Source organism: Carcharodon carcharias, chromosome 8 (genome assembly GCF_017639515.1).
Source record: "Carcharodon carcharias isolate sCarCar2 chromosome 8, sCarCar2.pri, whole genome shotgun sequence".
Taxonomy (NCBI): Eukaryota; Metazoa; Chordata; class Chondrichthyes; order Lamniformes; family Lamnidae; genus Carcharodon; species Carcharodon carcharias.
Window position 1 is genome coordinate 124,107,326 of NC_054474.1, and position 72,089 is coordinate 124,179,414.

The window sequence follows — 72,089 nt, forward strand, 5'->3', positions numbered from 1 at the left end:
CTGTGCCCATGTATTATACTTTAAGAAAGGTGAAATCCATTTCCCCTTTAAGGCAGAGCATAAATGGAGTTGCTTTTGCTAAGCTAACAACTCTTTGTTATGACAGTAATCAAGAGAGAGATCCCCTAACAAAGCTCAACATCCTCAAGGACAAAGCAGCCCACTTGATCGACACCCCATTCACACCTTAAACATTCACGTGTTCTATATCAGCTCCACAGTTGCAGCAGTGTGTACTATCTACACCACCTGACCTTCCAAACCTGTAATTTCTACTACCTGGAAGAACAAGTGCAGCAAATTTATGGGAACATCACAACCTGTAAGTTCCCCTCTAAGCCACACATTATCCTCACTTGGAAATATATCGCCGTTCCTTCACTGTTGCTGGGTCAAAATCTTGGAACTCCCTTCCTAACAGCACTGTGGGTGTACCTACACCACACAGACTACAGCGTTTCAAAAAGGTGGCCCATCACCACCTTGTCAAGAGGCAATTGGGGATGGGCAATAAGTGCTGGGCAACCTGAGAATAGACTTGCCAACGCCCTACCTGCTCCATTGATCAACCAATGGGGTCTATCCTCATGGAGCCCCATATTAACCAGAAAGCAAAGATACCTCATTAGCCAATTGAATGGTCCTTGACTATTGGACATACACTTGGGGACAAAGAAAATGAAAACTGCACACAACGTTTTGTTGGTGTCCCAATGGATTTTCCTGGAATGCTGGAAGCAATTATCCAGGAGATGAAGCTTTAATTCTTGGAGACTCCAGAACAATCCTGGAGGGTTGGCAGCTCTACCTGGGAAGGAATAAAAATATTATCATTATTCATCAGGCGACTACTTTAACTCCAGGCTCTTCAATAACAAGTTAGCAATGAAACAAATACTCACCTTTAGACTGGAAGCTGCTTCTGTCCTTTGCTTTGTGACCCCAGCAACCGAAGGCGTTTATTATTCAATATGCGAGGCCTCGGATCACTGCGCCGGACATGCATCCATCCGGAGTCCTGAACCGATGCAACTTCCGCTTTGTCTCCCAGAAACAATACCCAGAAGCATGATCTTCCCTGCCTGCCGTTCCGCCGAGTGTTCGCTTCAGTATACAGGTTGATGATGGGAAGTCACAGTTCAGCGTATAGAAGGGGGAAATTGAATTAAATTCGAGTGGTGCTTCCGTTTGCAAAAAATCAATGGTCTAGATAGTTTAATGCCCACGAGGGAGATGCTAATTTGTGAAGCAGTTTTGCCTCATTCATTGTTTGGCTGTACGATATTTTACCATTGGCATGTCAGTCCACACTCCCATAAAACCTGGTCCTGCACCTATTGCTGCTCTCCTCATCTATCGTCTTATGAAAGCTCAGCCTAGTTTTTGGTCTGCAGATCAGGGTGCCCAGAACAGCCTGACAAGACTAAGGCTGCTAACACTCCAGGATTGTCCTGTGTTATGGACCATGATGGGAGGAGTGCACAGTTAATTCTTGCCCCACCTCTCCACAGGTTGTAACAATAGTTTAAATGCTTAATTCATCCACAAAACTGGCCAATTGTTACCCTTTGATACTGTTATTCCCAGCAGAAAAATCTCTAACCAAATTTGTTCAGTAAGCACAAAAAATTGATTTATTATAAAACAAACTACTTTTTAAAAACAAGCTAATATGGTTAACATACAAGTTGTATTTAGAAGTGTAACAATTTTTCCCCTTTTTAAACAAAAACAGATATTTGAACCCCCATGCACTCTCAGAAACACTAAAAGGACAAAACAAACACAGTCCCTTGTCGAGGCTAGAGGATGTAACCGTTTTTAAAACGATAAAATTAGAAGAAATCTCAATGCTGTTGATCTTACAGAATTCTGTTCACAATGGATCTAGAAGTTCTTTCAGTCAGATTTGTTGGTAAAACTGTCCTTGATAACTCTTGCTTAGCACAACTTTGTGAACTCAAAAAAAGATGAGTTATCCTTATGTGTTTCTGAGAAAGGTTTAACACAGGGGCAGAGAGAGGGAAAGAGCTTATAAGGCACACCACATACACACTGAGATTTTCAAAGACTAAGACGTTCAAAGAATATTTCTCTCAGACCAGGTGTTTTTAACCAAATCAGCAAGAGCCTTTAGCCTGGCAAGAGCAGTTCTTTGTTAACTTAGATATACAAAGTATCTCCTTCCCTCATGAGGTGTTCCATGCTGGACATCTATCTTGACTTGTGGTTCCTTGATGAATAGCATATTCACAACCCCGAATAAATATAGAAAAATTTAAAAAAAAACTCAGGAGGAAGAATGTCCAAATTTCGATGTCATTAAATTTTTCCAAAAACGGGTTCCTCACACCTGGAGTCTTTAGGAATTAATCTCCTGAACACTATTGTAAGCAATACAGGAGGAAAATTGCCTTTGAACATTTTGCTGTATCAGTAATGAAGCTATTAGAAATGAGAAAAAAAGCTTTTATTTTTCTGTATGTTCATGGGATGTGAACGTGCAAGGCCAGCATTTATTGCCCTTTATAAGGTGGTAGTGAGCCACCGCCTTTATAATTGCAGTTCATGTGGTGTAGGTCAAACCACAATGCTGTTATGGAGGGGGTTCTATGATTTTGACCCAGCAACAGTGAAGGAACAGCAATATAGTTCCAAGTCTGGAATAATATGTGACTTGGAGGGGAATTTTCAGATGGTGGTGCTCCAATGCATCTGTTTTATGTCAGAGAGGCTGTGAGTTTGGAAGTTGCTGTTGAAGACTGCAGCTGGTGAGTTGCTGCAGTGCATCATGCAGATGGTGCACACTGCTGCCACTGTACAACAGTAGTGGAGGGACAAATGCTACTTGCCACTTCCCCAAATCTGAATGTTATCCAGGTCTTGCTGTAGGCAGGCATAGACTGCTTCAGTGTCTGGGGTGTTTCAAATTATACTGAACACTGTACAATCATCAGTGAGCATCCCCACTACTGACTTTATAGAGGATCACAATCATTGATGAAGCAGCTGAAAATGGTTAGGCCTAGGACACTGCCCTGAGGAACCCCTGAAACAATGTCCTGGGGCTGAAATGATTAGCCTCCAACAACCACAACCACCTTCTTTTGTGTTAAGTATGATTCCAAACAGTGTAGAGTTTTCCCCCTGATTCACATTGACTTCAGTTATGCAAGGCTTCCCTGATGCAGCACTCAGTCAAACGCTGCCTTGATGTCAAGGGCAATCACACTCACCTCACTCTGGAACTCAGTTCTTTTGTCCATGTTTGGACCAAGAATGTAATGGAGTCAGGAGCCAAGTGGCATTGATGGAACCCAAACTGAGCATGGCTGAGTTAGAGCTGCTTGATAGCACTGTCAATGACACCTTCCATTACTTTGCTGATGATTGAGAGTAGAGTGATGGGCAGTAATTGGCCGGATTGGATTTTTCCTACTTTTTGTGGATAGGATGTACCTGGGCAATTTTCCAAAATGTCGGGTACATGCCAATATTATATCTGTACTGGAGCAGTTTAACTAAGGGCACAGTTAGTTCTGGAGCACAAATCACCTATGTCTGTAATAATTGGAAGTTTTCAAGCCTTATAGAATGAAGGAGGTGGGAGGGTCACAGTTAATCTCTCACACTGACATGCCCTGACGTGTGTAACACACTTACTCTCTTTGAATGTGTCAGCGTGTGCTTGAAACCTAAAAAGGAGTAATGAGAAAACCATAAAACCCATCAGAGCCAGTAAAGTGGTGCCTTGTCGTCAGAACAGTATAAATATAGCAGGGCAGTAAAAAACACAAATTCAAAAACAAAATGTATTCTTTATCCGTAATATGGAAAGTGGCAGACGGCCAGGAGTCCTTCCTTTGATGTGTCCAAATTCACTGGTTAGAACAGTGAATGAATTTAACATTGCAGAAAGGTGCAGCACCTCAATATTTCACTGTGCTACCTGGAGAATGCACTTCCCATCTCCAATTCTCTAAACTGTGATTTACTGAAAGAACAATGGTAGAACCAATAGACAGACACTGTGCAAGTTGCCAGGGGAAGATCACAAGGGAAATCTGAGGATTCTGACTAGCAGATGCATTAGAGGAAGTAGGGGTGATGCTTGGCCTCCATGTCAAATTTAAGGAGGGAAGAAAGGCATAAATTGCTGACTAAATTCAATACACGCTTTCCCTCACTGCCTCACCCACATTCTTTTGGATTTTGCCTTGGTTACAGAGTGATATGATGTTGTAAGGGGATGATATCACAGAGCATACTGGGCTGTTAAAGATAGATGAGAGAGTATAGGAAAGGCAAAAATTGTGTTCAATAAAGTAATTTCATAAATCAGAAATACATTTATTGAAATACTTTTATTTAATTAGAGCACATTACTGAATAAGAAGTACATTCATTATTAAGTAACTGAGACCAGGCAATATACACTGCCAGAAATTCAGCCTTTCCAAATCTCTCTGAATGGTGACATTGCCCCTTTAACTGCTGGCACCTTATTGTAGTGAGGACATGATCCCGGCTGAGGGGACCAACTCAGTCATTGGGACATGTTTAGAACAGGTGACTGGGGTCAGTGGTAACCACCAGGAGGCACAATACTACCTGCCTGTTTCAAATGGAAGAGTGAATATGGTGACACCTACCCTGGGCATTACAGAGTCCATAACCTTGTTCCTCTTGTAATCAGAATGTACAGCTCAGTGACCTTCCTGCCAACCCCACCTTCATCTCCATAACCTATTCATTCCATAATAGTTCCTGTATCATATGGCAATGTCCTCCAGTTATATGTTCCACCCAAATCTCATTTAAGGCACAATCCATTTCTTCTATCCAGTCCATTGTGTTGCCAACTCTGGCTGGATGAATTCCTGGGGGTTTCATCACATGACCTCCCGACTACAACTGCCCTATCCAGTCAAACAGCCTTTTCCCTTCCCCTCATCTTCAATACTTTTATAATTACTAACTTAAGAAGAGTGTTCAAAAGAGAATGAACAGAAACCATTCTTTTTACTGCGCCTATTAATTTTCTCCTAGGTTAGAGTGTCCAGAAGATTAATCTGGAGGTTAACTCTGCTCTATCCCTCTCCAAACCCTCTCAAAGAAAGTGGTGGTGTGGCATGGCAAGAACTGAAAGAACGAGATAAAAAGAAAGACAGTTAAACAGAATCTGATTCTCAGTAGCTTGTTTATTACTCACGGTGCTCACATTCCAACCCCCTCTACCCAGGGGACATCTTTTCAGCACCAGGGATTAAAAGCAGGTGTTGAACATTGAACAGAGGAACTGGAGCAAGTCATTCAGCCCCTCAAGCCTGTTCTGCCCAGTATCACCCAGTCAAGTCTGTACCTGGGAGACATTGCCTCTAGAAACCTCAACATTCTCGAGGGGATATTAGACTAGCAGATACACAACATTAAGTCTGAATTTCACACAGTTTCCATTTCACAAATTGTCAACATTAAAAACTTCATAACAAAAATAAAAATACCTGGAAAAACTCAGCAGGTCTGGCAGCATCTGCGGAGAGGAACACAGTTAACGTTTTGAGTCCGTATGACTCTTCAACAGAACTAAGCAAAAATAGAAAAGAGGTGAAATTTCTATTTTTACTTAGTTCTGTTGAAGAGTCATACGGACTCGAAATGTTAACTGTGTTCCTCTCCACAGATGCTGCCAGACCTGCTGAGTTTTTCCAGGTATTTTTATTTTTGTTTTGGATTTCCAGCATCCACAGTTTTTTGCTTTTATCTTAGTGATTAAAAACTTCATGACTGATCCCACTAACCAGTTTTTATCCTCGGTCTGTGTTGAATTACCAGGGCGACAGTAACAACAACTTCTATTTCTATAGTACCTTAACATAATGAAACATCCCAAGATGCTTCACAGGAGCATTAAAAAACAAAGTACGACCCTGAAACACATAAGGAGATATTAGCTCAGATGACCAAAAGCTCAAGAGCATCTTAAAGGAGGAAAGTGAGGCAGAGAGGTGAAGTGGAGTAGGAAGGGAGTTCCAGAGCATAGAGTCTAGGAAACTGAAGGCACGGCCATCAATGGTGGAGCAATTAACATCGGGGATGCTGAAGCGGCTGGAATTAGGAACGGCTACAATTAGGGTCAGTGCCCCCGGGTTAGGGAGAAAACAGCCCTGGTTCCTGTCTTTTATCCTATTCAATGAGCAATGGGATGGCCTGTTACATTCACTGCCAAAGTATGATACAGTCTGTAGTGGTTATGTACTGGACTAATAATCTAGAGAATAGGAGTTCAAATCCCACAATGGTAGTTTGAGAATTTGGATTCAGTTCCTTTTTAATCAAGAAATAAAAAGTTGAAATCAATAATGATGACCATGAAGGTCTCAGGTTGTCATAAAAACCTAAAATTTCACAAATGTTCTTTCAGGAAGAAAAACCTGCCATCCTTACCTGGTCTGGTCTACATGTAACTCCAGTCCAATACCAACACGGTTGACTCTTAATTGTCAACTGTTGTATCAAGCTGATACCAGAGATACAAGTCGACCCACCACCACCACCAATCGAGAACAACCTATAAGTTGGCTATGCCAGTATTGCCCATATCCTGAACATGAATTTTATTAGAATCCACACCAGCAAGGAAACAAATGCCTTCAATAGGGAAAATAAGGGTGGAAAAGTAGAGAGGAAAAGCCCTGTTACTGATCCTTTCAATGTTAAACTGTAAGCTATGCCAACATCTTATTAGCACAGGATTTAACCCAAACAGCAAGAATGAAACCTCCATATGTTGGCAACTCAGCTTATGAAGATTTTGTGTTCTGTTTAAACCAGCTTTGGGACACTGCTGGTTCCCAAACAATTAGACTGGGGTAAAAACAGAAAATGCTGGAAATACTCAGCAGGTCTGGCAGCATCTATGGAGAAAGAAACAGGGTTAACATTTCAGATTGATGAATTTTCATCAGAACAATGAAGGGTCATCAATCTGAAACGTTGACTCTGTTTATCTCTCCACAGATGTTGTCACACCTGCTATTTCCAGCATTTTCTGTTTTTATTTCAGATTTCCAGCATCTGCAGTAATCTGCTTTTCAGTTTGACTGGGATCTCTTTCTAGAATGAGAAAATTCTGGAACCAAAATATTAGGCGCGTACTCGGAGATATCCAGTGCACCCAGCACCCTGCTAGTGGACAATCGCGATACTTTCATCTGCCACCGCCAAGGCAGCGTGGATGGGAAAGATCAGCTTTGTTTTGTAGCTGTGTATTACAGCACAGGCATCAGCATCATAGAAGAGGATTTCACCTCCATCACAGTCTACCAGCACACCAATCGACTTTGGGCACCTCAGCAGATCCAAGGTCTTCAGCTGGCCATCATGGGCAATCATATATTCTTCATTGTACCGAGAGAACACCCAGGAGGATGAGTTATAACCGAGTCGAGATTCGTGACCGGAGCCTTTGCGCGGAAGGCAGCTGTAAGCCAGGCCCACTTTGTAGGCGCAGCTATTCCGCACATCCACTCTCCAGGTGTGAAGACCGCTCTGGAAAGACTCCAGCCCCAGGGCATTTGGCCAGTGCTCAAAACGCTCAGGACAGTCTGGATACGAGTGGGCTTTCTTCCTGACAAAGGTCAGCCTCTTTTTATTCTCAGATAGTTTCAGCGATGAGTGCAGAGTTTTCTCGTCAATATGAATGTTTTCAGCATCTGAAACAAGATTGCCCATTAAAATCTTTACAGACACGGGCCACCAGAGCCAGATATGGGTTAACTTTTTACTCTTTTCTTTTTAAAATAAAATTGTGTTTAAAGTCCTGGGTTCAAGCCCCACTCCAGAGGGAGAAGCACAAACATTTGGCTGGCACTGCCAGTGCAGTACTGAGGGAATGAGGCGAAGGTGCTGTCTTTTGGATGAGACATTAAACCAAGGTCCTCTCAGGTGGACATAAAATATCCCGGGCCATTAGTTTGAAGAACAGCAGGGTATTTTCCCTAACAACCCCCCTACCACAACCCCAACCCCCTGCTCCCGCCATGCCCCTGAGATGTCCTGGCCAATACTTATCATTAAAATATATGATCTGGTCATTATCACATTGCTGTACGTGAGAGTTTGCAGTGTGCAAAATCACATCTCCTGCATTACCATAGTAACCACAATTCAAAAGTACCTCACTGGCTGTGAAGTGCTTTGGGACATCCTGAGGTCATAAAAGGCACTATATAAATTCAAATCTTTCAATTGGAGGTGGAGATATTAGTGCTGGGAAATGGAATAATACTTTACATTTGAGGAAGTGGTGTCAGCATCAGGGGATGTGCCGTGAAGTTTTCTCTCTGTTCTGTCCGGTGACACACTTCCACCCCTGCTGCACCAGCATCACATCTCAGTGATGCTGTCAATTAGAGCTGCTTTTAAATTGGGGCCCTGCAATCATTAGTTTGAGACTGCCCAAGCACATTTTCCATTGAAGCCTTAACCAGCTGACACAGGATATTTTCATCCAACAGACAGAACTTGGGTCTGAACCTTGGCCCCCATTAGTAAAAGGGCAGTAGCCTAATCCATTGCACCACCAAGCACCCCAATCAGGTCTTCATTGGCAAAAGAATCACATTGAAAACCACAGACTAAAGTTGACATGAGGGTAAGTGACTGTCTGAATTCACAGTCCTCGAGGTTAGAAACAGAGGACTGATAGGAGCTCCTTGCTTGTTGCCCCAGGCCGATAAAACAGACGGTTTAAGTAATTAATCCCTCTCAGTAACTTTGCAAGATCATTTTAAATAAAAGCATTTTTAAGTCCACAGCCTTGACGGCAACAATAGCAGTTTATTAGTAGCCGTGTGTTCAGCTGCTGAGGCCCTGTGCTCGGAATCTCCTCCCTAAACCGCTCCACCTCTCTCTCCTACTATAAGATGCTCCTTAAAACCTACTTCTTTGACCTATATCTCTTCATGTGGCTCAGTGTCCTATTTTGTTTGGCTCAGCTCCTGTGAAGTGGCTTGGAAAATTTTTACTGTGTTAAAGGTGCTATATAAATGCAATTAGTTGTTGCTTGTATCTCTGTCAAAGGATATGGGTCAAAGGTGAGTAAATGAAGCTGAGGTAAATATCGGACAGATTCTAATTCAATAGTGGCTGGAACGGGTCGAGGGACTGAATGGCCTCTACTCCTGGTCTGACGTTTGGTAGAGTTTACAAAATTTCACTAGATTTCTCAAAGCTCTTTAACCTGCCCGTAAACACATGCAAATCTGGATAATTAATCCAAACAAATAATTAGAACTCAAACCTCAAAAAAACATATTTTAATGAGAACATTTTATTTCTTATTGCTGATTCGAATTAATTAATCAGTGCTCAGAGATACACTCACTGACCATGCTACTAGTTAAGCTATTCCATGATTTATGAAGGGTTACATTGTATTCATACACAGTATTTTAAACTTCTCTCTTGGTTGTGTAGCTCATGTTGTAGATCGACCACCCGTTTTAGAAACCATTTGATTTTCACTGACATGAGGAAGAAAATGAGGATGTTTCTGTAATAGTGGCTGATCCACTACAGGAGCTTCACACCTGGACAGCAAGTTGAAAACCTACCTCATAATATCACCCACTACTGGCAAAGTGTGAATTCGGTACCACATAAAGACCACTATAGACAGGGTTGGACAGAGCAAGCTAACTGTTTAATCAATATCATAGTCCAGTCACAGAATTCTGGCTCCAGGCTTCTTCATAACCTGTCACTAGCCTGAGGTGGGTGTTTTAATTTCAGCAACTATACTGCACCATCATAGCACAGCCAAGCCCCTAGCTCAGCACAGCCCAGCTCAGGGCAGTTGAACCCCTAGCTCAGTCCAGACCCCAGTCCGACCCTCAGCCCAGCCCAGACCCCAGCCCAACCCCAGCCCAGCCCAGGCCCCAGTCCAGCCCAAACCCCATCCCAACCCAGGCCTCAGCTCAGCTCAGATCCCAGCCCAAATCAGACCCCAGCACAACCCAGCCCCCAGCCACATCCAACTCTCAGACCAGTCCAGCTCAGACCTCAGCCCAGCACAGACCCAAGTACGACCACAATGTCAGATTTCATGTGTACACTGACAACCACCAGCTCTAGTTCAGCACCACCTCTTTCAATCCCTCCACTGTCTCTGATTAGTCATGCTGTTTGTCCAACATCTAGTAGTGGATGAGCAGAAACTTCCTTCAATTAAATATTGGTAAGACCAAAGCTTTGGAAAATACCAAGAGGATGAGTCACTCAGTGAGAAACACGGGTATCTGAGAGCATAGTCAGGCTGGTTACAGAGATAGTCTGTGTAGGTTTCTTGTTGGGATTGATGAACCTCATTCACACTCCAGTACTGATCCAAGTCCTTGTTGTTCTTGAAGCTACATGGCAGTCAATTTGACCACTGGGAGAGGCACATTAAGCATGATCCCTTTTTTCCCAATCAACACATGAACTCCAGCAGAGGTTACAAACAATAATTAACAGCAGGCATTCTGGTCAATCTTCACTTCCCAAACCCAGGCCAATTGTAATTCATTTATCGCTGAGATTAGCTAACTCAACACAGGCTCAGGATCGAACATTGGATGCCCCAGTAATCATGGGCCAATACCACTGATTCATGAGGAGCGCACTCATAGGGTTCAAACCAGTCCTTAATATTACATAGAATTACATTGATTATACACTCCAGAAACAAGCCACTTTATCCAACTAATCCATGCCACTGTTTATGCTTCACATGAGACATCTTCCATTATTCCTCATCTGACTCTATCCCCTATTCCCTTCCTCCTCAGATTCTTATCTAGCTTCCTTTTAAATGTATCTATACTGTCCACCTCAACTTCTGCCTGTGGTAGCCAGTTTCACATTCTAACCACTCTCTGGATAAAGAAGTATCTCCTGAATTCCTTTTCGGATTTATCAACGATTTTCAACAACAACTTGTTATTTATTTATATAGTGTCTTTAATGTTTAAAACACCCCAAGGAGTTGTTGTGAGGCAAAATTTGACATCAAACCAAATAAGGCAATATTAGGGCAGATGGCCAAAACTTGGCCAATGTGGTAGGTTTTAAGGAGTGTTTTAAAGGAGGAAAGAGAGTTAGAGATGGGGAGGGATTTAGGGAAGGAATTTCAGAGCTTGAGGCCTAGGCAGCTGAAGACATGACCACCAACGATGTAATAATTAAAAGCACCGATTCTCAAGAGGCCGGAATTAAATCAATGCTAATATCTCGGAGGGTTGTGGGACTGGAGGACATCACAAAGATAGGGAGGGATGAGTGCATGGAGGTACTTGACAATGGGATTTTAAAATTGCTTGACTGGGAGACAATGTAGATCAACGAGCACAGGATGATAGATAAGCGGGACTTGATGCGGGTAAGGTAATAGGCAGCAAAGTCTTGGATTACAGTAAGTCATTACAGTATCATGTCAGTTATTACTGACCTGCGATGCAGATCATGGCCGCAGATGCCCACAGATTACCAAGGAGGTGACTGTGAGCGCAGGCAAGGTTGAAGTTCAGCTTGTTTGAGTCCTCGGGCTCAAGAATTCCCTCAGCTTCCTCTGCCCTGGAACAAAAAAATTACACTCAGAACATAGGGTTGAATTTTATGCTCGTTGGGCATGCGTGATCAGCGGGCCCAAGAGCGGTTGGGAACCTTGTCCCTGACTGTGATCAGCTCAAGACCGCGATTTCACGCTGGCTGGCCAGTGTGAAACACACGCTGAATAGCTCAGCGCTGCTGGGGTGGGGGGTGGGAAAAGAGTGGGCGATAACGTCACCACAGGTGCTGGTAAGCGCTTCCACTGAGCTCCCTGAAGGCAGACAGCTGCCTCAGGTAGCAGCAGATATCCAAATAATAAAAGAAAGCACAAAAATGCTGCAAAAAATGTCCATGCAGCACAATCAAGCACCTGAAAGTGCACCTTATAAAAATGCTGTCCCCAGATATTTCTTTTTATTTTATATCCTAACAGAGATTTTATCCCGCCCTTGGATGAAGTTTCATCAAAAATGTAAAGGCCGCCTGACCAATTGGCCCATTGCCAGCTATAAGCTTGGACGGGCCACAAAAAAATTGTTTACAATTGTGCCATTAATAAAAACAGAAAAACACACAGAAGGCCTGGAATATTGTGTTCAATTCTACGCACTGCATTTAGGAAAGATATCAAGGCTTTGGAGCGAATGGAGGGATTACAGGGATGAGGGACGTCAGTTATGTGGACAGACCAGAGAAGCTGGGATTATTCTCTAGGAATGTTAGGGGAGATTTACTAGAGGTGTTCAAAAAATGAAGGGATTGAATGGAATAAATAAGGAGAAACTGTTTCCATTTGCAGTCGGACCGATAAGCAGAGGACAAAGATTTAAGATAATTGGCCTATGAGGTTACAGAAAACAACAAATAGATGCGTCTATTTTCCTCCCCAGTATTAATAAGAGTTTGAGGATCTCTTTATAAAATGTGATAACTTCGCTCCCTGGCCCTGCTCCATCAGTAATGTGAAGCTATCATACACGAGCTTGTGCCCAAGATAATCTTTGCCTTCAAGTCTTCCCATTATCGTGGGACTAAAAACTGCTGAACCCCAGATACAAAAGTCTTAAGGTGGTGGCAGGAGGAGGGGGGCTGTGGGCAGGGGGTGGGGGAAGTAGGTAGTAGTATTTCTAACTCTCCAGGATTGCTCTTGGGTATCCAAGACTTAAAGATTCATCTCCATGGCCCTCTTGCCAGCAACATCCAAGGAGAAGGATTTCACAAGGGGGTAAAAAGGCTGTTTGACCATCTGAGACAACTGGAGTTGGGAAGTCATGTGATAAACCTCCAGTAATATGTTCTACTCTAGACAGGAACAGAGGTTTTACATCAATGGTGAAGAGGCTTCAATAGATAATACCAAGGATGGCCCAGTGTTAAAAAAACACATTCATAAGAACATAAATAGGTATAAACCATTGGGCCTTTCCAGTCAGTGGTCTTGGGATGGGAAGGTGAAAGGGATAAACACAGGTCCACAAGTTTGTTAAAAGCTGTAGTAAATGGAAGGATTTATAATATTCTGGGGAGGAGTCTCTGAGTTGCAGGTCATAGTCTTTCATTCATAATATTTATAGATCATTTGAAATTCAAATGATTTCCATTGTGTGAACTTGGAGCAGTTAAATCATAGATCAATGGATTCAGTGCTCCAGGTACTGCTTCAGGCAGTTTGGTAGCTCAATTGCCCTCCTTGCAGGAGTGGGCTGAGGATGGATCAGTTGAGCCTGTACAGCCAAAGAGTCAGGAATTCCCAAACAAGATTCCCGGAAAGAAGAGAGAAGCCTGATCTTTACCATGCAGCTCTTTCCTTGGAGAATGGAAAGCAGAATAAGATCCCTGAAGGCAATTACAATGCAATACTTCTATAGGGGATCTAGATGACATTGTGAACTGCAGGAGAAAAGCTTGAATGGATAAGGGTGTTTTTAGTGACACTATCTAGTTGGTGCAATTAACAAGATTTGTACTGGCTGTGTCATGAAGTGTTGGAACAATAATCACCCAACAACTCAATAGAATATGTAATTTGATCCAATCAGGATGGAGATTCATATCACTTTATTGAAGGTCTCTACAGGGCTAAATTCAATATGCAGTTAGATCCAGTTATTATCAGGTATTAATAAAAGCAGAAAATGCAGGAAATACCCACTGAGTCAGGCCAGCAGATAAAACTGTTCCAATGAGAGGCCATTGAACTAAAACATTAACTCTGTTTCTCCCACCAGTGCCTGACCTGCTGAGTATTTCCAGCATTTTCGGATTTTATTTATGATTTCCCGCATCCCCAATATGTTGCCATTGCCAGGCCGGATGCAGGACCAGACAAGGCACAATTAATCCTTGGGTCTATTTGACATCCTAAACTGCAGGAGTAAAGCTTCAATGGGTTTTGCTGAGTTTAATGTTAGTAGTTGACGTCTGCTCTGGATCATTGACAGGACATACCTTTCAAATATTTCCTTCTGGCATTTCTGCAGAGAAAGAGAGTGAATTAAGTTATTTAGTAAACAGAAGTAATTCATAAATGAGACAGTACAGTAATGGAAAACTATAGCTCACCACAAGGGCGCTGTCATCCATTTTGGTTAGTGTGTCTACCAGGTAGCTTTTTATGTCAGTTAACTTCTGCTGAGACTCCATCCAGTAGGTTTTCTGGGTCAGGATGCTCTGTTGGACCCGTTCTTCCTCATTATGGATCACCTCCAACAGTCTCTGCTCCTCATTCTCGCACATCTCACGTATAAAGTTGAGACGTTGGATGATCAGTTCCCTGGCACTGCTGGCATTAGCCTGTAGGCAGGAAGGTGGAGAGAAGCCATCAGGAAGGATGAGCTGCAACTAATGGCATTAATCAGAGCAGCAATACCCTCAATCAGTGAGATCAGCTCAGGCAACTAAGGCAGCATCATTACAACAATCTGCATTTATATATGATGCAGCAAAATGCCCCAGAATGCTTCACAGGAGCCTAATCAAACAAAACATTACATTGAACTACATAAGGAGATAATAGAACAGATGATAAAGAGCTGGACAAAGTCATAGGTTTTAAGGAGTGTATTAAAGGAAGGGAGGTTTAGGGAGAGAATATCAAAGCTTATGGCCTAGGCAGGTGTAAAGTTCTTGGTAAGAAACACTCAGAAGCAATCTGCATGTGCTGTTAGAACATAGCTGTTTTTATTTTCTCACTCCCTCTACTGGAACGTTGCACATGCAATACACACAATACACGACAACCATTGGTAAATGAGAGACATATCTTCTTGTCCTTGAATTTTCTGGGAATATTTGAACTTTCAGAGGGGGCTGTCTGCTTTGTAAATAATGTAAGCAATAAACTTAAACATTCAACTTCACCAGTAACACTTAATCTTTATTACAACAATAATCTTTTCCCCCGCTTCCTTTTTTGTTTAAAACTAATAAGTGATGTGGACTTTGCACTCAGTCATATACATTAGATGAAAGATTTTCTCGGTAATATTTTCCTCACAATTAGTAGGATTGATTACAGGCAAAGGATGGCATGAAAGATAGCCTGCTGACCATGCCTGACTGATACTCAACACTCATACTCTTGTAGGTTGATTATTGAACTATCTAGTTGGATAGGTGGTTTGCCATGTGAATGGTTGATCAAGCTTACAACTAGCCTATGATCAGTTATCACTTCGAGTTCGCTTCTATGTAAGTAGAGATAAGGATCTTAGATACCCCATGTTCTTTAGGGAAGGAAATCTGCTGTCATTACCTGCTCTGGCCTACATGTGACTCCAGACCTATAGCAATGTAGTTGGCTCTTAACTGCCCTCTGAAATGGCCTAGCAAACTCAGTTGTATCAATCTGCTAAAAAATCTAAAAAGAATGAAAACGGACGGACCACCCAACATCAACCCAGGCATCGGAAATGACAATGACAGACTCAGTCCTGTCGGCCCTGCAAAGTCCTCCTTACTAACATCTAGGGGCTCATGATGAGAAAACCAACAAGAGGGAAAAACATATTTGACCTCATGCTCACCAGCCTGCCTGCCACAGGTGCATCTGTCCATGACAGTATCAGAAGGAGTGACCACTGCACAGTCATTGTGGAGAAGAAGTCCTGCCTTCACATTGAGAATACCCTCCATGGCGCTACCACCATGCTAAATGGGATAGATTTCGAACAGATCTAGCAACTCAAGACAGGGCAACCTTGAGGCACTGTGAGCCATTAGCAGAAACAGAATTGTACTCAAGCACAAACTGTAACCTCATGGCCTGGCATATCCCCCACTCTACCCTTACAAATCAAGCCAGGGGATCAACCCTGGTTCAATGAAGTGTGCAGGAGGGCATGACAGGAGCAGCACCAGGCATACCTAAAAATGAAGTGTCAACCTGGTGAAGCTACAACACAGGATTACTTGCATGCCAAACAGCATAAGCAGCAAGTGATAGACAGAGCTAAGCGATTCCACAACCAACGGATCATATCTAAGCTCTGCAGTCCTGCCACATCCAGTCATGAATGATGGTGGATAATTAAACAACTTACTGGAGGAGGGGGCTCCACAGATATCCTCATCCTCAATGATGGGGAAGCCCAGCACATCAGTGCAAAAGACAAGACTGAAGCATTCACAACAATCTCCAGCCAGAAGTGCCGTGTGGATGATCCATGTCAGCCTCCTCCAGAGGTCCCCAGCATCACAGATGCCAGTCTTCAGCCAATTCAATTCACTCCACATGATATCAAGAAATAGCTGAAGGCACTGGATACTGCAAAGGCTATGGGTCCTGACAATATGCCAGAAATACTACTGAAGACTTTTGCTCCAAAACTTGCTGCGTCCCTAGCCAAACTGTTCCAGTACAGCTACAACACTGGCATCTACCTGGCTATGTGGAAAAAGCAGGACAAATCCAAACTGGCCAATACCGCCCCATCAGTCTACTCACCATCATTAGTAAAATGATGGGAGGGGTCATCAACAGTGCTATCAAGTGACACTTGCTAAGCAATAACCTGCTCACTGACGCTCAGTTTGGGTTCCACCAGGGTCACTCAGCTCCTGACCTCATTACAGCCTTGGTTCAAATATGGAAAAAGAGCTGAACTCCCGAGGTAAGGTGAGAGTGACTGCCCTTGACATCAAGGCAGCATTTAACGTAGTGTGGCATCAAGGAGCCCTAGCAAAACTGGAGTCAGTGGGAATCAGGGGGGTAACTCTCCACTGGTTAGAGTCATACCTAGCACAAAGGAAGATGCTTGTGGTTGTTGGATGTCAATCATTTAAGTTCCAGGACATTGCTGCAGGAGTTCCTTGGGTTAGTGTCCTAGGCCCAGCCATCTTCAGCTGCTTCATCAACGACCTTCCTTCCATTATAAGGTCAGCAGTGGGAATGTTCACTGATGATAGCACAATGTTCAGCACCATTCGCGACTCCTCAGGTACTAAAGCAGTTCATGTCCAAATGCAGCAAGACCCGGACAATATCCAGGCTTGGGCTGACACATGGCAAGTAACATTCATGCCATACAAGTGCCAGGCAATGACCATCTCCAACAAGAGAGAACTTAACCATCACCCCTTGATGTTCAATGGCATTACCATCAGTGAAACCCCCAACATCAGCATTGACCAGAAACTGAACTGGACTAGCCATATAAATACTGTGGCTACAAGAGCAAGTCAGAGATTAGGAATCCTGCAGCGAGTAACTCACCTCCTGACTCCCCTAAGCCTGTCCACCATCTACAAGGCACAAATCAGGAGTGTGATGGAAAACTCTCCACTTGCCTGGATGAGTGCAGCTCCAACAACATTCAAGAAGCTTGACACCATCCAAGACAAAGCAGCCTGTATGATTGGCACCCCATCCACAAACATTCACTCCCTCCATCACCAACGCACAGTAGCAGCAGTGTATACCACCTACAAGATGCACTGCACAAACTCACCAAGGCTCCTTAGACAGCGCCTTCCAAACCCACGACCACTACCATCTAGAAGGACAAGGGCAGCAGATAGATGAGAATGCCACCACTGTGGATGTACCTATACCACGTGGACTGCAGCAGTTCAAGAAGGCAGCTCACCACCACCTTCTCGAGGGCAATTAGGGATGGGCAATAAATGCTGCCTAGGCAGTGATGCCCACATCCCATGAATGAATTTTTAAAAATGTGATTGAGAGTGTTTATCTCTCCATTTGCAAATGATACTGCTCTACAGGCACTAGCAAACTGCTTGCCATCATGACACTTGATGGGTTATCTGCCTCGTCTTTCTTCATCTAAGGCAACTAGACTTGCATCCACAACAAGCTGGGCAGTTTTCACAGGGTCGAAATAGGCATTTGTGCAACTTGATGATAAGAATTGTTTGATCTGGTGTACAGCCTGTTTGTGTGATGTAGTCCACTCCTACATGGTGATCTCATTTGTCAGATTGTGTAGGGGTTAGACAACATAGCAAAGTCAAAATTGAAGCAACTACAGTATGTGATGAGCCTGAGCAGATTCTGACTTGTTTGTGGAATCCATGGAGTTTGCAATGACTTCAACTTTCCATGGGTCAGGTGAAACTCATTCGTCACTGAACACATGACCGAAGAATTCAATTCTGCTTTCATTGGACAAGTATTTGTCTTTGTTCAAAGTGAGGTTACATTCTGTAAGATGTTGTAAACATGCAGGTCAGCATGTCTTGAGTTCACTTTCAGTGTGACCATAGATGAGAATGTCAACGCTGACGATCAGTGTGCCCTCTGCACTGCAGAGTGAACCATGTGCTGAAATAAAAAGAGAAAATGCTGGAAAAATTCAGCAGATCCAACAGCATCTGTGGAGAGAAAAACAGAGTTAACGTTTCAAGTCTGTATGGCTCTTCTTCAGAGCTGGAATATGCTGAGATGTGCTCAAATACCTCAGCTGCAGAGCTGACTCCAAAATTGAGCCTCTTATATTGAAAAAGTCCGATGTGAGTGGAGAACAATAAGATACATCAATTCTCCTGGAAGTTCAATTTGATGGTAGCCTGCATTGAGGTCAAGGTTAGCAAAGTGTTTAGCACCTTGCCTATGATGTCATCAGTTGTTGGGGTCAAGTGTCTTTCTTGTTGTATGGCTTGGTTTGGCAACTGCATAGCAACATGGATTCTAATCTGGTTCTCACACCTGGGGCAGGATTTTTCAGTTGGTGTGCGGGGGCGGGGCGACACACCGATGCATAAAATGATGCGCGATGACATTGGGCGTGCATCCTGATTACATCGCCCAGTCCTGCAATATTTTGTTTGATATGTAAATGGCCTATTAAGGCCATTAAGAAAGTAATTGATATCATTGGTAATGCTGCCCGTCCAACCTTAAGGTTGGCAGGCAACTGGAAAGGCCTTCACGTTTTTTAGGAAACCTCATTCACAAGCAGGATGAGGTTTCCTAAAGCTTTTATTAAATAAATTTTTTTAAATTCCTAAATATAAAAACATGCCCCATCTCATGTGACACAGTCACATGAGGGGACAAGTTTAAATAAATTTCTGAATCACTTATTTAATTATTTGAACATCGATTCCATCTCCCTGAGGCACAGAACAAAGTGCTCCTTCGCGCACATGCATGAAAGAGCGCTGGCCCCGTCTCTCCCTCCTCCCACCGCCCGCTCAGGTGAGTGCTACGGCTCACATATTGCGCTGGGCAGGCCAATGCGGCACAAAGCCGATCACAGATAGCCCCCTCCAAGCTTGCCCGCCACCTGAAAAATTCAGGCCTTGGGTTTCTTTATGACTTGTATGGGTAAGACCTGTAAGGGGTCGGCTAGTCCCCAACTTTCTTAATAATGTTAAGGTCATAGAGGCACTGACGTTCCTTCTCCATCTGTTTTCTGACATGAAATATATTCGTCATCGCGGATGCATGACTGGAGGCACATTCAGGTCTACATGTACACGAGAATGTTGTTGATATGCGTGAGAATCATATATAGATCTGTTGTTATTTAAAAACTGATAAGCTGATTCTTCTGATGTGACATAGAATACATCAATCATCCTAATATCTTTGAATGTGATCGATGTTTCAAAAGTCCCACAAATTTTCAGTGGTTTGTCAAGATGTCAAGGGAAATTTTTTATATTCCCTGGTTTGCAGAGAGTGAGGTAATCCTGAAGTTTGCTGAACATTTTGTCTCCCAAGACATTGACAGGGGCTCCTGTATCTCTGAGAGCATCTAGGTCTGAGCAGCCAATGGTCACTGTCACACGTGACTGATGATGTGTGAAAAAGACAACACAGAAGTAAATTCAGGGTCATCAGCCTCTACATTGGCTACATTCTCTTGCCCTTTTGTTGTGGTACATGTACGTGGCTCCCTTCTGGTGGTATTGCTCTGAACAGTTGATTTTTTCTGACAAGTGACAAATGTGAACTGCTTGCCAATAGCAGGACTTTCTGTCTGATGTGGCTAAGTACCCCAAACAACAGAAACATTCTTTGGACAAGTCACAGTTTTGTTTGTGGGACCGCTGTCATTGCTTTGCAGATGGGTTTCCTGTCATGTGAGCGATGAACACTGTTTATAGGAGTTAAATTGGAGTGTGGTAGTTTTTTTTATATATTTGTTCATGGGATCTGGGCATCATGGCTAAGCCAACATTTATTGCCTTGGTCAGCTAAGAGTCAGCCACATTGCTGTCAAATATAGGCCAGTCCAGACCAGGTAAGGACAGCAGATTTCCTTTTCTAAAGGACATGAGTGAATCCTGGGTTTTTACGACAATCGGCAATGGTTTCATGAACATCATCAGACTTTTAACTCCCAATTTTTAATTGAATTCAAATTTCACTATTTGCCATGGTGAGATTTGAACCCAGGTCCCCAGAACATTACACTGGGTCTCTCCAGTGACAATACCGCTACTCCCCCAGTTACTGTTGGCAGTCTCAACTTCAGTACCTCTGGGCTCTGAAAGCGAGAGCTATCCTGCTAATTCCAATAGTTCTGACAGCTCTTTGACTTTCTTGAGTGCTTATCTCCATTGTTAACTATGGAGACAACTTTTGATTATTTGTATTTTCATTTCAGGTTCAACATGAGCAAAATCACATTTGGTTGTTAATTGCCTCAATTGCATGCACTATTGATCAATTGTTTCATTTGCTCCTTGCTTAGTGCGTCAAAAGACAATTGTTTCAAAAAGTGTATTCTTCCTGGGTCTGAAATAGGTCGTTAGTGCATGTTTTGCTAAACTGTAGTCATTTTACTCAGGCTTAAGTGGCTCAAATATATCTTCCAATTCTTCACTTCCATTGTGGAGAAATAAGGCCTTTTTTCTCTCGTCATCAGTAATTGAAAAGCCTGTCATTGTGCCTTTGAAACATTGCAGCCACTTTTGCCAATGTAGGAATACAAAGGACAGCTTGAGGTGCACATCAAACTGTAATTGCATGGGCGTAGCCATCACAACCTTAATTGTCAGTGCAGTGATACTGCATGATCAAGGATCTGGTTTTAAAAGATTTTAAAAGATTATCAAGGATCTGGGATGGTGTTCCTGTAGCATACACATGTTACAGATTCTATGTTTGTAGATGTTTCCTTCTGCAAAACTGACTGTCATCATGTTCTCTGTTTAATCTGCACCTCCACCGCTGCTAAATCAAACTGGAGATGAGAGCTCCGCCATATAAAAAAACATTCCTCTATGACGTGCTTTTGCATGCCTGTAAATCCCAACAGCACTGCTGATTTGTCTCTCTCCCAAAAGGCAAGATATGTGCTCTGTGCTGACAGCCCATCAAATTAATATCAATTGGACACCATTATGCAAATAATTCCTTCAGACCCCGAGCATCACTGCACAACATGTGCGCCACATGAAAATCGTCCAAGAAGCCTTTTGTCCCGATCAATCAATAACTTACCAAGCAGCTACTGGTAGCTGAAGGTTTTTCCCTATACTGTCCAGACACATGTTCATTGACATTGTAAAGTTATTGGTAAGAAACACACAGAAGCTGTTTTATTTTCTGACTCCCTCTAATCGCACATGTTCCTTCAGACAAGTACAGTGGCCTCAAATAAACAAACACAATACACCACAGTAATTCCTCGTCTAACATTGTTATTGTATTCCTGAAAAGTGTAACATTAGAAACAACTTTAAGTGAATCAGATGTTCCCATTACAACCAACGTAAAAGCTTTAGCTAGGTTCTGTAGGACCTGTCCCATCAGCAAAAGAACAAGCATTATACATGTAAAATTAAATACTGTACATTGCTAAATTACTGCAGGTACATACCTCAAATCCAGCACCCTGGGAACCAAGATCATGCACTTTTCAGGAGAGAATTCCAGATATTCACTACCCTCTGAGAGAAGAAATTCCTTCGCATCTCGGTTTTAAATGAGTGTCCCCTGATTATGTAACTATGTCCCCTTGTTTGAAGTTCCCCCACTAGTGGAAATATCTTCTCAACATCTACCCTGTCAAGCCCCCTCAGAAGCTTGTATGTTTCAATAAGATCACCCCTCATTCTTCTAAACTCTACTGAATAAAGGCCTAACCTGTTTAGCTGTTCTTGATAAGTCAACCCCTTCATCCCAGGAATCAGCCTAGTCAATCTCTGCCTTTTGATTCTTCACACCAAAGTGCATGACCTCACATTTCCTACATTAAATGCCATCCGCCAAGTTTTTGCCTACTCACTCAATCTATCTATATCCCCTTGCAGATTCCTTATGTCGTTATCACAATATGTCCTTCCATCTATTTTTGTATCATCAGCAAATTTAGATACATTACATTCTGTCCCCTCCTCCAATTCATTAATACAGATAGTAAATAATTGAGGCCCTAGGACTGATCCTTGTGGCACTCCACTAGTTACGTCTTTCCAACCTAAAAAAGACCCATTAATCCTGACTGTCTTCTGTGTGTAAAACCAATCCATAATCCATGCTCATACATTACCCCAAATACCATGAGCTTGTGCAATAACCTTTTATGTGGCACCTTACTGAATGCCTTATGAAAATCCAAATACACTCAATCTACCGGTTTCCCTTCATCAACTTTGCTTGTTATATCCTCAAAGAACTCTGGCAAATTTGTCAAACATGATTTCCCTTTCACAAAACCATGTTAACTCTGTTTGATTGTATTAAGCTTTTCTAAATGTCCTGCTATTTCTTTCTTAATAATGGACTCTAGCATTTTCTCAATGACAGATGTCAGGCTGACTGGCCTACAGTTACCTGCTTTTTGTCTCCCTCCCTTCTTGAACAGGGGTATCACATTAGCAATTTTCTAATCCGCTGGGATCCTCCTGGAATCCAGTGAGTTCTGGAATATTTCAACCAATGCCTCCGCTATCTCTGCAGACACTTCCTTTAAAGCCCTTGGATGCGGGCCATCAGCTCCTGGTGACTTGTCTGCCTTTAGTCCCATTAGTTTGTCACATACTTTGTCCTTCGTGATAGAGACTGTTACAAGATCTTTCCTCCCATTAGCTCCTTGCTTATTTGATATCTTTGGGATGTTTATAGTGTCTTCCACCGTGGAGACCAATGCAAAATATTGGTTTAAATTATCTGCCATTTCCCTGTTCCCCATTATCAATTCTCCAGTCACATCCTCCAAGGATCCCACTCTCTTTCCTTTTATATACCTGTAGAAGCTCTTTCTGTTTATTTTTATAGTCCTTGCCAACTTATTTTCAAAATCAATTTTCTCCCTTTTTATTAGCTTTTTAGTAATCTTCTGCTGGCTCCTAAAAAATTCCCAACCCTCTGCCCTACCACTAGTTTTTGCTGCTTTGTATGCCTTACTTTTTGACTGGATATTCTCCTTGACCACCTTTGTTAACCATGGGTGGTTCATCCTTCTCATCGAGTCCTTCTTTTTGACCGGGATAAACTTTTGCTGAGTGTTTTGGAATATGTGCTTAAATGTCTGCCGCTGCTCATCCATGATGACATGGCATACAAGGCTAAGGGCCTAGTGCTGGAAAATGGGATTAGAATAGTTAGGTACTTAAAAAAAAAACCAAAAAAACTGCGGATGCTGGAAATCCAAAACAAAAACAGAATTACCTGGAAAAACTCAGCAGGTCTGGCAGCATCGGCGGAGAAGAAAAGAGTCGACGCTTCGAGTCCTCATGACCCTTCGACAGAACTCAAGTTCTGTCGAAGGGTCATGAGGACTCGAAGCGTCGACTCTTTTCTTCTCCGCCGATGCTGCCAGACCTGCTGAGTTTTTCCAGGTAATTCTGTTTTTGTTATAGTTAGGTACTTGTTTGACTAGCATAGACTCGATGGGCCGAAGGGCCTTTTTCTGTGCTGTAGACCTCTATGACTCTATGACACTGACCTTTCCCTTAGTCTATTTTCCCAGCCCGCTTTAGACAACTCTTTGTTCATACTTCTGATTTAAGTTGAGGACACTGGTTTGAGACCCGAGTTGCTCACCCTCAAACTGAATTTGAAATTCTACCATATTGTGATCGCCACCCCCTAAAGGATCCTTAACTACGATATCTCATTTTAATCCCACCTCATTACACATTACTAGATCTAAAATAGCCTGTTCATGGGTAGGTTCTGCAATGTATTGCTCTAAGAAACAATCGCTGATGCACTCTACAAATTCATCTTGTCCTGTCTATCTGATTTGTCCAGTCAATATGCAGATTAAAATCATCTATGACAATCGTAGTGCCCTTCTTACATGCCTCCATTATTTCCCAAACTATACTTTGTCCTACAGTGAGGCAACTCTTTGGGGTCCTATAGACGACTCCTATATTATATCAAAGATAGTTATTCTGAAGACAGAAATGAGTTTACTATGTTAATGTTAGCTGTGGCTCATTTGGCAGCATTCTCACCTCCAAGTCAGAAAGTTCTGGGTTAAAGTCCCATCCCAGAACTTGAACACAAGAATCTAGGTCAACATTATAGTGCAGTGCTGGGGGAGTGCTGCACTGTTGGACGTGTTGTCTTTCAGATGAGATGTTAAATTAAGGTTCCATCCATTCTTTCAGGTGGATACAAAACCTCCTATGGTACTATTTCAAACAGCGGTAGGAGAGTTATCCCAGTATCCTAGCTAACATTTATTCCTCAGACGGATTATATGGTCATTGTCTTACTGAGGTTTGTGGGAGCTTGCTGTCCTCAAATTGGCTGGTATGTTTCTTACAACAGTGACTGCTCTTCTAAAATGCTTCACTGGCTATAGAGCACTTTGGGGGCATCCTAAGGTCATGTAAGGCACTAAATGGGGGTCTTTCTGTATGATTGAAATAAAGAAAATGTTCTAAATATTGCATTATTTTAAAAAGCCATTTGATAGAACCAGCACAATTTTATTTGTGCAATTGAATAGCAACCTTATTTTCTTCCTTTTACTTTATAAATCATTTCGCTTTGCTTTAATTACTTTTGTCAAACATTGAAAAGATATTCAAGAGATTGATTTAGATTTCAATCTCTTCGCAAATTATCAAATTTACAGATGGTTAATGTTATGTGCCTTTCTCAATGGAGCGAAGAGCAGAAAGTGAAGTGCTCCCTACAAATAATTGCCAGTACCAGGGAGTGGTGTTGCTGTGGGATACATGTTACATAACGACAGAATAAAAATCCCAGGAGTGTAATGTAATCATTCGTAAAAATACAAGAATGGTAAGACCCAACTCATTAAACCTACCTCTTCCTCTCCACAGATGCCATCTGACCTGCTGTATGTTTCCAGCACTAACCATTTTTATTTCAGGTTTCTAGCATTTACAATATTTTGCATATACATCAGGCCTGTTCACATTAATGTATAGTGCCGTAATAGTATATGAGCATAACTTTTCTTGTGTCCTGAGAGGAAATAATTGAATTTTGCAGATATACAACAAGTGACCATGACTTAGGGAGCTGACAGTTTGCAAATATGGCTACTGAAGATTGCGAAGGGAGTGGGGAAAGTCTGCACTCCAGACCACACACTGTACTATGGCAGTAAAATACCAACAGATTGCTGGCCAAATGAGCGAAAGCAGGCCAATCCTCTGCACCTGCTCATCCACACCCTGTTAGCTTCAAGTGCACAAAACAACTGTCTCCACATAAAAGGACAGCTTCAGTCAGACAGATGCATTAACTGAGGGCTTCACATACTTGATCTCTTTCACAAAATTTCAGTACTTTGCAATTCAAATGATTTATGTTATCAGAACTTTAGTTGCTGCTTGCTTAATCAGGGTCCCACCCAAAATTTCCATAACTAGCTAGGGCACTTGTCCAAACCACAATACCAGATCTCAGTCAAGCAACAGTTGGGGCTCAGGGCTCTACAACTGACCCTGTACTCTGAAGCTAGCGTTCCTGTTTATTTACCCCTCCCGAGAAAGTCTGCATGTGGGGACAATAGGTGAGATCAGTTAATAAAGCATGCAGTATCCTGGGCTTTAATAATAGGGGCATAGAGTACAAGAGCAGGGAGGTTATGCTGAGCTTATATAAAACACTAGTTAGACCTCAGCTGAAGTATTGTGTACAGTTCTGGGCACCACACTATAGGTAGGGTGTGGTCGCATTGGAGAGAGTGCAGAAGAGGTTTACAAGAATGGTTCCAGGGATGAGAAACTTCAATTATGAAGATAGATTGGAGAGGTTGTGACTGTTCTCCTTGGAGAGGAGAAGGCTAAGAGGAGACTTGATAGAGGTGTTCAAAATCATGAGGGGGCTGGATAGAGTAGATGGGGAGAAACTGTTCCCACTTGTCAAGGGATTGTGAACAAGAGAGCACAGATTTAAAGAGATTTGCAAAAGAAGCAAATGTGATGTGAGAAAAAACTTTTTCACACAGCGAGTGGTTCGATTCTGGGAGGCACTGCCTGGAAGTGTGCTAGAGGCAGGTTCAATCGAGACATTCAAGAGGGCAACAGTACCTTCCAAACCCACGACCTCTACCACCTAGAAGGAAAAGGGCACCAGATGCATGGAAACACCACCATCTGGAAGTTCCCCTCCAAGCCACTCACCATCCTGACTTGGAAATATATCGCCGTTCCTTCACTGTCGCTGGGTCAAAATCCTGGAACTCCCTAACTGCACTTTGGGTGTTTCTACACCACATGAATTGGTTCCAGAAAGCAGCTCGCCACCATCTTCACAGTTAGGGCTGGGCAATAAATGCTGGTCTTGCCAGGAAGACTCATATGACATGAATGAATAAAATATACTGCCATTTCCCCTGCTCCTTCCCCACTCCCCTGCACTTTTTTTTCCTTTTCAGTCTATATGCAATTCTTTTGTGAAATCCAATCTGTAAAATGCAAGTAATTCTTCCAGAATGAGGGAGCACGTTGCCCAAGACCAGAAACTGGAGCATGGGTTGTTAAATGAGGACACTTGCCTTAACGCTGCAACTTTTGTTATTCAGAGTCTCTGCTGTGAATTTCTCCACCGAAGCTAATCTCAGCTGTAATTTCTCACAGACATCAACCAGTTTATTCTGGGGAGAGAAAAGAATGACCCAGTTATCTTTCACCCTCAGTCAGCGATTATACTGGGAGGAACATCAAACTGTGGGCAACAGTAACACAAAGAGGAGTAGGTAAATCTTATTACAGCAAAGATACTTGTAACTTGTGTGATCACAAAATGTGCAGGGCTTTGTTTTACAGTATCTGTGAAGTGATACTTTTCCCTTTAACACCGGTTTAAGTAGCCCAATTTTAACAATGTTATATATAATTATTTTAAGTTTGTTTGAACAACCATATTAAAGTGTAAGCCTTGGCCCGTTGGTAGCACTCACATGTCTGAGTCAGAAGGTTGTGGGTTCAAGTCCTATTCCAGAGATGCAGTGGTAGTGCTGCTCTGTCAGAGGTGCTGACTTAAAGATGAGTTGTTCACCTAAGGCCCTGTCTACCCTCTCAGGTGGACAGCAAAGGTTCCATGGCACTATTTTGAAGAAAAGAAGGGGAGTTCTTCTCATGTCCTGGCCAACATTTGTCCCCCAACCAACATCATTGATTGTTTATCACATGACTGTTTGTGGGAGCTTGCTGTACTCCAACTGGCTGCTCCCTCTCCTACATTATAATAGTGACTACCCTTTGGAAGTACTTTTATAAATTTATTCTTTCATGGGATGTGGGCATCACTGGCAAAGCCAGCATTCAATACGCATCCCTAATTGCCCTTGAACTGAGAGGCTTGCTGGGCCATTTCTTAGGGCAGTTAATTGTCAACCACATTGCTGTTGGTCTGGAGTTGCATGTAGACCAGGCCAAGGTAAGGACAGCAGATTTTGTTCCCTAAAGGGAACCAGTGTTTTTATGACAATTGATAATGGTTTCATAGTCACTATTACTGAGATTAGCTTTTAATTCCAGATTTTATTAATTGAATTTAAACTCCACCAGCTGCAATGATGAGATTTGAACCAAGGTCCCCAGAGAATTATCTTGGGCCTCTGGATTACTAGTCCACTGATATTATCACTACACCACCACCTCCCCTAGTTAATTGGCTGCAAAGCATTTTGGAATTTTCTGAGGTCGTGAAAGGCACTATATAATTTCTTCTTTTGATACATCAGTTGACATCATGGTCATGGCTGAGGTGTGTTCATGACTGTAACAGAGCCACCACAGCCACCACATCTATTCCCTCTTCAAGGCAGACAAGCTCTTTTGGGGATGGGCCAGCAGCTTATCAGGTGGGGACCATGAAGAATGTGTAGGACTGGCTACTTCTATAAACAGGAGTCATTGTCCAAGCTGGTAAACTCTGAGTGGGGGAAGAGGGAAAGGGCTGTGTAGGCATCCAGCAGAATATCTCAAGGAAGAAAGGGGGTTCTAGAGTGCAGGGATGCAGGGACAGTTGACAAACCCCACTGCACTGCAGCAGAAATCTTCATCAACATCACCCACATGCAGAAGATTTACTTCCAGCAGGCAGACCAAATCAATTGTGGCGAGGGTGGCGGAGGGGTGTTGTTTGCAGACCAACCTGGTCCTGACTCCCCACTGAACTCGTCAACTGGGGAAAAAGGTGGGAAAAGAAGCTTAACATTTTTCCATCAAACGATTAGGGTCAACAACAAAGTGGCCATGTTTTTCCAGATGCCATAAAAACACCATCAGTGAAGGTAGGGGAAAGGCTGGTTTCTCCAGAATTGTATTCCACAGCATCAGGGTGAGACTCTGAGATGTTTACATTGAATAAAAGGGAAATTACAGTACAGAAAGGGGCCATTCGGCCCAACTGGGCTATGTTGGTATTTATGCTCCAAATGAGTTTTCTGTCACTCTATTTACTTCATTTCACCGTTTCAGTATATCCTCCTAGTCCTTTCTTCTTGATGTGTTTATATAGCTTTCTCTTGAATGCATCTGTGCTATTCTCTCAGCTGCTCCCTGTGATAGCAAGTTTTACCTTCTCAACACTCTCTAGGTAAGGAAGTTGCTCTTGAATTTCCTACTGAATTAATTAGCGACTATCTTATATTCATGGTTTCTAGTTTTGATCTCCCCTACAAATGGAAAAAAAATCTTCCCTACATTGACCCTAGGACAGCAGATAGATGGGAACACTACCACCTGAAAGTTCCCCTCCAAGCCACTCATCACCCCGACTTGGAAATATATCGTTGTTCTTTCACTGTCGCTGGGTCAAAATCCTAGAACTCCCTTCCTAACAGCGTTGTGGGTGTACCTACACCACATGGACTGTGGTAGTTCAAGAAGGCAGCTCACCACTACCTTCTCAAGGACAACTAGGGATGGACAATAAATGCTGGCCCAGCCAGTGAAGCCCACATCCCGTGAATGAAGTAAAAAATTCATCATAAATCTAAGACTTTTACCAGATCACCTCTCGGCCTTCTCTTTTTTGCTGATTGTTAGGCCTATTTTGTGTTTGAACAGCAGAAGCATTGTCAGAGGATTGGGCTGTAAAGTGCCGGTTTGAAGTGCCAATGGCCTTGTACACAGCAAAGCTCTCATGGCTGTCTGATACTTCTCCAACTCCCAATGTTTCAGCCTAATCTGTGGGTGGCTGGACATTGGGCATCGAGACACCAGCAGCCAGCAAGCACAACTCTGCAATGAGTCTGAGTCTCACAGGGAAGCCACAGAAAGGAGCAGGGGTATGTCCTAGACTGATAGGAGGAAGGAAGTGTCAAGTGGTGAAGTTCTGACCATCAAGAGTGTGGGCAGGCCTAAAGAACTAGCTGTTCTTTTCCTCCCTTTTAATTCTGAATGTACATAACCATTCAAGCCACTAGAAAAGGGAGTTGTAATTTTAACATTTATCTCTGGCAATTAATGGGTGTTCACAAATGGCCCACTGACATAAGCACATAGGAGCATATGACTTAGGATCAGGAGTAGGCCATTTGGTCCTTCATGCCTGCTCTGTCACTCAATAAGGTCATGGCTGAACTGGTTGTAGTCTCAATACCACTTTCCTCTTTGCCCCCCATAACCCTTGACTCCCTTGTCTATTAAAAATCTAACACAGCCTTGAATAAATTCAATGGCACAGTCTTCACTGCTTTCTGGGGAAGAGAATTCCACAGACTAAACACCCTCTGAGAGAAAAAAAAACTCATCTCAATCTTGAAGGAGACCTCTTATCTTGAACTGTGTTCTAAACTCCCCAACAAGTAAAAACATCCTCCCCTCAGGATCTTATATGTTTCAATAAGATCACCTCTCATTCCTCTAAACTACAATGGATATAGGCCCAACCATTTTTCATAGGATAAGCCCTTGGTATCAGGAATAAGTCGAGTGACCATTTTATACATCATCCAGTTTTATCTCTATTGAAGTGATGACAACCAGGCAAGATGTAAAACTGAAGAACCCGTTTCATGATCATATTGCCCCTGTAGATAAATGTTAGAATTAGACCCAATGCTATGGAGCCATTCATCGGGCAATTGGGAACCTTCAACTTAGTGCTTCATTCAACCCAAAAGCTGGAAGCTGAGGGAGGACAAGGCCAACTCTTGGAATCTATCTCTAACCTGTGCTTCCAATTCCACAATGCATATATGGGTGGATGAGAATTCACAGAACTATTTGTGAGGGAGAGGGAGGGAGAGAGACAGAGAGAAGAAATGAGGCAAGATTGTCCATGAAAGAAACAAAGAGATCTCTGCGTTCTTCCAATTCTGGCCTCTTACGCAATTACAATTTTAATCGTTCCATCATTAGCAGCCATGCTTTCAGCTGCCTAGGCTCTAACCTCTGGAATTCCTTTCCAAAACCTCTCCATCTTGCTCCTCCTTTAGGACATCCCTTAAAACCTATCTTTTTGATCAAAATTTCCATCACTAATATCTCCCTATGTTGCTCAGTGTCAAATTTTGTTTGATAATAATTCTGTGAAGCACCTTGGGTTGTTTTACAATATTAGAGGTGCTATACGTGGGAGGCAATGGCGTAGTGATATTGTTGCTGGACTAATAATCCAGAAACCCATGCGAATGCTCCGGGGACCCAGGTTCAAATCCCACCACAATAGCAGGTGGATTTTGAATTCAATAAAAATCTGGAATTAAAAGTCTAATGATGATCATGAAACCATTGTCAATTGTTGTAAAAACCCATCTGGTTCCCTAATACCCTTTAGAGAAGGAAATCTGCCATCCTTACCTGGTCTGGCCCACATATGACTCCAAACCCACACAGCAATGTGGCTCTTAAACGTCCTCTGAACAAGGGCATTTAGGGATGGGCAATAAATGCTGGTGGCCTAGCCAGTGATGCCCACATCCCTTTAATGAATTAAAAAAATACAAGTTGTCATGAAAGAAACAGTACTATTCACAGTGCTGTGACGAACAGCATTCCTGATTATAAACAGGCCTTTAACACACATTCTGTACATCCTTATCACAACCTCTACTTGAAATGTGTTTAGAAAACAATGGAAGCAACTACAGAAATGACATAGTGGATTTTTCACATTTGGCAAGTACTTCTCAAACAATGAACCACTCGGAATACATGCTTTTACACAGCGATGTATTTCCATAATGACCAGCAACATATGTCATTCTGCATTTTTAGATAAACTCAGAGATGCAGCTATGGTGGGAGCAACAGAATTGGTGCCAATGCCTTAAGATAATAAAGGGTGGAAGGACGTAGGTCAGGCTGCAATACTTACCCATCCACTGTTGATTGGCCTGTCAGTATAAACTGCCTATGTTCATAGAAGGGGGCTTAGCCATGAGCAGGGGACCAGAGTCCGCAGGGAGCAAAATATATATTTTTTTAATTCATTTTTTACGGGATGTGGGTGTCGCTGGCTCAACCAGCATTTATTGCTCATCCCTAAATCCCCTTGAGGTGATGGTGAGCTGCCTTCTTGAACTATTGCAGTCCTTGTGGTGTAGGTACACCCACAGTGCTGTTAGGAGGGAATTCCAGGATTTTGATCCAGTGACAGTGAAGGAACGATGATATATTTCCAAGTCAGCATGGCGAGTGACTTGGAGGGGAACTTCCAAGTGGTGGTGGTGTTCCCATCTATCTGCTGTCCTTATCCTTCTAGGTGGTAGTGGTCGTGGGTTTTGAAGGTGCTGCCTAAGGAACCTTGGTGAGTTCCTGCAGTGCAGCTCGTAGATGGTATACACTGCTGCTAGTGTTTGTCAGTGGTGGAGAGACTGAATGTTTGTGAAAGGGGTGCCAATCAAGTGGGCTGCTTTGTCCTGGACGGTGTCAAGCTTCTTGAGTTTTGTTGAAGCTGCACTAATCCAGGCAAGTGGAGAGTATTCCATCACACTCCTGACTTATGCCTTGTAGATGATGGACAGGGTTTGGGGAGTCAGGAGGTGAGCTACCTGTCGCAGGATTCTTGCCTCAGATCTGCTCTTGTAGCCACAGTATTTATATGGCTAGTCCAGTTCAGTTTCTGGTCAATGGTAAGCCTCAGGATGTTGATTGGGAGATTCAGTGATGGTAGTGCCATTGAATGTCAAGGGTTGCTGGTTAGATTCTCTCTTGTTGGAGATGATCATTGCCTGGCACTTGTGTGGCATGAATGTTACTTGCCACTTGTCAGCCCAAGCCTAAATGTTGTCCAGGTCTTGTTGCATTTGGACACAGACTGCTTCAGTGTGAGGAGTTGCGAATGGTACTGCGCATTATGCAATCATCAGCGAACATCCCCATTTCTGACCTTATGACAGAAGGTAGGTCATTGATGAAGCAGCTGAAGGTGGTTGGGCCTAGGGCACTACCCTGATGTGCCTGAGGGGGACACTACTCCTGCAATGATGTTCTGGAACTGAGATGATTGACCTCCAACAACCACAACCATTTTCCTTTGTGCTAGGTATGACGCCAACCAGTGGAGAGTGGTCTCCCTGGTTCCCACTGACTCCAGTTTTGCTAGGGCTCCTTGATGCCACACTCGGTCAAATGCTGCCTTGATGTCAAGGTCAGTCACTCTCACCTCACCTCTGGAGTTCAGCTCTTTTGTCCATGTTTGAATGAGGTCAGTAGCTGAGTGGCCCTGGTGAAACCCAAACTGAGCTTCAATGAACAGGTTATTGCTCAGCAAATGCCATATGATAGTACTGTTGATGACTTCTTCCATCACTTTACTGATGATGCAGAGTAGACTGATGGGGCAGTAATTTGCTGGGTGATATTTGTCCTGCTTTTTGTGTACAGGACATACCGGGGCAATTTTCCACATAGCCGGGTAGATGCCAGTGTTGTTGCTATACTTGAACAGCTTGGCTGGTGGCGCGACAAGTTCTGGAGCACAAATCTTCAGTACTATTGCTGGAATATTGTCAGGGCCCATAGCCTTTGCACTATCCAGTGCTTTCAGCCATTTCTTGATATCACATGGAATGAATTGAATTGCCAGAAGACTGGCATCTGTGATGCTGGAGACTTCTGTAGTGAACCGAGATGGATCATCCACTCGGAACTTCTGGTGGAGATTGTTGCGAATGCTTCAGCCTTATCTTTTGCACGGATGTGCTGGGCACCCACATCATAGAGGATGGGGATATTTGTGGAGCCTTCTCCTCCAGTGAGTTGTTTAATTGTCCACCACCATTCACGACAGGATGTTGCAGGACTGCAAAACTTGGATCTGATCTGTTGGTTGTGGATTCGCTTAGCCCTGAGCCCTGTCCATCACTTGCTGCTTATGCTGTTTGGCATGCATGTAGGCCCGTGTTGTAGCTTCACCAGGTTGACATCTCATTTTTAGGTTTGCCTGGTGCTGCTCCTGGAATGCCCTGCTGCACTCTTGAACCAGGGTTGATCCCCTGACTTGATGGTAATGGCTGAGTGGGGGATATGCCGGGCCATGAGATTACAGATTGTGCTCGAGTACAATTCTGCTGCTGCTGACAGCCCATAGCACCTCATTGGCTGCCCAGTCTTGAGTTGCTAGATCTGTTCAAAATCTATCCCACACAACACGATAGAGGGTATTCTCAATGTGAAGACTGGAGTTCATCTCCACAGGACTATGCGGTGGTCACTCCTACCGATACTGTCATGGACAGATGCACCTGCAGCAGGCAAGTTGGTGAGGGCGAGATCCAGCATGTTCTTCCCTCGTTAGTTTCTTCAACATTTGCTGCAGACCCAGTCTAGCAGCTATGTCATTTAGGGATCGATCAGCTCGATCTGTGGAGCTGCGACCGAGCTATTCTTGGTGATGGATATTGAAGTCCCCCACCCAGGGTACATTCTGCACCCTCAATGTTTCCTCCAACTGGTGTTCAACATGCAGGAGGACTGATTCATCAGTTGAGGGGGGTGCAGTACGTGGTAATCAGCAGGAAGTTTCCTTGCCCATCTTTGACCTGATGTCATGAGACTTCATGGGGACCAGAACCAATGTTGACTCCTTCTGAACTGTATACCACTGTGCCACCACCTCTGCTGGGTCTGCCCTGCCGCTGGGACAGGACATATCCAGGGATGGTGATGGTGGGACATTGATCTGTAAGGTATGATTTTGTGAGTATGACTATGTCAGGCTGTTGCTTGAACAGTCTGTGAGACAGCTCTCCCACTGTTGGCACAAGCCCCGCTGATTGTTAGCAAGGAGAACTTTGCAGGGTTGTTGTTTACGGTGCCTAGGTCAATGCTGCGTGGTTCGTGCAATTCCATTCCTGTTTATTGACTTTGTAGCAGTTTGATACAACTGAGTGGCTTGCTCTAGATCTGGAGTCACCGTTGACTATTATTAAACTTTTAATTGAATTCAAATTCCACGATCTGCCATGGTGGGATTTGAAACCTGGTCCCCAGACCATTACCCTGGGTCTCTGGATTACCAACGCAGTGACAATACCACTACACCTTCTTCAGCTCCCCTCAAATAACTCAGCATAAGTCTATAAACAAGGGGAGGACATTGGGCAGGGTTTCAAAGAGGAGCAATAGGGAAACAGAAGCAAGTTGCGACACTGGAAAGGCAGGGCAAGAGACTGTGAGTGAAATAGCAAGAGTTAATGATTGAAGTTAAAGGACTTTTAATGGCAAGTGTAGTGAGGCACTTCATGTACTGTACTGAAAGAAACTCATCTCTTTTGCACTTTATGTAATGTCAAATATTAACTATTATGAAATGTACTTTTATAACTTTTTTTCAATAAAGTATATCTTTTGGAAAATAAATAAAAGAAATGGAAAAGATATTCCAGAGAGAGAGATATAATTAAAGAAATTAGCATAGAAAAGGAGGATCTAAGTGGTCTGGCAGGCTTAAAAGTTGATAAATCTCTAGGCCTGGATGAAATGTATCCCAGGCTGATGAATGAGGCAAGGGAGGAGATAGCAGGGGCGCTGGTAGTAATTTTCAATACCTCTCTGGCCGCAGGAGAGGTGCCAGAGGACTGGAGGACAGCCAATGTGGTACCATTATTCAAGAAGGGAGGAAGGGATAAACCAGGGAACTACAGGCCAGTCAGTCTAACCTCAGTGGTGGAGAAACTATTGGAAGCAATTCTGAGGGACAGAATTAATCTACACTTGAAGAGGCAGGGATTAATCAAGGACAGTCAGTATGGTTTTGTTAAGGGGAGGTCATGTCTGACCAATTTGATGGAATTTTTTGAAGAGGTGCGTAGATGCATTTGGTGTGGTCAACTTGGACTTCAGCAAGGCTTTTGATAAGGTCCCACGTAGGAGACTGATAATGAAGGTAAGAGCCCATGGGATCCAAGGCAATTTGGCAAATTGGATTCAGAATTGGCTGAGTGGCAGGAAGCAGAGGTGATGGTTGAGGGATGTTTTTCTGACTGGATGCCTGTGTCCAATGGGATTCCACAGGGATCGGTGTTGAGTCCTTTGCTGTTTGTAGTATATATAAACGATTTAGACTTAAATGTAGGAGGGTTGATCAGTAAATTCACAGATGACACAAAAATTGCTGGGGTGGTAAATAGTGAGGAGGATAGTCTTAGATCACAAGAGGATATAGACAGGCTGAGCAGATGGGCTGATCAGTGGCAAATGGAATTTAATCCGGATAAGTGTGAGGTGATGCACTTGGGCAGGACAAACAAGGCACGGGAATACACGATGAATGGTAGGACGTTGGGAGGTACCAAGGATCAGAGGGTCCTTGGTGTGCATGTCCACTGGTCCCTTAAGGTAGCGGGACAGGTAGATAAGATGGTTAAGAAGGCATATGGGATACTTGCCTTTATTAGCCAAGGCATAGAATATAAGAGCAGGGAGGTTATGCTGGAACTGTGTAAAACGCTGGTTAGGCCATAGCTAGAGTATTACGTGCAGTTCTGGAATCCGCATTATAGGAAGGATGTGATTGCACTAAAGAGAGTGCAGAGGAGATTTACCAGGATGTTGCCTGGGCTGGAGAGTTTTAGTTATGAGGAGAGATTGGATAGACTGGGGTTATTTTCCCTGGAGCAGAGGAGATAGAGGGGGGACATGATTGACGTTTATAAAATTATGAGGGGCATAGATAAGGTAGACAGGATAGAATTTTTCCCCTTGGTGGAGGGATCAATAACCAGGGGGCACAGATTTAAGGTAAGGGGCAGGAGGTTTAAAGGGAATGTGATGAAGGATTTTTTTCATCCAGAGGGTGGTGGGAATCTGGAACTCACTGCCTGAAAGGATGGTAGAGGCAGAAACCCTCATAACATTTGAGAAGTATTTGGATGTGCACTTGCAATGCTGTGGCATACAAGGCTATGGGCCTAGTGCTGGAAAACGGGATTAGAATAGTTAGGTACTTGTTTGACCGGCGCTGACTCGATGGGCCGAAGGGCCTTTTTATGTGCTGCAGACCTTTATGACTCCATGACTCTATGAGAGAGAGAGAAAAAGAGAGAGAAATTGAAAGGTAAGTAGTCCAAATAAAGAGAAGTTAAATATTTTATATATCCTTCCTACATTTTTGCTACATTCCTTAGTACATGGGCGTTTTGGATGCAGATAACTGGATGGACCATCCAGCATCGACCTGGGCACCGGAAATGACAAGTGCAATCTCAACCCTATAAACCCTGCAAAGTCCTCCTTACTAACATCTGGGGGCGAGTGCCAAAATTGGGAGAGCTGTCTTACAGACTAGTCAAGCAACAGCCTGATACAGTCATACTTACAGGATCATACCTTACAGATAATGTCCCAGACACCACCATCACCATCCCTGGGTATGCCCTGTCCCACTGGCAGGATAGGCCCAGCAGAGGTGGTGGCACAGTAGTATACAGTCGGGAGGCAGTTGCCCTGGGAGTCCTCAACGTCGACTCCAGACCCCATGAAGTCTCATGGCATCAAGTCAAACATGGTCAAGGCAAGCTCCTGCTAATTACCACGATCCGCCCTCCCTCAGCTGATGAATCAATACTCCTCTATGTTGAACACCACTTGGAGGAAGCACGGAGGGTGGCAAGGGCGCAGAATGGATTTCAATGTCCATCACCAAGAGTGGCTCGGTAGCACTACTACTAACCGAGTTTGCCAAGTCATAAAGGACATAGTTGCTAGACTGGGTCTGTGGTAGGTGGTGAGAGAACCAACAAGAGGGAAAAACATACTTCACAGAATCACAGCGTGCAGAAGAGGCCCTTCGGCCCATCGCGTCTGCACCGACATGTGAGAAACACCTGACCTACCTACCTAATCCCATTTACCAGCACTTGGCCCATACCCTTGACTGTTATGACGTGCCAAGTGCTCATCCAGGTACTTTTTCAAACCTGCCCAGGCAGTGCATTCCAGACCATCACCACCCTCTGCGTAAAAAAGTTTTTCCTCACATCCCCACTAAACCTCCTGCCCCTCACCTTGAACTTATGTCCCCTCGTGACTGACCCTTCAACTAAGGGGAACAGCTGCTCCCTATCCATCCTGTCCATGCCCCTCGTAATCTTGTACACCGCGATCAGGTTGCCCCTCAGTCTTCTCTGCTGCAATGAAAACAACCCAAGTCTATCCAACCTCTCTTTATAACTTAAATGTTTCATCCCAGGCAACATCCTGGTGAATCTCCTCTGCACCCCCTCCAGTGCAATCACATCCTTCCTATAATGTGGCAACCAGAACTGCACACAGTACAGCTGTGGCCTCACCAAGGTTCTTTACAACTCCAACATGATCTCCCTGCTTTTGTAATCTATGCCTCGATTGATAAAGGCAAGTGTCCCATATGCCTTTTTCACCACCCCACTAACATGCCCCTCCGTCTTCAGAGATCTATGGACACACACGCCAAGTTCCCTTTGTTCCTCAGAACTTCCGAGTGTAATGCTGTTCATTGAATACTGCCTTGTCAAATTACTCCTTCCAAAGTTTATCACCTCACACTTTTTATGGGTTAAATTCCATCTGCCACTTACCTGCCCATTTGATCATCCCATCTATATCTTCCTGTAGCCCAGGACACTAAACCTCATTGTTAACCACCCAGCCAATTTTTGAGTCATCCGCAAACTTACTAATCCTAACCCCACATAGTCATCTATGTCATTTATATAAATGACAAATAATAGGCACAGATCTCTGTGGTATGCCACTGGACACTGGCTTATAGTCACTAAAGCATCCTTCTGTCATCACTCTCTGTCTCCTACAACTAAGCCAATTTTGAATCCACCTTATCAAATTACCCTGTTTGCCATGTGCATTTGCCTTCTTTATAAGTCTCCCATGTGGGACCTTGTCAAAGGCTTTGCTGAAATCCATATAAACTACATCAACTGCACTACCCTCATCTACACATCTGGTCACCTCCTCAAAAAAATTCAATCAAATTTGCTAGGCATGACCTCTCTCTGACAAAGCCATGCTGACTATCCCTGATCAAACCTTGCCTCTCCAAGTGGAGATAGATTCTCTCCTTCAGAGTTTTCTCCAATAGTTTCCCTACCACTGACGTGAGACTCACTGGACTGTAGTTCCCTGGCTTATCTTTTTATTTATTTATTAACTGGATAGAGTGGATGTGGGGAAGATGTTTCCATTAGTAGGAGAGACTTGGACCCGAGGGCACAACCTCAGAGTAAAGGGAAGACCTTTTAGAACAGAGATGAGGAGAAACTTATTTATCCAGAGAGTGGTGAATCTAGGGAATTCATTGCCACAGAAGGCTGTGGAGGCCAGGTCATTGAGTGTATTTAAGACCGAGATAGATGGGTTCTTGATTGGTAAGGGGATCAAAGGTTATGGGGAGAAGGCAGGAGAATGGGGTTGATTGAATGACGGAGCAGACTCAATGGGCCGAATGGCCTAATTTCTGCTCCTATGTCTTATGGTCTTATGGTCTTTTCTCTTCTTAAATAGCAGAACCATATTAGCCATTCTCCAGTCCTCTGGCATCTCCCCCTGGCCAGAGAGGAATTAAACATTTGGGTCAGAGCCCCTGCAATCTCCTCCCTTGCCTCCATCAGTGCAAAAGACAAGGGTGAAACATTTGCTACAATCTTCAGCCAGAGGTGCCAAATGAATGATCCATCTCAGCCTCCTCCGGAGATCCCCAGCATTACATACGCCAGTCTTCAGCCATTTCAATTCACTCCACATGATATCAAGAAACAGCTGAAGGCACTGGATACTGCAAAGGCTATGGGCCCTGACAATATTCCGGCAATAGTACTGCAGGCTTCAGCTCCAGGACTTGCTGCGCCCCTAGCTAAGCTGTTCCAGTACAGCTATAACACTGGCATCTATCTGGCTATGTGGAAAATTGCCCAGGTATGTCCTGTACACAAAAGGCAGGACAAATCCAACCCCGCCAATTACCGCCCCATCTGTCTACTCTCGATCATCAGTAAAGTAATGGAAGGGGTCATCGACAGTACTATCAAGCAACACTTGCTTAGCAATAACCTGCTCACTGACGCCCAGTTTGGGTTCTGCCAGGGCCACTCAGCTCCTGACCTCATTATAGCCTTAATTCAGACATGGACAAAAGAGCTGAACTCCAGAGGTGAGGTGAGAGTGACTGCCCTTGACATCAAGGCAGCATTTGACTGAGTGTGGCATCAAGGAGCCCTAGCAAAACTGGAATCAATGAGAATCAGGGGGAACACTCTCCACTGGTTGCAGTCATACCTAGCACAAAGGAAGATGGTTGTGGTTGTTGGTGGTCAGTCATCTTGGCTCCAGGACATCACTGCAGGGGTTCCTCAGGGTAGTATCCTAGGCCCAACCACCTTCAGCTGCTGCATCAATGACTTTCCTTCTATCATAAGGTCAGCAGTGGGGCTGTTCGCTGATGCTTGCACAATGTTCAACACCATTCGTGACTTTTCAGATACTGAAGCAGTCCATGTCCAAATGCAGCAAGCCCTGGACAACATTTAGGCTCGGGCTGATAAGTGGCAAGTGACATTTGCGCCTCACAAATGTCAGACAATGATCATCTCCAAGGAGAGAAAATCTAACCATCACCCCTTGACATTCAAAGGGCATTACCATCACTGAATCCCCCACCATCAACATCCTGGGGGTTACCATTGACCAGAAATTGAACTGGACTAGCCATATAAATACTGTGGTGACAAGAGCAGGTCAGAGGCTAGGAATCATGCAACGAGCAACCCACCTCCTGACTCACCAAACCCTGTTCACCACCTACAAGGTACAAGTCAGGAGTGTGATGGAATACTTCCCACTTGCCTGGATGAATGCAGCTCCCACAACACTCAAGAAGCTTGACACCGTCCAGAACAAAGCAGCCTGCTTGATTGGAACCATGTCCACAAACATTCACTCTCTCCACCACCAAAGCACAGTAGCAGCAGTGTGTGCCATCTACAAGATGCACTGCAGGAATTTACCAAGGTTCCTTTGACTGTACCTTCCAAACCCACGACCACTACCATCTAGAAGGACAAGAACAGCAGATAGATGGGAACACCGCCACCTGTAAGTTCTCCTCCAAGTCACTCACATCCTGACTTGGAAATATATCACCGTTCCTTCACTGTCGCTGGGTCAAAATCCTGGAACTCCCTTCCTAACAGCACTGTGGGTGTACCTACACTATAGGGACTGCAGCGATTCAAGAAGGCAGCTCACCACCACCTTCTCAAGGGCAACTAGGGATGGGCAATAAATGCTGGCCCAGCCAGCGAAGCCCACATCCCGTGAATGAATTTTTAAAAAATCTTTACCGTTTAAGGGGGAAGATTTTGAGCTTCTGCAATAGTCCAAAATAAGAGATGGTTAATTGTTTAGTAGCTCTCCCTGCTTTTATTCCCATTAAAGTCAATACATGCTCATTGTCACCCAAACTATGCCAAGACTCAAAGTCAAGATCTATTCCAATGGAATTGCTAACATATAGTGATTACATTTCAAAGTGGTGCATTGTTTGAGAAGCAATTTGCCAATTGTGATAACCTACTACATAAAGTCTGACCTTGCTTCCATTGTTCTGAGTTCTTTGAGTCAAGGCATGTGATAAGAAAATGATTCTACATTGAAAATGTATTGTACGGAGAAAGCCTGATTAAAAGCAGGAACGCTGTTAGTCCCACGCTGTGAATAACGCTGTCTTATTCACATTGCATGTAAGTGGGAGACAAGAGGGAGAATAGTTTACTAAAGCAACTGTTTAACTAAATCAATCCGCAGTCAACCCCTGTTCAGCTATTGCCATAGTCTGACTCCAAACTAAATGGACGTACTGGAACACAATGAACTACCAAAGATCAACAAGTTAATGTGGTAATATTTCTCATCTGCATCACAGTTTGAACGTAAGTATACTTCACTAAGGAGAGCTGGCTCACGTGACTCCTGGCGTCTTCCAAACTTAAACTAACCTACTCACTATCGCACCAAATATTATGACCTTGGGAGCTAGTCAACTGGTCTTAAGTTAAAACTTTCATCTCCTGTGTACAGATATGGTTACTTTAACCTCTATAACCTTATCCTACACTAGACTTGAATAGCACTGCAGAGTTTATAGATTTGCCCTCGATTATTGAGAAGTGAGTGTACTTGTTCATTGTGCCTGTCTAACAGTAGCTACTGTTGAAGCACACATTCCACAAACTATTCAGGCATGCCAAGCAGTTCAGGACAGTCTCATGTTTGCTTCAGTGTCTCACCATGGGACTCAACATCCATCAGAGACTGCACTGTGCGGTCAATACCCGATTTTGTTTATGTCTGCAGTGCATAATGGGCCCAGATTTTGCTGGAGTGGGGAATTTCCTGGTGTGACCATTAGATTTTTTGCTGCACCCTTCAACTCAAGATTTTTCAGCCCTGTAACTCACCGGAGGTACAAGCTGATAATTTAGGGTTGCCAACTGTGATTAAATCTATTCCTGGAGGTTTCATCACATGACTTGCCCCTACTCTCCAGCCATTGGTCAGCCAACACATCCATCCTTGTAACGTACTGCCTTCCTACACCAATTGGAAAGCCAAAAGACTTATTACCCAATTGGTGATGCTTGATTGACAGCCAGACAGTCTTTACCTCCATTCCCCATTTTCAACATTTTTACATCTGATAAAGAGAAATATTGAAAGAAAATGACAAAAAACAATCCATTTTTTAAATGTCTAGATGATTTTTCTCCAGGGTTGCACACAGCAGTGTCCTGGAGATTAATCTTCAATTCCTGGAGACTCCAGGCCAATCCAGGATTGTTGGCAACCCCATTAATGAGGGAAACAGGGGATCGGGGACTTTAGTGAATGATGGGACTCACAGTCTATCTCCTTAGCTGATGAGATTTAAGGATTGAGAAAGAAATGGAGGAACAACAAAAATCCTCCCTCCCTAACAGCACTGTGCAGCGGGACTGCAGCAGTTCAAGGAGGGAGCTCACCACCAGCTTCTCAAAGGCAATTAGGGATGGGCAATAAATGTTGGTCTAGACAGCAATGCCCACATCCTGTGAAAGAAGTAGGAAATTAGGCGAATTAGAGTTCAGTTAGGTATAGAATGAGTAATAGGGAGGGCAAGAGAGAGAGGCAGAAAGGAAAATTAAGAAAAAATCAAATTTGGCATTTTAAAAATCTTTAAGAACAAAGATCTCTTTCTCTTGTACTCATATTGCTTTCCTACAAATGCTCCAAGCAATCTTAAGATGTTGCGGGCGAATTATTACCTACCATGACGAATTTACATCCTATTGAGGGCAATGGGCAATCAGCTCTGTTCATTCATTGGCCATGTGGTATTAGGACTGCATGAGAGGTGTCAGCCTGGATTTTGTGTTCGTGTCTCTGAAGTGGGACTTGAGCCCACGGTCTTCTGAGTAAGGGGAAAAAAGTCAGATTCAGCCAAACAAACTCCTGGCCAGACCGGATCTGCAGAACTGTGAGCAGTTCCGAGAACCAAAGCTTAGAGAAGGAACAGTATAAGCTCGCAAGAATGATACCTGGATTCCAAAGGTTCATTGTGAAGGGAGATTAGACAAACCAGGATTGTAATCCCCGGAATTTAGAGGATGAAGAGGTGCATGGGGGCACCACCACCTGCTAGTTCCCATTCAAGTCACATTCCATCCTGACTTGGAACTATATCACCGTTCCTTCACTATGGCTAGGTCAAGAACCCAGCAAGATCCCATAAGCAGCAATGACATAAATGGTCAGATAATCTGTTTTAGTGATGTGAATAAATAGTAGCCTGGATATGGTGAATCCTACTCCCCTCATTGGCTGGCGTTTAATACCCCTTGAAGGTACCAACAAGCCACTCAAATACAAACAATTGTGAATAGTTCCAGAGAAACACTGCCACCTCAATATAATTTGAAAATATTATTTATTTTCTTTTTTCTCTCTCTTTAGTGCAGGAACCGTTTCATTCAGGAATATATTAACCCCCACGTGTATTTCTGATAATGATGGGATAATTATCAACAACTCTGTGCCACGTCAGGCCATGGCCGGGATGATTTGAATGAGTATTTGTTTAGAAAAGAGCCAGTGACTCCCTCCCTGTTGTGTATCGCAAAATATTGGCATCATGCAGAGAGACCTGAGGCCAGACTGAAGAGAGGAGAAGAGGGCATTTGATTGGGTCACGAGGAGAGAGAGAAACACAAGGTCACTAAGTGGGGTCCTGAGGGTTACTGGTAAGACTCCCAAAGAGTCAGTTTGGATTGAAATTGTATGTTATAACGTGGGCCCCTTACTGGATATGGGAAGTGGTGGGTCAGGCATATGGCCAATACCCTTCAGCTGCTTGTGCAGATAGGGAAACTAATCATCCTAGTGAGACATAAACTCTCTCTGAGACATTGGCAGCAGTTTGTACAAATGCTGCAAAGAGCAATCAATTCCTGCCCATGCAAAGCTCTACATGGTTGGAATATCAATCACTCAGATTGATGAGCAATACAATCTATTTAGATGATTCAAGTTTCAAAGTAGGAACACAGCAGCACTGCTGGCTCAGTGACTTTATCTCAGTCGCTACCTCAGACATTCAGGCCATGTCTGTTCCTTCAAGGCCACAACAGAATTCCCCTCCCTAAACTGTAACTGGGCTCAGTGCCCCTGTAAAAAGGGAGCAGAAATTGGGCAGGGTCTCGCCAGTCATAGCTATTGGATAACCTCTGCTGGAAGTGCTCCTGGGTGGTTATCAGATTATCAGATCAGGTACGACTGCAATCTCTCCACAGTAAAACTGTCCACAACCCTCTGTCCAGGTTCACATTGGAGTGAGAGACCGGAGATATGAGAAATCATATCACAACAAAGACCCAATCGTATCCTAGTGAGGAATTCACTGCATCCATCAAAAATAGGAGGAAAAGCAGAAAAACAACGAGGGGGTGGGGAGGTGTGGAATGAACAAATCGGCACATGCCGATTGGATTTCCTGTCACTGATACCCCTCTCAGCTCTCACTTACCTTGATGCCCCTGTATCTGATGCCCCTATGTTTGATAGATGAGAGGACTCCCTATACAATGAGCCCCCTTTCTGAAGCCCCAGGTACCATTACTTGAGAAACTGCAGAAAGGAATTTACAAGGATGATATCAGAACCAAGAAGTTACAAATATCATGGCACTCTCCTCCAGAAAACAGATGAAAAAGAAGACTTGCATATAGATAGCACTTTTCGCATCCACCAAATATCTCAAGGCGCTTTACAGCCAATGAAGTAATTTTTGAAGTGTAGTCACTGTTATAATGTAGGAAATGAGACAGCCAATTTGCACACAACAAACTCCTACAAACAGCAATGTGATAAATGACCAGATAATCCGTTATGTGATGTTGATTGAGGGATAAATATTGGCCAGGGTACAGGGATGACTTTCCTGCCCTTCTTCAAAATGGTGCTATGGGATCTTTTGCATCCATCGAAGCAGGCAGATGGCAGCTCTGACAGTGCAGCGCTCTGTCAGTACTGCACTAGAGTGTCAGCCTTGATTATTTTGCTCAAATCCTGAAGCAGGACTTGAACTTGGGACTCTGTGGCTCAGTGTTGAAAGTGCTACCAACTACCAACTGAGAACTGAGCCATAGTTAGCATTGAGAACTGGGAGGGGTGGATGTAGGCAGAGGTGGCCTGACAGAGGTCTTTAAGATTATGAAAGGTTTTGATTTGATGGTAGATGTTTCTTGTGAGGGGAAACCGGAGCTAGGGATCATAAATGTAAGCTAGTCACTAATAAGTCATATGGAATGTTGACAATGGCACAGCCCCATTGAGCCGAATGGCCTGTTTCTGTGCTGTTACTGCCATTCTTCATTCTTTGCTGAAAGCTCTCCCCACTCCTGTGCAGGAGACGGTAACATCAATCATTGGGGTGGGGACTGCCTGATCAAGGTGCCACACCCAGAGTCAGGTTCCAGAGCAACCAAATCCCATAACAGCCCTGATCAATGTGAGACTCCCTGTTTCTTACTGAGGGTCTTGTATATTAAATACTTTTTCGCCAGAGCACAGTCTCATCCCAGTACGGATGCCTCAAGCTGCTCCCTGAATAGGGTGAGCTTCGTCTTGGGCTCCCTATACTTTGAAACCTCTGTCTGATGCCCTGGGTACTATTACCCTGATGCCCCCCTTAGCTCTCACTTACCCTGATGCCCCTGTATCTGATACCCCTATGTCTGATAGAAGAGAGAACTCTATATCTTGAGCCTCCTGTCTGATGCCCTGGGTACTGTTACCCTGATGCCCCCATGCCCTCAATTACACTGATGCCCCCCCCCCCCCCCCCCCCCACTGAACTCTCATTTACCCTGATGTCCCTGTATATGATGCCTCCATGATAGTTGGGAGGGCTCCCTTTACCTCGAGCCCCCCATCAGATGTCCTGGATACCAATATCCTCATGCCCCCATGCGCATTTACCCTGATGCCCCCTCACCCGGTTCTCACTCACCCTCATGCGCTCCGCCGCCTCCCCGATGCTGGTACCCAGGTGGCTGCTGCAGGGTCCCGGGATGGCACAGTGGGCACACACCGCCCTGCCCTCGGTGAAGCAGAACCAGCCCTCCTGGCTGGGGTGAATGGGGCAGTCGCCGCATTCCGGAGCCCGGGGGGCGGGGAGCTGTCCGCAGTCCGCCCGCCGACAGGTGCAGAGTCGCCGCCTCGCCTCCTCCATGTCTCCGGAACCTGAGCAGCCCGGGCAGGCTGCGGCTCCCGGGACTCGGGCAGGCTGTCCCGGCTCACGGTCCCCGCTCTCCGCCTGGGACATGGTCAGAGAGGAGCGGCCGGTTACAGGTGAATGCGGAAATACAGGATCGACACAAAGGTCACCGGGGAAAGCAGAGGAGCTGCAACTCGCAATGCAGGAAATACAGGAGGGGCAGAGGCAGCTGCCGGGAGCAGTAGCCAAACTCTAATAAAGATTCGATTTAAAAACATCAACCATTTCATGGATAATACTTGCAAACTCCAAGGCTCGGAGGGAAACAAATAATGAAAGTTGTGTTGCACAAACCCTTGAAACAAGGAACTGTTTGTCAACTTTAGGTTGGTTGAGCAGGGAGGCGAGATAGCCAGCCGCCCTTCGAATGTGAGCATCTGATGGACAAACGATGTGTTGAGACAATGAAAGAACTGCACTTCTATCGGGCCTTTTAGAAGCTCAGCTTGTCCCAAAACACTTCACCATGTCAGGTTTGTACGTCATTGCCTGTTGTTTGCAAACAAAACAACCAGGGTATCTCAAAACATCCGGCCATATATAGACACTGCTTCTCTAATGTCATTGCAACAGCCACATTTGTATCCAAAAAATCAATAAATGTTTTGTATGTGGAACATTTTTCAAGTCTCTGTAAGGCCTGGGACAGGGTCTAAGACGCGGACAGAAGCTGAGACATGGCCAGCGTGTGGTGGTCGGGTCCAATAACGAAGAGCCTCACACATTGGCAGTTCATTGCTGCAAATTGCGTGTTATTTTTTTTCCAAAATTATATTTTATTCATAAAATTTGCAAAAGTACATTACATAGCAGCTCAAATTTCACATTATATACATAGTCCTGGTTCTTGGAATCTGCCAGTCTGTAATGCTCTGCTGCGTATAGCTCTTTACACCAGAAAGTTTTGGGTAGACCAATATGCGACCTTCATGGTCCTCCAGCAGTGGTTGATGTTTGTCTCAGTGTACATCCCTGGGAACAGCTCGTGGAGAACAGAGGCTCTGAGTTACAGAGCTGCTTGGATGAACCTCAACAAAGACCACTGCATCTTTCCAGGCCTGCTTTGTTGGTGGGAGTGAGACTCTAAGTGTGCAGGAAGGATCTGACAGGGAGGGCCCTTCTAATTATCAGTCAAGCTATGCTTTGGTGTTTGTTTGAAAGTTCTGGCGATGAGGCATTCTGTCAAATGACTTTGACAGTCTGATCAGAAAACCATCCGACAGGACCTACCAGTCTGCATTTCCCGCAAGACTCAAGTGCAGACCACTGTCTGATGGACTTCTGCCAAAGATGTTTCATTGCACAAACTTTTCCACAATGGGCAGGTGCTATGGAACGGTCCAACTGAATGGAACATTCCACGGGAATGTGGCCAGACCCATCCTTTGCAATACTAGGAACAGGTAGGACCTCAGCACAAAGTGATACTTGGCATTTGCAGACAGAGGGTGTATGCACAGCTCGATGCAACTGCATACAAAGATGGTCATCAGGATGAGGATGACTCTGAGATCTCTCTTCCACTTTATCTAAAGATATCTTAACATTGTGTCCCTGTGGACAGGGTCCATTTTCAATATCCAGGTAAGGCAGAAGATGGCTTGGTGACCACCTCAGCGCAGGAGTGGGGTATGGACCAGACCTACGCAATAAGCACCTTAGACCTGATGACCAAGTTCTTCCCTGTAACGGAGAAGGAACTGTCCTCAAATTCCTGATATGTTCTCCCAAGAAGCAAGATTCTCTAGTGGGAGTGAACACTCCAAGATGAGTGTTGTATCACCCAGGCAACTTCTAATTAAGGGATCTCGCAATTGGTTTCAGATCAGCATTGCTAGCAGCTTGGGAGTGGCTCTGCTGCCTGAAATCTAACCCACAGATAATGCTTGTTGAGACAAAACCAGATTGAAGCAGAAATCTTTGAAGGAATAATTTGTTTCACCCATTTCTTTCAAGATTATCCCTGCTGTCTTTCTTTGCCCTGAAAACTCAGTAAATCTGTCATTTTAATTTTATCTTCATGTGAAAAAACAATCAGGTTTTATCTGTTTTATTTTGCTTGCTATCAATAATTAATCCATGCTTTAGAATTGCAAAAGAATAATTTAGTCACATTATGTGATTACACCTTCTCATAGCAAAATCAGAGGAAATGCGTTTCAATTCATTGAATCATAAAAGGCAATTATATTTACCACATCAGCACTGGTCTTGTCTTTTTAACCAGAGATCTTCTCCAATCCCATTTCCCCGCTCTTTCTCCAGACCCTTTAAAGTTTATATTCAAATAAAAGTTGTGTTTTTGTTACTTTCACTTAAGTCCGTCCAAGCAGATGGTCATGGCTGGAGGTCTTCATACAGCAGTTGGCACAGCAATCCCACTGCCTATCTGAATAGAAAGAACTTGCATTTCCATAGCACCTTTTATGACATCAAGATGTTTCAAAGTGCTTTTGAAGTCTTATGTTTAATTCCCCACCCACTCTTACTCTGAATGTAGTATAAGGGTCTGGTTAATGAGGGACTGAGTATAGTGCCACCTACACAGTGATGTAAGAGACCACATGACCCACACCCAGGGTCAGTTGAGTGTTGGTCAGAACCCTGTGTACCAGCAAGCATGGGGACAGCTCCTGGCTTTTACACTTTACTGTGTATTTGTAAACAGTTCTAAGAGTCAATAAAGACGTACAGTTAATCTATGTATAACGACAAAGACTTCTTTAGACCTGCAGAACGGTAACCAACAACCTACAGCATGGCTGCAACTTATGGAAAAACCCTGCTAAAATGAAGAGCAAACCGAAATGCTGGAAGACTGAGGAAAGCATTCTGACCTGAAAGGAAAGCTCTAGAAGCAGAGGCACAGAGGAAAAATTGACAGGAAAGAGCAATATTTAAAAGCTTGGAAGCTGAAAGCAGGAATTTAAAATTCCTTATTGCAGCAGAAGTCTCCTTTGGAGGTCCAGTTTCAGAGCACAGAGTCAGCAGAACTTTCACGGGTGAGCTGAATCTTTTTAAGTTCTAGGTTGTAGCAAGTTCTGAGAAATTTTTGAAGTAATTCAGAGTCAGAAGTGCAGTTTGAGAGAGACCTGTTGCTAAAACCCAATCCCCGATTCAGAGCCTGAACACGTGGTGTCTCAGTTCGTCAGAAACAAAATAAAAAAGAGAAAGAGTTAATTAAACATTTCAGGAACATTGCGACTGTTCAGCTCAGTAAAAGACAAGCAGAAGCTAGAATTCGAGGGACTCATGAGTCAAAAAGTAAAACGCTGAACAAGAGAAGACTGCAGGCAGCCATTGTTAAAAAAGTTTTTTTCAAGCTGGGCACCACCGCCATTGTTGAGGGGCCTGCCAAAAACAGAAAGCACTGGAAATCCATTTGTCTCCAGGTGAACGGCAACACCATCTTGAAATTTAGACAGCTCTTAAAGCAGAACGAACACTTCGAATTTTAAACAAGAATCAGAACTCCACACTTCCAAGTCAATTCAGTCCAGTCCAAGGCCCAGATCAATCACAAAATTGGGGACTTTGAAGGAAAAGATTCATAAGATACAGCATCGCTTCAGTTTTAAATAAAAAGTTAGAAGAAGAGTGGGTGAACATGCTGCTTTACTTATTAGGCCAGATTGTGGATGACATAGATTGGGAATTAATGAATCATCCACAAATTTGAAGAAGTACTAAAATCATTCAACATTTATTTTAACCTAAGAAGCAATAAATACTCAAAGGAGCTAAATTCAATAAGAGAGTCCAAGAGCCAGGAGAACCTGTTGATTCATTTATCAATGATATATACAGGATGGCAGAAGGTTGCAAATGTGAAGATTTAAAATCAGAATTCATCAGTGACAGAATAAGTGTAGGAGTAGCAGACGACGCACTCTCTGATCTCCTGCAAGTAAAGGAAGATCTAACACTGGAAAAGGCAATCCAGATAGTTAGACAGTCGTAAATCCATGAGCAGCACAGGACTGTTTTAAGGGGAGAGAATTAATCATAGTGCAGAGGCCAACCCACAGTTCATCTAGTTAAGCAACAAAGACACAGACACTCCAGGCCACGGAAAGCAATACCCAAACCAGCCAGCAGAGCAACCATGCCAACACTGTGTAGCAAAGCACCCCCACAGGTGAGATCAATGTCCTGTAATTTCAGTCCAATGCTTTCAGTGCACCAGAATGGCAAAAACAGCTGAGATCCACAGTGTTTGCACTGAAGCTGGAATGTTTGCTATCAGAGCACATCGAAAAATTGCTACTGAGAAAGATTTCTTGGAAGCTGTAAATAAAGTTATCAAGTCCTATGCCAAGTTCAGTGCTACTCCAAGATACATGACCTTCAATTAATTCAGCCATAGTTTCTTTCTCTGTATGACTGTAATATTTGCATTCTGTAACTATGCTTTTGACTAGCTGTAATAAGTTTAATGAAGATTGTTGTTCCAGTACAAATAAAAACTTAAATTTAAAAAAAGGATGGCAAAAACTCTGAAATGCATTGAAGGCCCAAAAGATCATCCATGAGATTGAGACAGCAAGCCCAAAGACACACAGCCATGCTTCTTGGATTAGGTCAAAGATCTTAGTTTCTCATTTTGGAATGCAGATACTTCAGTCAATGGCCATTTAATAAACTTTAAATTAGACACAGAAGCCAGTGTTATAGTCCTGTTGGACAAAGAACCATGGCTGGTGACACAGCAGCTGACGCCACGCATGACACCCCTACCTGGGGCAGGAGGCTGAAAGCGCCTGATGAAAGGCACCCTATAAGCAACAATGAGATACAAGAATAAAACAATCCATGAGACCGTCTTTGTGATCTACAACCTCGACTGTTCATTACTAAGCCGCAAAGCCTGTGTTGAACTTAACCTCTTATAGAGAATTGACGAGGCCAACCAGCAAGGACCTGGCTCCAAGTACAAAATGTGAGTTCCCAAAACTCTTCACAAGACTGGGGTGAATGAAAAACACATTCAAGATCTGAGAGAGAATGCTAAACATGTGTGCCTATTCACAACACGTAAGATCCCACACCCACTCAAGAAGCAGGTGCAGCAGCAGCTGGACAAGATGACAAACATGAGAGTCATCTCTTCAGTCACACCGCAAACAGCATGGTGCTCCGAGATGGTCAGGCCAAAAACCGAATGGGTCCATCCATATCTGCATCGACCTGACGCAGCTCAGTAAAGCTGTAGCCAAATGTCCTCAGTGGACGGAAGCCTGACTAAACTCTCGAAGAGCATGGTATTTTCAAAACTGGAAGCAAAGAGCAGTTTTTGGCAACTCCCTCTGACAAGGAGTCCAAGCTGTTAACAATATGCATTAGCCCCTTCTGCAGATTCAACCTGTTATTTGGAATCACGTTGGCACCAGTGGTGTAGTGTTGCTGGAGCGCTTGTAAAGAACACTTCTCCAACTCATTGCAAACAGCCAAACTTGTTGGACATTCCAGTGAGTCTATCAGCAGCAATGCAAAGAGGAACCACCTGTGATTGGATGAACAGCAAAGAGTGGGAAAGTAAGTTTTGAAGGTAAGTTCAAGGGCCCGAAACACGAGGCAGCCCAAGCAGCGGGGCCCAGGCGGGGGGTGGCCCAAGCGGCGGGGCCCCCCGGCATCTGAGTAATTGAGTGACTGAAGACTGTGAGAGAGGGAGAGTGTAAGGGGGTGGGGGGAGTGGAAGTGTGAAGGGGTGGGGGAGAGAGAGTGTGAAGGGGTGAAGTAGAGTGTGTGAGGGGGTGATGGGAAGAGAGAGTTGGGGGGAAGAGAGAGTGTTTCACATTAATTCCTTGGATGAAGGCCTAAGGATGTGAAAGACAGTATAGTGTTTGTATTGTCTGCTGGCAGATTTTCATGGAATTTACAGCACAGGAACAGGCCATTTGGCCACCCCATCCATGTTGGTGTTTATGTTCCACATTAGCCTCCCCCAAGCCTTCTTGATCACACTGTCAGGGTAACCTTCAGCTTCTTACTTCCTCATGTATTTATCAACTTCCTTGAATGTATCCATACTGGAATTATAGAATGGTTACAGCAAAGAAAGAGGCCATTCAGCGCATTGTCTTTGTGTCAGTTCTCTGCAACAGCAACTCAAGTATTCCCACTCCTCAACCTTTTCCCTGCAGTCCTTTAAAATCTTTTCTCTTCAGATAATTATCTAGTTCCCTTTTTAAAACCACTATTGAATCTGTCTCCACCATATGCTCAGGCAGTACATTCCAGATCCAAACTATTTGTTGCATAAAGAGGTTTTTACTCAAGTTGCCTCTGGTTCTTTTGTTAATCACTTTTGGGTTTTCGATTTTTTGCCAATGGGAACAGTTTCTTCCCATTTACTCTATCAAGACCCTTCATGATTTTGGACACATCTAACAAATCTCTTCTCAACCCTTTCTTCTCCAAGGAGAATAGCCCCAGCTTCGCCAATCCATCCACATAATTGAAGTCTCTCATCCTCGGAACCATTCTTGTAAGTCTTTTCTGCAGCCTTTCTAAAACCTTCACATTCTTCTTGTTGAGGCTGAACCAGTGTTTTATGAAGGTTCATAACTTACTTGCTTTTGTACTGTGTGCTCCTTTTTATAAAATCCAGGATTCAGTATAATTTATTAACTGCTTTCTCAACCTGCCCTGCCACCTTCAATGATTTATGCACATATACACGCAGGTCCCTCTGCTCCTGCATTTCCCTTAGAATTGTGCCCTTTATTTTATGTCACCTCTCCTTGTTCTTCCTACCAAAATGTATCAGTTCACACTTCTCTACAATAAATTTCATCTGCCACGTGTCTGCCCATTCCACCGGCCTGTCTATATCCTCTTGAATTCTATCACTATCCTCCTCACGGTTCACAATACTTCCAAGTCTTGCATCATCTTCAAAATTTGATATTGTGCCCTGTACAACAAGGTCTAGGTTATAAATATAAATCAAGAAAAGCAGTATCCCCTCTATATACCATTTCCCCAGTCAGAAGTAAGTAAAGTTCTCTGTAATTAATGCCTTTTAATAGGTTTGAATTAAATAATTAAACTGTTGCATAATGAAATTCTAGCTATGTTACAGACTAATGCTTCAAAATACCTAAATACCTATAAAATAAGTAAATAAAATACCTACCAGCACAAACATTTTTTGCATAGTTTTACTGATGTCTGGGGACTCAAATAATTAATACATAGGAAAACAATGTAATAGTAGATTTAGAAATGATACGGCCAACCCATTTTCTTACAGTGCCTGTACCTCAAAATTTGGCACTACACCACTGATCGGCGCCAGAAATATTGATGTCGGCCATTTTTCAGGGCCCATGGGTGGGGGGGGGGGTCACTTGCCATTTGGACGACGTATTGATTCATGGTGCTATGGTGGATGAACATGACAAGAGACTCCCAGCAGGCTTAGAACGCCTGCAGGAAGCAGGACTGACACTGAATGACAATTGCGAGTTTCTCAAAACATCAATTTGATTCCTGAACCCCATCATCAGCAATAAAGGCATTACGGTAGACCCACAAAAAAAACCAAAGGTATTGGCAAGTTTCCAGACCCATCCTCAATTCCAGAACTCCAGCGATTCTTGGGGATGGCAAACCAACTGGCAAAGTTTTTACTGAATTTGGCACAGATCACAGAACTCTTGAAGCATCTACATAAAGAAGACCAGGCATGGTTTTGGGACTCACATCAAAAGCAAGCTTTCACTTGCATCAAAGCGATGCTGCTCTCCATGGTCATTCTGGCTCACAACGACCCAGCCCTACCCACCAAAATAGCAGCAGATGTTCGTCCACAGGCCTGGGAGCAGTCCTGTTCCAAGAACAACAGGATAGAAATTGCTGACCTGCTTACTACGCATCCAGTGGCTGTTGAACATGGAGGCGAGGTATACTGTCATGGAAAAGGAAGCCCTCGCAGTCACGTGGGCACACTGGAAGTTTTCTGACTATATCATCAGCCTCAGGGTTACAATCAGAGTGGACCATGAGCCTTTAGTCTCCTTGTTGGATGAGAAGGAGCTAGCAAAGATTCCTCCCAGAATCCAAAGGTTTTACCTGCGCCTCATGAGGTTTGCCTTTGAGACAGCATACATCCAAGACAAAAAAAACAGATAACAGCAGACACACTTTCAAAGGCTATGGTGGGCCTCCTGACAAAACAGGATATCAATCTTGTCAAACAACTGGAAGCATACTACCAACTGACAAGGAGACACCTGCCAGCAGCCACAAGTAAACGCCAACAGATACACCAGGAACAAATGCATGATGGGAAGTGTGTCCACATCTGCAGATACTGCTAACAAGGACGGCCTTAGCAGAGACCAAACAGAGGGACCATGAAAACCTGGTTCAAAGGACAAAAACACTTCACGATTATAGATGACTTCCTGGTCTAAAATGACAGGCTGGTCACCCCAGTCTTGCTGCGGCTGGAGAGCCTTCACACCAGGGCCACCTGTCTGCTGGCCAGGTATTTCCAAGGTGATTGAAGACACCGTTGCAAATTACCATGTGTGTACATTGCACAGGCAGGACCAAAGAGAGCCCCTCATTCCCATACAATTCCCAACCAGGCCATGGGAGAGGCTGGGTGCTGACCTATTCATCTTCAACAGCAAATTGTTCCTTATAGTGGTGGATTACCTCTATGGACAGATTGAGGTGAAGCAATTATATATGACTACCACAGAGGCAGTAAGGCACTAAAAGCGGTGTTCATGAGCCCATGGCATCCTGGACAAGATCCAATGTCCGATAACGGCCCCCAATTTTCTAATGAATATTTTGCGCACTTCACCACCACATCTGGCATCCACCAGCTCCCCGAGATAGCCACCGTCAAATAGAGAGGCTGACAGAGGGTCCGTACAGTAAAAGCCCTCCTAAAAAAGAACGACGACTTCCCCACAGCACTGCTCGCTGACAGGTCCACTCCTTTACCATGTAGCCTGTCCCCATCCGAATTCCTGATGGGCAGGAAACTCTGCACAACTTCCAGTCCTGCCAAAATTCATACTACAGTTGGTAACCGAGGATTACCAGGACATCCAAGCAAGAGAGCAGTCTTACAGGCAGAAGCAAGCTCCCACCTACAACAGAAGGTACCATACCAGACACCTGCCAAAATTACAGAAAGGTCTGGATTAAAGATCCCAAGAGAGCAGGTAGCGTCATTAGAAAGGACGATGACCAACCTCGCTCCTACCTGGCTGGCACCACAGAGGCCACAGTCAGGAGAAACAGGAGGAGTCTGCACCCCATCCCTGCTGTGCAATGGAGAGATATCGAGGAACATGCTCAAAGGCCAGGTCAACCTCCAAACCTACAGGAAGAACTAGCAGTGACAGAGCCTACCACTCCTCCAACAGTAGTGTGAATCAGATATGAAAGGGTTATAACGCCTCCAGACCATCTGAACCTTTGAATTCGAGGACTTGAAGTGGGGAGATGAGGTAGTGATAATGTAGTAATGACAATGTATGTAAATGTATGATAGTAATAACAATGTAAGACATAAGATAAACTATAATTACTTAAAATACATTGGATATAGACTCAGAGGGAGGTGTAGTGTAAGGGTCTGGCATATATAGTGTTAATGTGGGACTGAGAACAGTACCACCCACACAGTGTTGTAGCAGAGCACATGACCCGCACCCAGAGTCAGTTGAGTGTTGGACAGAGCTGTGTGTACTAGCAAGTATGGAGACAGCTCCTAGTTTGTACCCTTTACTGTATATTTGTAAATAGTTCTAAGAGTCATTAAAGACTTAGCTAACCTGCGTACGACTATGAAGACTTCTTCAGACCTACCAAACTATAACCAACACCCTACAGCACTGACCTGTCTTCCCATGGCCTCCTACACCGTTCTAATGAAATTCAATAGAGCTTGAGGAACAGTGAACACCTCATCTTTTATTTAGGCACTTTAAGCTCTTCCAGACTCAACATCAAGTTCAATAATTTCAGGTCATGATCATTGCTCCCGTCTTTCAGACAGCAACTACTGGTAATGATTCTGCTATCCCAGCTATGCCTCCCCTAGACCCAACTTTTATATTTAACTTGTCACTGTTGTAAGGAAAGGATTGGTAAAGACAAACTATTGGGAATGTACAAGAGAGGGAGAGAGAGTGAAGTTAACTGGGTGGCATATGGAGAGGTTAGGCAGTAAGTGAGAGCTAAGCCTCAAACATATTTGAGATTATTACAACTAAAAAAAGCATTGCCAGACACTGTCAGATTGCAAATCAAATAATCACATCGGGTCGTGTTCTGGTGAACATTGTGGAACTCAGAGTCCATGGGTGTATATCCAGTATTTTTGCAGACAATTCCCATAACAGGAAATCAGAAAACTGATGTTTTACACTATTCCATCAAGTATTTCCTGAGCAGACAATATCAAGGATTAGATGCAGAGTAAAGCTCCTGATACACTATCCCATTAAGCACTCCAAAGTCAGGTATAGCAGGACAAGATGAATGATGCAATCTCTTCAGCCAAATCCACAATAGCCTTGAGCAGAAACTGTTAAAGTTTTATTTACTTTAAGATTTGTGAACCTTTCTAAATTACTTTACCTTGTGACACTGGGGGTTTCCAGTTTATTCCCTTCTCCCATTCTATCAACTCAGGAGCCTATTCTCCACTTTCAGTTGCAAAACGAGTCACAAAATAATTAGTAATTCTGCTGTTTCCTTGATCTGTGACATCGCCTTCACCCTGCTGCTAGTATATAGCCCAACAATCTCCCTTCCTGTGTTCCTGACAAACTTGAAGAATACTTGCTAGCATTTATATTTTCTTCTAGATTTTGCCTATGTTCTCTGTTCATGATTCTTTTCAGTTTCTTGGCCTAACAGATCAAATTGTGATCTTAATGATGTATTCTGCCAGAATAATTATTTAATTGCTCACTACTTCCTCAGTTTAGTACTTTCCTTTTCAATAGTGTTGTTTATTTATTAATTCTGCCAAAAATGTTGAGCTATCTAAAGATTTTTTCCTTTAATATTACATATGACTATTTATTTTTATCTAATTTGTTAATCTGTCATTAAGACACATGACTGTTTTATTAATTTTCTTCAAATATAATTGTACCACAATCCATTTAATGGATCAGAATATGACACGATGATAGAAATGGGTCTTTCGGGCATCAGGTCTACCCTCATGTTAGAGGAACACTGCTCTGAACTCATCCAAAGGATTACCTTCAAGATTTGTAATTTGTTCTTTAAAGTGCCTGAAGTCCATACAGAAGTTCAGCTGTTGAACTGAGTGCTGGAAAGTAAACAGTTAATTAAGGTTTCCAGGCTTTTAAGCAATTAAGTCATAACATTATTATCCTGGAAAGGAGCACTTAGAACCCCTCATACTTGTGTGGATCCTTTTGTTAAAAGGCTGTAGGTGCAGAGGAGAAGGGTTTGTAAAATTGGGAACTGATCTGGATTAATTTTTCAGTACTGACTTGTTGGGGATAACTGACACCAAAACCTACAAGCCCTTCTGACACATGGATCACTACAAAGTAGAGTTCTTCTTTGCATTTGGTAAAAGACGATGGGCAGAATCTTGTGCCCTCCCCTGTGGGCGAGGGAGAGCATTTAATTAGGTAGGAGGGCGGCAGTGGGGACTCTGCCGCCTTCCCACCTCCACCCCAATTAAGTCCGTGCTGGAAAAGCCCGTGAAAAGCCCAGGACTTTAAACTAGAAAGTTGGTGGGGGGGGAGGGTAAAACTCCAAGTAGTATGACTAATGGGAAACAAAGCAGCAGGTTAGCATGTGTGTGTGTGTGTGTGTGTGTGTGTGTGTGGGGTGGTGGGGGGGTGGGGGGTGGATTCAACTTCATGGAAAATTATGAAAAAACTGAAAAGAAAGGAGAGCCCAGGAGAGGTTATTAAAGTCCCCAGAACACAAAATAGGACAGAGTGTTTGGAAAGGGCTAGGAATCTAACTTCAAGCACATCAGATAAAGGGACGACAATGAGAAAGGGGACGGGAAATACAGGACTGAAGGTATTGTATCTGAATGCACGCAGTATACAAAATAAGGTAAATGAGCTTGTGGCGCAGATTGAAATTGGCAGGTATGATGTGGTGGGCATCACAGAGACATAGCTGCAAGGGGATCAAGACTGGGAGCTAAATATCCAAAGATATACATCCTATTGAAAAGATAGGCAGGTTGGCAAAGGGGGTGGGGTTGCTTTGTTAGTAAGAAATGAAATTAAATCAGATAGCAAGAAATGACGTAGAGTCAGATGATGTAGAATCTGTGTGGGTAGAGTTGAGAAACCGCAAAGGTTAAAAAACCATAATGGGAGTTATGTACAGGCCTCCGAACAGTAGTCAGGATGTGGGGCACAAGATACACCAGGAGATAGAAAAGGCATGTAAGAAAGGCAAGGTTACAGTGATCATGGGGGATTTCAATATGCAGGTAGACTGGGAAAATCAGGTTGGTAGTGGATCCCAAGAATAGGAATTTGTAGAATATCTACAAGATGGCTTTTTGGAGCAGCTTGTGGTGGAGCCCACTAGGGAACAGGCAATTCTAGATTTAGTGATGTGTAATGAGGCAGATTTGATAAGGGAGCTTAAGGTGAAGGAACCCTTAGGAAGAAGTGACCATAATATGATAGAATTTACGCTGCAATTTGAGAGGAAAAAACTGGAATCAGATGTAATGGTATTACAGTTGAATAAAGGCAACTACAGAGGCATGAGGGAGGAGCTGGCCAGAATTGACAGGGAGATAAGCCTAGCAGGAAAGACAGTGGAACAGCAATGGCAGGAGTTTCTGGGAGTAATTTGGGAGACACAGCAAAAATTCATCCCTAGGAAGAAGAAGCATACTAAAGGGAGGATGAGGCAACCATGGCTGACAAGGGAAGTCAGGGACAGCATAAAAGTTAAAGAGAAAGCATACAATGCGGCGAAGAGCAGTGGGAAACCAGGGGATTGGGAAACCTACAAAGACCAACAGAGGACAACTAAAAAAGAAATAAGGAGGGAGAAGATTAAATATGAGGGTAAACTAGCCAGTAATATAAAAGAAGATTGCAATAGTTTTTTTTTAGATATATAAAGGGTAAGAGAGAGGCAAAAGTGGACGTTGGGCCGCTAGAAAATGATGCTGGAGAAGTAGTAGTGGGGTAGTGGGGAACAAAGAAATGGCGGAGGAACTGAATAGGCACTTTGCGCCAGTCTTCACGATGGAAGACACGAGTAACATCCCCTAAGTTCAAGAGAGTTGGGGGGCAGAGGTGAGTATGGTGGCCATTACCAAGGAGAAGGTGCTAGGAAAACTGAAAGGTCTGAAGGTGGATAAATCACCTGGGCCAGATGGATTACACCCCAGAGTTCTGAAGGAGATAGCTGAAGAGGTAGTGGAGGCGTTAGTGGTGATCTTTCAGGAATCACTGGAGTCAGGGAGGGTCCCAGAGGACTGGAAAATCGCTAAGATAACCCCCCTGTTTAAGAAGGGAGTGAGGCAAAAGACGGGAAATTACAGGCCGATTAGCCTGACCTCAGTCGTTGATAAGACTTTAGAGTCCATTATTAAGAATGAGATTTCAGAATACTTGGAAATGCATGGTAAAATAGGGCAAAGTCAGCATGGTTTCATCAAGGGGAGGTCATGCCTGACAAATCTGTTAGAATTCTTTGAGGAGATAATGAGTAGGTTAGACAAAGGAGAACCAATGGATGTTATCTACTTGGACTTCCAGAAGGCCTTTGACAAGGTGCCGCACAGGAGGCTGCTCAGTAAGATAAGAGCCCATGATGTTAGAGGCAAGGTACTAGCATGGATAGAAGATTGGCTGTCTGGCAGGAGGCAGAGAGTGCGGATAAGGGGGTCCTTCTCAGGATGACGGCCGATGACAACTGGAGTTCCGCAGGGGTCAGTGTTGGGACCACAACTTTTCACTTTATACATTAATGATCTAGATGAAGGAACTGAGGTCATCCTGGCCAAGTTTGCAGATGGTACAAAGATAGGTGGAGGGACAGGTAGTTTTGAGGAGGCGGGGAGGCTGCAGAAAGATTTGGACAGGTTAGGAGAATGGGCAAAGTAGTGGCAGATGGAATACAATGTGGGGAAGTGTGAGGTCATGCACTTTGGTAGGAAGAATAGAGGCATAGACTATTTTCTAAATGAGGAGAGAATTCAGAAACCTGGAGTGCAAAGGGACTTGGGAGTCCTAGTCCAGGATTCTCTTAAAGTTAACTTGCAGGTTGAGTCGGTAGTTAGGAAGGCAAATGTAATGTTGGAATTTATTTGGAGAGCACTAGAATATAAAAGCAGGGATGTGCTGCTGAGGCTTTATAAGACTCTGGTCAGACCACATTTAGAATATTGTGAGCAATTTTGGACCCCATATCTCAGGAAGGATGTGCTGGCCCTGGAGAGGGTCCAGAGGAGGTTCACCAGAACGATCCCAGGAATGAAAGGCTTAACAAAAGAGGAACATTTGAGGACTCTGGGTCTATACTCGATGGAGTTTAGAAGGATGAGGGGAGTTCTGATTGAAACTCACAGAATACTGAAAGGCCTGGATAGAGTGGACGTGGGGAAGATGTTTCCATTATTAGGAGAGACTAGGACCCGAGGGCACAGCCTCAGAGTAAAGGGAAGACCTTTTAGAACAGAGATGAGGAGAAACTTCTTTATCCAGAGAGTGGTGAATCTATGGAATTCATTGCCACAGAAGGCTGTGGAGGCCAGGTCATTGAGTGTATTTAAGACCGAGATAGATGGGTTCTTGATTGGTAAGGGGATCAAAGGTTATGGGGAGAAGGCAGGAGAATGGGGTTGAGAAACCTATCAGTCATGATTGAATGGCAGAGCAGACTTGATGGGCTGAATGGCCTAATTTCTGCTCCTATGTCTTATGGTCTTATGGAATGGCCTTCCCACCCTGTCACCAGCTGAGGCCCTTAAGTAGCCAATTAATTACATATACCTGCCTTTACTCCATATCTTTAGTTAATTATAATCTATCAATCTGAGATTTAAAATTAATAATTGATCCAGCATTAATTGCAATTTGCAGACGTGAGTTCCAGACTTCTACCCTCCTATTTGTATAGAGGAGCTTCTTAATATCACTCCTGAAAAGTCTGGCTCTAAATGTTAGACGTTGCCCCTTTGTGCCAAGCTCCACAACCAATGGAGATATTTTACCTCTATCTGTTCCCCTTAATATCTTGAAAACTTCGATCAAACATCCCCATCCTCAATGATGGGAGAGCCTAGCACAGTGCAAAAGATAAGGCTGAAGTAATTGCAACAATTTTTAGCCACAGTGGATGATTCATCTCGGCCTCCTCCGGAGGTCTTCAGCATTACAGATGCCAATCTTCAGCCAATTCAATTCACTCCACATAATACCATGAAACGGCTGAAGGCACTGGATACTGCAAAGTCTATGGGCCCTAACAACATTCCAGCAATAGTACTGAAGACTTGTGCTCCAGAACCTACCACGCCTCTAGCTAAGCTACAACACCGACATCTACCCAGCAATGCGGAAAATTGCCCAGATATGTCCTGTTCCAAAAAAAACAGGACAAATCAAATCTGGCCAATCACCACCCTTTCGGTCTACTCTCAATCATCGGTAAAGTGATGGAAGGTGTCTTGTTCTATCAAGCAGCATTTACTCAGGAATAACCTGCTCACTGATGCACAGTTTGGGATCTGCCAGGACCACTCAATTTCTGACCTCATTGGTCCAAACTTGGACAAAAGAGCTGAATTCCAGAAGTGAGGCAAGTGAGTAGCATTTGACCGAGTGTGGCATCACAGAGCTCTAGCAACACTGAATAGAAATCAAGGGGAAAATTCTCCAATGGTTGGAGTCATACCTAGCACAAAGGAAGATGTTTGTGTTGTTGGAGGCCAATCATCTCAGTCCCAGGACATTGCTGCAGGAGTTTCTCAGGCTAGTGTCCTAGACCCAACTATCTTCAGCTGTTTCATCAATGACCTTCCCTCCATCATAAGGTCAGATGTGGGGATGTTCACCGATGATTGCACAATGTTCAGCACCATTCACTACTCCTCAGATACTGAAGCAGTCTGTGCCCATATGCAGCAAGTCCTTTATCACATTTAGGCTTAGGCTGATAAGTGGCAAGTAACATTCGCGCCATACAAGTGTCAGGCAATGAGCATCTCCAACAACAGAGAATCTAACCATCTCCCCTTGACATTCAGTGGCAGTACCATTGCTGAATCCCCCACCATCAAATTCCTAGGGGTTACCATTGATAATAAACTGAACTGGACCAGCCATATGAATACTGCGGTTGCAAATGCAGGTCAGAGGTTGGTAATCCTGTGGCAACTAACTCACCTCGTGACTTCCCAAAGCCTGTCCACCATTTACAAGGCATAAGTCAGGAGTGTGATGGAATACTCTTGACTTGCCTGGATGAGTGCAGCTCCAACAGCATACAAGAAGCTCAACTCCATCCAGCACAAAGCAGCCCACTTGATAAGTACCCCTTTCACCATCTTAAACATTCACTCCATCCACAACTGGCACAAGTGGCAGTAGTGTGTACCATCTACAATATGCAATGCAGGAATTCACCAAGGTTCCTTTGACAACATCTTCTAAACTCACAACCTGTACCACCTAGAAGGACAAGGTCAGCAGGTGCATGGGAACACCACCATCTGCAAGTTCCCCTTCAAGCAACACACCATCTTGACTTGGAATTATATTGTCATTCCTTCACAGTTACTGAATTAAAATCCTGAAACTCCCTCCCTAATAGCAATGTGGGGATTCCTACTACACATGAACTGCAGCAGTTCAAGAAGGTAGCTCACTCCTGTTATAAGATGTTGTGTGTAGTTCATTAGGTCTCACAAAGAGGTTCTGAGTCTTGTATAGTTTAACAGTAAGTGTTTATCAACTATTCATAACAATGCACATGTATACAGTATAAGGTCTAATCTAAGAGCTGTCTCCATGCTTGCCTCTACACAAGTCTTTGTCCAGTACAAGACTGCCCTTTACACTTGGATCTTGTGTTCCTTTACACTACAGTATGGGCATACTGTATCCAGTCCTACATTAACCCTTTCTATGCTAGACCCTTATACTACAACCACCACCTTCTCAAGAGCAATTAAGGATGGGCAATAAATGCTGGCCCAGTCAGTAATGTCCACATCCCCATGAACAATTTTTAAAAAAATCCCATAATCTCCTTAATTTCAGGCAATACAACCCTATTTTATGCAATCGTTCCTCATAATTTAACCCTTGGAGTCCAGCTATCATTCTGGTAAATCTACACTCCACTCCTTCCAAGGCCAATATATCCTTTCTAAGGTGCAGGGTCCATAACTGCTCTCAATGACTCCAGGTGTGGTCTAACCAGGGCTTTGTATAGCCAGAATATGACTTCTAGCCCCTCGTATTCTATTCCTCTGTATATAAGGGTCAGCATTCAATTAGCCTTTGTGATTATTTTCTGTATCAGTTCATGACATTTTAATGATCTTTGTGGCCATCTCCAAGTCTCTTTGTACTTACAATATTTTTAGCTTTTCACCATTTAGAAAGTATCCTGTTCTATCCCTTTTAGGTCCAAAATGGATGACCTCACAACTGCCTACATTGAAATCCATTTGCCAGCTTCGCCCATTCACTTTATCTATCAATATCTTTGTGTAATTGTATGCTTTCTTCCACACTGCTTACAAAGCTGCTTACCTTTGTGCCATCTACAAATTGGAAATGTGGCTTTTTATCACATCATCTAAGTTGTTAATAAATACGGTGAATAGTTTAGGTCCTGACACAGCTCCTTGTGGGACACCATCAGTTACATTCTGCCAATTAGAGTGCCTGCCTATGATCCCTACTCTCTGTCTCCTGTCAGTGAGCCAATTTCCAAATCATGTCAGTAATTTGTCTTCAATTCCATGAGGTTCAACTTCAGCTAACAGTTAAAGAGAAAAAAGAAAGACTTACATTTATATAATGCTTTTTACGACCACTGGATGTCTCAAAGCACTTTACAGACTTTAAGTACTTTTTGAAATGTAGTTGCTGTTGTAATGTAGAAAATGAGGCTGTTAATTTGCACTCAGCAAACTCCCACAAAGAGCAATGTGACAATGTTCAGATAATTTGTTTTTTGTGTGATGTTGATTTAGGAATAAATATTGGCCAGGACACCATGAATAACTCCCCTGCTCCTCTTTGAAATAGTACTATGGGATCTTTCACATCCACCTGAGAAGGTCGATGAGGCCTCAGTTTAACATTTCATCCAAAAGACAGCACCAAGTGGAAGTGGGCCTTGAATCCAGAATCCTGAAACTCAGAGGCAAGCGTGCTACCAACTAAACCACAGTTGATATTCAAATAGAATGACAAACTTTATCAAATGCTCCTGAAAGTCCATATTAATAACATCCATTGACATTCCCTTGTCGATTACTTTAGTCTCCACTTCAAAAAGTTCAATCAGCTTCATCAGATATGACCTGCCCTTTACAAACCCACGCTGGCTCTCTCTGATCAGCTGAAAATGTACAAGGTGTTCAATCGCTCTATCCTTAATTACAGACTCTAGCACTTTCCCAACAACAGATATTAGGCTAACTGATCTCTAATTCTCTGGTTTCCCTTTCTTATGTTTATTAAATAACAAAGTGACGTACAATTTTCCAATCGAAAGAAATTCCTGGACCAAGGGAGCTTTGGAAGATTATAGTTAGAGCACCTTCAATATTCTCACCTAATTCCTTTGAGTCCTGGGTTGGAAACTATCTGGTGCAGGAGATTTCTCACTCTAATGCCATTATTTTTTTCATCAAGTTTTGCCTATGTTAATTTTGGTAAGTGCCTGTCCCTCATGCAGTATTAGTTTCCTCATTTCCAGCATGCTGACCTTTTCCTATACTGATACAAGGTAATTTTTCAGCATGTCTACCATTTCCTTATTTTCATTGATGATATCATTGTTATCATTTTCAATGGGCCCACATTGCTCCTGACCACCCTCTGTTTCCTAATATATCTGTAAATTATTTTGTGTTAATTTTCCTTGAAAACTTATTTTCATTCTCTGCTTTTGTAACTGCTACTATCTGTTTTGTCACTCTTTGCTGTTCCTTCTTTCCCCTGCTCCAGGATTTGTGCACTTCTTTTACAATCCTGTATATTTTATCTTATCTTTTATTTCATTAATAATCTGAGGCTGTATTTTTTGACAAGTATAGCTCTTGCCCTTTAGGAGCATAAACTGGTTCAATATCATGTTAAATTCTTTTCTGAACGCCTCCAACTGCTCTTTTTATCCATTAACAGATTTGCCCAGTTTACTGTGGACAGTCTCTGCCCCATTGCACTGAAGTCCACCTTATCTAAATCTAGAATCTTAGTAGCTGCTTCACCTTCCTCTTTTTCAAATATACCACTCACTATTCCAGGAGAAACTTTCCCACACCACTCCTTCAGTCATGTGTTCATCTGCCTGATCTGCTTATCCTTACAAATTTGCACGTGGCCCATATCCAGAGATTTTAACTCTTGAGGTTCTGTGTTTTAATTTAGCTCCCAGTTCCCAGTACTCTCCAAACAGAACCTCTTGCCTACTCTTCCCTGTGTTGTTAATCCCAATATGGACCATAACGATTGGATTCACCCCTTCCCTCCCCTCCCCAATATTCTTTCAAGTCAGTTTCAGATATCCCTTGCCCTGGTATCATGTGGAACTCTTGATCCTGCTTACGAAGGTTGCTATTGTCCCCCTAATTATTGAATTCCCTACAACTACAACATTACGTTCACCCTCCTACTGCTCTCCCCTTTGGGCATCTTCCTGTTTGAAGGTGCCATGATCCACATTCTAGTTGTCATTCTAACACTTCTCATCATTATCCTCCCAGGTAGTACGTACATTAAACCTGCTGAACAGAGATTTCTGCAGATCCTTATTCTCCATCACCTGGGTTCCCCTTACTCTGCACACTATTGGTTGCATTAACTCTGTTCTGAACTGTACCTCTCCACAAAGTGCCACCTACTGTTGTCATCTTCTAGGTGTCGGATAGTTCAACTCACACTCCAGCGCAATGACTGTGATCTGGAGAGATGAAGAGATTTGAGATGGAGACATCTACTGTAGATGTGTTTGCTTGGGACAATCTCACTTGGGACAAACTTGCACATAGTGCAGTCTAGACACACAGCCTGCTCTGCATATCTTAATCTAGATTATTTATATCTAGATTTTAGCTTGCTGTAAATTTTCTTTCTTTTTCCACACACTAACTAAAACACTGGACAAAAATGTTAAATACTTACTACCTCAAGCATACATGAACAACTATAAGGAGAGAATTAGAGGGAGTTAGAAACCAATTTGTAGGACTTAGAGCAGGAGTAGACCTTACGGCCCTTCAAGCCTGCTCTGCCATTCAGTAAGATCATGGCTGATCTGGATGTGTCTCAACTTCACTTTCCTGTCTGCCCCACATAACCCTAGACTTCCTTGTTTATCAAAAGTCTGTCTAACTCTGCCTTGAATAAATTCAATGACCCAGCCTCCACCACTCCCTGGCTATACCAGCTCAATACAGGCAGAGCCAAGAGTACCACATAATTAGCAGTAGTCTGAGATTGACAAGCAACTCAGTGAAAGATGCTCTTTGGTCTGCCCTGAACTTGTTGGTCTTCTGGTACAAAGAGTTGTCCATGAGCGAGTGTTGCGGACTGGCCCATTCCAAGGTTCAGGACTACGTGCTGAGGGGCAGCTTGGGGCAGCTGCTGCAAAGGTGCAGTGGGGAAAGGCCGCAGTCTATGGCCCCCATCAAGGAGCTGGTAGCCATGGAAAATCCCTTGGGCTGTATGTTTGATGTAATGAACATTGTAAATATTAGCTGTAATTGTAAATGTCATGAGTAACATACAGTAGTGGTAGAAACTGATTTGTTTTACACTTTATAGACTGTTCAAAGTTGAATTACATCATGTGCTTCCATAAATTTTATGGTGAAAAAAATCCAAAATAAAAGTAGCCTGAGATTGAGAATGGTGGGAGTGAAGCTCAGCTATTGTCATTCGTGTGTAATGTGGGTTCAGTCAGGACCGGAGAGGCACGTGAACCAGATAATTTCAGTGCAAAGGAGTTCATTGATTCAGCATTCCAGAAGTTAACAGCGATTGACCCATGGCACAGCACTCATGAGGTTGAGATTGTGTAAACTCCAAACATGTAGCTTTGAGTTATCTACTAGACTGGTTATTAAAAACTGTTAATTTACAAAACAACAGGTATGGACCATTCAATTTGTCAGCCATATGAGGAATTACTCCTAAAGTAATCTCACTAATTTGTAACTGTGGACTCTGGTCACGATTTTAATTAATATTTAGCCCTTGATGTAAAGTAATACACTGGGTTATCTGTGCAGTCTTTGCCACATGTTTTAAGTAACTCTGTCCTTCACTGATTTGCTACTCAATTACTAGATAACTCTGGTTATATTTATGTATGCCTACAAAAGAATCTATGTACCCAACTTTAAATTTAATCTATGTTGTGTAACCAATAAATAGTGTTTACTGCATGATTGTAGTCTGGTTTCTTCCTTGATGATTTGGTAAGAGTTAACTTACTTACTCAGCGGCTTGAGGGTAACTTAACTAAGGGTTAATTAATTTAATTAAATTTAATCCAATTTGGTGTTAAAGGAGGAAATTGTGGATTCGCCTGGGTCCTTGCATTTGTCAGCATACTAAGCCCTAGCTTTCTTACACTGCCTTTGTCCACATCAGGCATCAAGTCTCAACCTAGCTTCTGACAAAATGGATTTTTGCCTGGATCAAATACTTTTAAGCTGTAATATCTCTACATTCGATTGAATATGAATAGGGTTGCAAACTTTCCAGGATTGACCTCGAGTCTTTAGGAATTAAAGATAATCTCCTGGATACTACTGCAAGCTAAACACAAAGAAAGAAAGAAAGATTTGCGTTTATACAGCACTTCTCATGACCACCAAATATTTCAAAGTGCTTTATAACCAATGAGGTACTTTTTGAAGTGTAGTCACTGTTGTAAAGTAGGAAACAAAGCAGCCAATTTGCACACAGCAAGGTCCCACAAACAGCAACATGATAATGGCCAGATAAATGCCCAACATTGATATATCCATTCAGACAACTGCCAGTTCTCGCCAGGAAGGCTGATGAGGCCTGAGGACCAATTCCCATCAACCCTCTTGATTTGGCATTCACTGATATCGTATAGAGGCAAGTCTGGTCACAAATTGTGCCCACTGTCTCTGTCCATTTCAAACCATCTATCTAATGGAACTGAAAACAATCCCTGCGTTATTTGAAAAACTTCAATCCTAGTTTTGTTCATATGTAGGAGCAGAAGTAGGCCATTTAGCCCCTCAAGCCTGCTCCACCATCCAATAAGATCGCAGTTGACCTGATCATTGTCTCAACTCTGCAATCTTGCCTCCTCTAACTTGTGGTTCTCAAGTCCTGACCATTGAACCCTGTCCAGATCTAGTGTATCTGTTTTTACAATATTTCCTGAGCAGAGCTTTCTCAATTTATAATATCCTTATACAGGATTTTTGTTCAGAGCTTCAGCAGAGTTTGTGTTTGTCATTTTCATGGAATGAAATGTCTCACTGAAGTAGAATACTTTTCAGTTTGCCTTCCATCAAGGCGAGAGAAGATATACCAGCTTTGTGCCAGATTATAGTAGTTAGTTTACAGAACTAGAATCCTATGTCACAATCCCTGGTCCAGTTTGTTTTCTAACTAGATATCTGGCAGAAAAGAAAATAAATAAGTACAGCATGTGACGTCTACCTACAGGACACTCACACCAAGTATCATTCACCCCTCACCCCTGTGCCCACTGACCTGCACTGGCTCCCAATCCAGCAATACCGCGATTTAAAAATTCTCAACCTAACTTTCAAACTTCTCCATGACCTCGCTCCCTGCCTTCTGACTTTCATCTCCCTATCATTAGCAGCTGAGCCCAGCTTTGACCCTAATCTCTGGAATTCCCTCTCTTGAGCCTCTACCTCTCTGGCCTCCTTTGAGTCATGCCCTAAAACCCACCTCTTCGCCCAAGTTTTTGGTTACGTGCTTTAATATCTGCTTATGTGTCACTTTTGCTCTGATAATGCCTCTATAAAGCACCTTGAGATATTTTACTACATTAAAGGTGCTATATAAATGCAAGTTGTTGCTGATATTGAACTCTAGAGAATATCTAGTGCAAATCTCCAAAATCTGGTAACTAAGAACATAAAGGCTGAGTATTATCAGCTTTCCCTTCTCAGTATCCTCTTCACAACTGTGACATCCTTTGCTATGTGCAAATATACAGAGATTTTGGCTTGAAACAGAAATTGCTTTGTATTATTCTCAATTTATAACCCGAGGGCCTGAATTTTCAGCTTGGTGGGTGGGCGCAATTGGCAGGCTGGGGATCAGCCGGGAAACGGACCGCTGACCACGATTTCTTACTGGCTGGCCAATTAACGGCCAGCCAGTGTGAAACCTGGGCTGGAAACCTCAGTGCTGCTGAGTGGGGGCGGGAAGAGGGTAGGCGATGACATCAATGCGGACGCGGGCTAGCACTGACAGAAAGCTCCCTGAAGGCAGAGAGCTGCCTCATGGAGCTGAAGACCTGAAACAGCAAAACTAAAGGTTTCAAAAGCTGAAAAAAACTGTCCCTGCATCATAATCAGTCACCTGAAAATTTAGCTTATGAAAATGTTGTCCACAGAAATTTATTTATATTTTATTTCATCACGGAAATCTCAGCCCACCCGTGGATGAAGTTTGTTGAAAAACACAAATGCTGCCTGGCTGATTCGCTCGTCCGCCAACCGTAATGTTGGACGGGCTACGTAAAATGGCAGGCAATTGTGTCGTTAATGGGTTTAATTGCCCTATTAATTGTCGATGGGTGCGCTTCTGACTTTTGCGTGTGCCTGCCAACCAAAATATCACGCGAATGCGGGATGATATCGGGCCACTTGCCCGATGTTATCTCACACGATTTCACGCCCAATCGGGTCAGGTACACGCCTGCCCAATCAGCGTAAAATTCAGCCCCAGGCCTCTTTATTGGGCATGTTTGCACAGTATCAACATGCCTCAACAGGAGTATGTCATTAATAAAAGGAGGAGAGAGGTAAGGAGATGTTTTTTTAAGACAGAGTGAGGAATGCTTTTCCACAGGATTTAGCTGAAGCAGAGAGCACTGCATTTTTAATGGGGAAAAAGTGTATAAATATTTCAAGCCCAGGAAAAAACACAGTTAAGACCATAAGATTCTAAAAAATGAGTGGTGAAGTGGGATAAGTTTTGGATTGCCCAGAGGCTGATGACCTATAAATGTCTATGGCTCTATCTTCACATCACTGTGTACGTTCTGCTTTATTCCAAATCCCCCAAGAGAAAATTGACAAAACATTAGCAAGTAAGAATTAGACAACAGGTATTAGAAGGCAACAGAGAGAGAGAAAAACAAAAAATATGACAGCATCAAAGGCAGAAACACAATAAAAGTGGAAAAGAAAGGCAGCAAGATACACAGAGACACAGTGGGACTTACAGTTGCCAACTCTGGTTGGACATGTTCCTGAAGGTTTTATCACATTATGACCCACCTCCAACTGCCCTCCCAAACAGCCTTTCTCCCTCACTTCTCCAATATTTCAATAACATTAAGTATTCAAAGAAAATGCAATTAAACATAGGATGTTTTGAATGCTATAATGATTTTTCTTCTGAGTTGTGTGTAGCAATGTCTAGAAGATCAGTCCTTAATTCCTGGAGACTCCGGTGGTTTTGGGGGTGGGGTGGGGGAGGGGGGTATTAGTGACACTTGGCGAGAGGTAGGACAAAGAAGAATGCTGGTTTTTATAGTCCTTCTTCTGTATTTCATGTAGAATCATACAGCACAGAAGGAGGCCATTCAGCCCATCATCCCTGTGCTGGTTCTCCGAAAGTGCTATCCAATTCATCCTAATCCTGTGCTCTTTCCACATAAACTTACAGAGTTCTCATTTGGCTTTAGGAAATTATTAAATGTGTTTCCACTGTCCTTTCAGGCGGTGCATTGCGGATCATAATAACTCATATAGAATGGGATCACATTGGAAAATAATTTGGGAACCACTGATCTATATGAACAATCACATGTAGCCATGTTTCTGAGAATCTTCATTTTGGACTCTGTCTTAAATTAGTCACAACAACAATTTGTACTTAAAAGAATCTTTTACTGTAATAAAATGTCCCAAGACTCTTCAGAGGAGCTTAACTTGATGTTA

The 72,089-nt window shown here is 43.4% G+C and overlaps 2 protein-coding genes across 7 annotated transcripts in view; both read right to left on the bottom strand.

The window, feature by feature from the left end:
* hdhd3 (haloacid dehalogenase-like hydrolase domain containing 3) overlaps nucleotides 1-1,048 on the bottom strand; it is a 4,260-nt gene extending 3,212 nt beyond the window's left edge. For 2 of the 5 annotated variants that reach the window (XM_041194082.1, XM_041194081.1), the window contains exons 1-2: nucleotides 903-1,048; nucleotides 622-808 (exon numbers count right to left, since the gene is read on the bottom strand). The gene's annotated coding sequence lies outside the window, so the exon portion shown is untranslated. The remainder of the gene's footprint in view (nucleotides 1-621; nucleotides 809-902) is intronic. The other 3 variants (XM_041194080.1, XM_041194079.1, XM_041194083.1) reach the window with 2 other exon arrangements.
* A 5,935-nt stretch (nucleotides 1,049-6,983) lies between these two features.
* bspry (B-box and SPRY domain containing) lies at nucleotides 6,984-46,928 on the bottom strand. 2 transcript variants are annotated; one of them, XM_041193872.1, is made up of 6 exons: nucleotides 46,436-46,928; nucleotides 26,997-27,095; nucleotides 14,155-14,385; nucleotides 14,041-14,066; nucleotides 11,492-11,616; nucleotides 6,984-7,715 (listed from the first exon to the last, which is right to left on the bottom strand). In XM_041193872.1, the coding sequence occupies exons 1-6, from the start codon at nucleotides 46,748-46,750 to the stop codon at nucleotides 7,189-7,191; spliced, it is 1,323 nt and encodes a 440-aa protein (XP_041049806.1). In that variant the 5' UTR covers nucleotides 46,751-46,928; the 3' UTR covers nucleotides 6,984-7,188. The 2 variants fall into 2 exon arrangements, with proteins under 2 accessions (XP_041049806.1, XP_041049807.1); XM_041193873.1 differs by lacking the exon at nucleotides 46,436-46,928 and adding an exon at nucleotides 43,198-43,297.
* Between the last annotated feature and the right edge of the window lie 25,161 nt (nucleotides 46,929-72,089).

Excerpts from the sequence above, each read along its gene's own strand:
- bspry (XM_041193872.1), bottom strand. The coding sequence starts at position 46,750 with ATGTCCCAGGCGGAGAGCGGGGACCGTGAGCCGGGACAGCCTGCCCGA. Across the intron at positions 27,096-46,435 it reads AGGCGGCGGAGCGCATGAGG|AATAAACTGGTTGATGTCTG; the intron begins GTGAGTGAGAAC and ends TTCTCTCCCCAG. Across the intron at positions 14,386-26,996 it reads ACAAAAGTTGCAGCGTTAAG|GCTAATGCCAGCAGTGCCAG; the intron begins GCAAGTGTCCTC and ends TCCTGCCTACAG.